Source organism: Moschus berezovskii, chromosome 25 (genome assembly GCF_049115385.1).
Source record: "Moschus berezovskii isolate FMDL1 chromosome 25, NW_MosBer_1.0, whole genome shotgun sequence".
Classification (NCBI taxonomy): Eukaryota; Metazoa; Chordata; class Mammalia; order Artiodactyla; family Moschidae; genus Moschus; species Moschus berezovskii.
The window spans coordinates 825,739-894,481 of record NC_142484.1 but is presented as its reverse complement, the minus strand read 5'-3'; the positions used below and the strand labels follow the sequence as shown (position 1 = coordinate 894,481).

Below are 68,743 nucleotides of genomic sequence, written 5' to 3'. Positions count from 1 at the left end.
AGCTCTGACCGCAATGGTCCGAACCACCAGCCAGTGACCTCATGTAAGGCAAAGGAGGCCCCAAGCCTATTTCCTCACTGTGGGCGGGGTCCCCTCTTGAGAATCCAGCCAGAGGGCATATTGGTGCTCTCAGGCACCCCAGGCATCCCCAATACCACTGCAGACACTGCCCAGCGGGTGCCCACGGCCCCTCCCCAGCGGGGCCCTGAGCAGGGCAGGCCCCCCATACCCTAGCGTCACCCGGCCCCCAGTACAGAAGCTCTGGGAGGACCAGGGGCAGGACAGGCCCCTGGAGACCAGGCCAAGCACCTAGCAGTGGGCACCCTGCTGCCCACCCCGCCTGGCCCTCCGAGGCCCCTGACCCAGGCTGCCGCCGACCCTGCCCCTGAGCCCAGGGGAGGGGCAGGGAACGCCCTCCAGACCTAGCAGCCCAGCTCCGCCTGAGACAACATCCCTTCCGATAAGGCTGATTTCACGGCCCTGACCTGCTGACGTGGGGACCCACCAGGCCACTCCCTGAGGAGCGCCCCCAGGCCTGATAGGAAGGAGGCTCACCTGCTGCCCCAGCTCGGCTAGCATGTCGGCAAAGGCCAGGGCCGAACGCCTGGCGTGCCCGCTTCCCCGTGCCCCATGGCTGCAGGGGTCACCATGGAGCCGTGTCCACCTGTAGGACACCTGCGCCGGGGAGAGGCCTCATCCACAGTCCCTCCCTGGCCCGGGCCGTCCTAAACTACTCCCGTCTCTGGATGGCGTCCATACACGAGGCCTGTGCCCCTCCCCACCGGGCAGCTCCAGCCGGAGCGCACTTGCCGCTGGCCCCCAGCCGCACCTCGTCCACAGGGCAGGTGGCTCTCACTCCCCTCCCCCTGCACACCCAGCGCTCAAGCTGACCCCCGGCCCTGGGGAGCCCCGCTCAGGATGGCAGGCTGGGGACTCCTCCTGCATTGTGAGGACACCCCCCAACCCACAGTGGCTGTGAGGATGAAGCCGGGGGGCACATGGCAGGCAGCATGTGAGTGAGCTGCTGCTTCCTTCAGCTGGGATGCCAGCCGAGGGCGTGCTCTCAGCACAGACCACCCCCCGCCCTGCCGCGGCTCTGATGCTGGTGGCCAGTGATAAACCCCAGGAAGAACTTGGGCAGGCGGTACGGGGCAGGGCGGTGCGGGGCAGGACAGTGGTTTCAGAAGCAAGGACACAGGACCTCTGGGAGGAACACGGGCTCCGAAGGCAGGTGCCAGGCTGCTGGTCCCCACAGACGCCCCTCCCCCAGCGGGGCTGGCAGGTGGGCAGGGTGAGGGCCAGGACACAGGCCGGGTGGGCGGGTTGGCTGTGCGCTGCTGTGCTGGAGATGCCCGGCCTGGGGGGCTTGGACGGCATCCTCCCCGGATGTCAGGGAGTCCCAGGGATGCTCAGCTCCTGGGCCTGCCTGGGGGCCACAGGGTGGGGCCCAGGAACAGGCTCTGGGGTTTTCAGGGACCGTGACTGTTCTCTCGGGAGCAGGGGGCACAGTGGGCTTAGTCCATGGGGGCGGGGGCAGGGGCGGTGACGTGGCTCCACCTCTGGCGCTTGAAGGACCTCAGTGACCGGTCACAGCTTGAGGCCCAGGGTCTTTGTCCCAGAGAGGAGAGGCCTGGGGCCTTTCCAGAAAGCGGGAGCAGCTGGGGCAGGTGTGACTGTGCTCTGGCACAGTCAGGCCCGCAGGGACTGTCACCCTCGGCCGTGCGTTCACCCTGCCCACCCTCTGGACCACCCTGTCTGGGCTGCGAGTGAAGCTGGTGAATGGTGGCCCCCAAAGTTCACACCCTGACCCAGCCCCGGAAGCTGTGAGTCTGTGTGTGTGGGAAGTGGGTCTTCATGGCTGTGTAACTAAGGGGAGGCCCTTGAGCCCCTTCATCCTGGCTCCCTGCTGGGTCCAGCTCCAAGGCAAGGGTTGTGGTGAGCGGACCGGGGGGAGGGCAAGACACGAGCCACGGGGGCGCGGCCTTGGAGACAGGGTGGGCAAAGGAGGGCTGCTGCCAGCGCGCCGGCACCCCCAGGGCTGACCGCGCAGCCAGAGCCACGTCTTCGGGGCCTCCAGTCCCCTGACCTCCAGCCCCTGGTCGGAGCAACATTTTCCGGGAGCAACGTTCTCCGGCCTGGGTCACTGGTCGCGGTGGCCGAGATCACCACGCACCTCCAGGAGCTCAGGCTGGGAGGACATGGCCCTGCGCAAAGCAGCCACAGGCACCCTAGTGGGGGACAGGCCCTGAGTGGCCGCACGGCAAGGGAACTGGCCGCAGCCCCTCTGCCCACTGCCCCCATCCCCACAGGTCAGCATCAAGGCGGGGGTGGGCAGCGGGCACGTGGGGCGGGCAGATCCGGCCAGGAGATGCTCCTGCCTTGGCTGCCAGGCTGGCTCAACCCAGGAGGCTCTGCAGGACACCAGGGCCATGCCTGCAGCTGGCTCCACGGCTGGTCAGACGCCACTGGCTCACCTGCACTCATCAACTTATTCCACTGTTTATGGAGCTGCTCCCTTCAGATCCCCTGAGGTTTGGGGGACACACTGTCCATGGGCATCGACACAGCAGGGTGAGGGCAGCAGGGACCCTGACCCCAGTGAGTCCTCGGGAGGCTCAGTCCCAAGTGACAGACCCCCTCTGTGTCAGAGAGCAGGGGACTCTACTTGGACACCGTGCATTTGGGCCTCCAAGGCCAGGACCCCCAGGGCAGGAGTCCTGGCATGACTGCACCCCCCGTACCAGAGCAGGTGGGTCTCCCATCCCTGGGGCAGGTGGGCACTTGCCGCCCTCTGGGAGGCTGTGAGGACAACACCAGCCCAGCCCAGTGAGGGTTGGCCAGATGCAACAACTGGAGGGGATGGGGCCAGATCACCATCCGCACCAGGGACCCCGTGGGCCTCCGGGTCAGCCGCTCTGTCCCCTCCCCTGGGCTCTGCTGCTGAGAGACTTGAGAAATTCTGTTCCAGCTATCATGTACATGAGTACTGGAAAGACCAGAGCTTTGACTATTCAGACCTTTGTCGGCAAAGTGACGTCTCTGCATTTTCATACACCGTCTAGGTTTGTCATCGCTTTCCTTCCAAAGAGCAAGTGTGTCGATTTCACGGCTGCAGTCATAGTCCATGGTGATTTTGGAGCCCAAGAAAAGAAAATCTGTCAGTTTCCCTTTTTTCCCCATCTGTTTGCCATGACATGTATGGATGTGAGAGTCAGACCATAAAGAAAACTGAACGCTGAAGGGTTGATTCTTTGGAACTGTGGTGTTGGAGGAGACTCTTGAGAGTCCTTCGCACTGCAAGGAGACCAAACCAGTCAGTCCTAAAGAAAATCAATCCTGAATATTCACTGAAGCTCCAATAGTTTGGCCACCAGATGTGAAGAGCCAACTCATTAGAAAAGACCCTGATGCTGGGAAAGATTGAAGGCAGAAGGAGAAGGGGACGACAGAGGAGGAGATGGTTGGATGGCATCACCGACTCAATGGACATGAGTTTGAGCGAGCTCCAGGAGACGGTGAAGGACAGGGAGGCCTGGCGTGCTGCCGTCCACGGGGTCGCAAAGAGTCGGACACGACTGAGTGACTGAACAATAAACAACAGCAACAAACTTGCCATGAAGGGATGGGACCAGATGCCACGATCCTAGTTCTCTGAATGATGAGCTTTAAGCCAGATCTTTTTTTTTTTTGAGAGCTAATCTTTTTTATTCTCTTTTTTATTTTTTTTTAATTTATTTTTTTTTTTTACTTTCTCTTTTTTTTATTGGAGGCTAATCATTTTACAATATTATATTGGTTGGTTTTGCCATACACTGACATGAATCCGCCCCGGGTGTACATGAGTTCCCCCTCCTGAACCCTCCTCCCACCTCCCTCCTCCCTTTATCCTCCCTCTGGGTCATCCCCGCATGCCAACCCCGAGCATCCTGTAACATGCATCGACCCCGAACCGGTGATTCGTTTCACTTATGACAACATACATGTTTCAATGCCATTCTCCCAAATCATCCCACCCTCACCCTCTCCCACAGAGTCCCAAAGACTGTTCTATACATCTCTGTCTCTTTTGCTGTCTCGTGTACAGGGTTATCGTTTGCATCTTTCTAAATTCCATATATATACATTAGTATACTGTATTGGTGTTTTTATTTCTGTTTAAGCCAGATTTTTCACTCTCCTCTTTCACTTTCATCAAGAGGCTTTTTAGTTTTCTTCACCTTCTGCCATTAGAGTGGTAACATATGCATATCTGAGGTTATTGATATTTCTCCCGACAATCTTGATTCCAGCTTGGGCTTCCTGTAGCCCGGCATTTCAGATGATGCATAGAAGTTAAATAAGCAGGGTGAGAACATCCAGCCTTGTCGTATTCCTTTCCCAATTTTGAACCAGGCCATTGTTCCATGTCTGGTTCTAACTGTTGCTTCTTGACCTGCAAGCAGGTTTCTCAGGAGGCAGGGCAGGTGGTCTGGTATTTCCATCTCTTTAAGAATGTTGCACAGTTTGTTGTGATCCATATAATCAAAGGCTTTAGCAGAGTCAATGAAGCAGATGTTTTTTTGGAACTCCCTTGCCTTTTCTAGGATCCAATGGATGTTGGCAATTTGATCTCTGATTCCTCCGCTTTTTCTAAATCCAGCTTGTACATCTGGAATTTCTTGGCTCACATACTACTGAAGCCTGACTTGAAGGATTTTGAGCATGAATCTGCTTGCTTGCAAAATGAGCACAATTGTGCAGGAGTTTGAAAATTCTTTGGCATTGCATTTCTCTGGGGTTGGAATGAAGACAACTTTTCCAGTCCTGTGGTCCCTGCTGAGTTTTCCAAATTTGCTGGCATATTGAGTGCAGCACTTTAACAGTATGAACTTTTAGGTTTTAAAATAGCTCAGCTGAAATCCTATCACCTCCACTAGCTTTGCTCGTAATAATGCTTCCTAAGACCTGCTTGACCTCACACTCCAGGATGTCTGGCTCTAGGTGAGTGATCACGCCATCGTGGTTATCTGGGTCATTAAGGTCCTTTTTGTATAGTTTTTCTGTGTGTTCTTGCCACCTCTTCTTAATCTATTTTGCTTCTGTTAGGCCCTTGCTGTTTCTTTCCTCTGTTGTGCCGATCTTTGCATGAAATATTCCCTTGGTATCTCTAATCTTCTTAAAGAGATCACTAGTCTTTCCCATTCTATTGTTTTCCTCTATTTCTATTATAAAGAAATGGAGTAGCCCTCATAGTCAACAAAAGGGCCTGAAATGCAGTACTTGGGTACAGTCTCAAAAATGACAGAATGATCTGTGTTCATTTCCAGGGCAAATCATTCAGTATCACAGTAATCCAAGTCTATGCCCCAACCACTAATGCCGAAGAAGCTGAATTTGAATGGTTCTGTGATGACCTACAAGACTTTCTAGAACTAACACCAAAAAAGATGTCATTTTCATCATAGGGGACTAGAATGCAAAAGTAGGAAGTCAAGAGATACTTGGAGTAACAGGCAAGTTTGGCCTTGGAGTACAAAGTGAAGCAAGGCAAAGCTCACAGAGTTTTACCAAGAGAACACACTGATCATAACAAACACACTGATCATAACAAACACACTCTTCCAACAGCACAAGAGAAGACTCCACACGGTGGATATCACCAATGGTCAATACTGAAATCAGATCGATTTCTTCTTTGCAGACGAAGATGGAGAAACTCTATATAGTCAGCAAAAACAAGACCTGGAAATGACTGTGGCTCAGAGGGGTTTGGTTCAGTTCAGTCACTCAGTCGTGTCTGACTCTTTGCAAACCCATGGACTATAGCCTCCCTGTCCATCACTAACTCCTGGAGTTTACTCAAGCTCATATCCATTGAGTCAGTGATGCCATCCAAACATCTCATCCTCTGTCGTCCCCTTCTCCTCCTGCCTTCAATCTTTTCCAGCATCAGAGTCTTTTCCAACGAGTCAGTTCTTTGCATGAAGTGGCCAAAGTACTGGAGTTTCAGTGTCAGGATCAGTCTTCCCAATATATATTCAGGGCTGATTTCATTTAGGATGGACTGGTTGGATCTCCTTGCAGTCCAAGGGACTCTCAAGAGTCTTCTCCACCATCACAGTTCAAAAGCATCAATTCTTCGGCACTCAACTTTCTTTATAGTCCAACTCTCACATCCATCCATGACCACTGGAAAAACCATAGCTTTGACTTGATGGACCTTTGTTGGCAAAGTAATGTCTCTGCTTTTTAATATGTTTTCTAGGTTGGTCATAACTTTCCTTCCAAGGAGTAAGCATCTTTTAATTTCATGGCTGCAGTCACCATCTGCAGTGATTTTGGAGCCCCAAAAATAAATCTGTCACTCTTTCCACTGTTTCGCCATCTGTTTTCCATGAAGTGGTGGAACGAAATGCCATAATCTTAGTTTTCTGAATGTTGAGTTTTAAGCCAGCTTTTTCACTCTCCTCTTTCACTTTCCTCAAGAGGCTCTTTAGTTCTTCTTCACTTTCTGCCATAAGGGTGGTGTCATCTGCATATCTGAGGTTATTGCTATTTCTCCCGGCAATCTTGGTTCCAGCTTGTGCTTCATCCAGCCCAGCGTTCCTCATGATGGACTCTGCATATAAGTGAAATAAGCAGGGTGACAATATACAGCCTTGACGTATTCCTTTCCCTTTTTGGAACCAGCCTGTTGTTCCATGTCCAGTTTTAACTGTTGCTTCCTGACCTGCATACAGATTTCTCAAGAGGTAGGTCAGATGGTCTGGTATTACCATCTCTTTAAGAATTTTCCACAGTTTGTTGTGATCCACACAGTCAAAGGCTTTGGCATAGTCAATAAAGTAGAAGTAGGTGTTTTTCTGGAACTCCCTTGCTTTTTCTATGATCCAGTGGATGTCGGCAATTTGATCTCTGGTTCCTCTGCATTTTCTAAATCCAGCTTGAACATCTGGAAGTTCATGGCTCACCTACTGTTTAAGTGGCTCATATCATCATCTCCTTATTGCAGAATTCAGGCTTAAATTGAAGAAAGTAGGGAAAACCACTACACCATTCAGGTATGACCTAAGTCAAATCTGTTATGATTATATAGTGGAGATGATGAATAAATTCAGGGATCAGATCTGGTAGACAGGGTGCCTGAAGAACTATGGACGGAGATTCATAACACTGTACAGGAAGCAAGACCAAAGCCATCCCAAAGAAAAAGAAATTCAAGAAGCAAAGTGATTGTCTGAGGAGGCCTTACATACAGCTGAGAAAAGAAGAGACGCTAAAGGCAAAGGAGAAAGGGAAAGATGAACGAGAAAGTGTCAGTCGTTCAGTTGTGTCCATCTCTTTGTGACCCCATGGACTGTAGCCCTCCAGGCTCCTCCGTCCATGGAATTCTCCAGGCAAGAAGACTAGAGCTAGTTGCCATTCCCTTCTCCAAGGGATCTTCCTGACCCAGGAATTGAACACACATCTCCTGCATTGCGGACAAGATTCTTTACCATTTAAGCCATCAGGGAAGCCCGAAGGGAAAGATATACCTAACTGAATGCAGTTCCAGAGAATAACAGGAAAGCCTTCTTAAGTGAACATCGTCCCGGAAGTCTAAAGCGAAATCTGAGCTCCTGGGTGGGGGTGGACCCACTGGGGGCTGGAGGACACTGGGCCTCGTAGGAGAGAGAGCAGCTCAGCGCCACCGGCACGGGGCAGCCGTGGGGCACCTCGAGAATAGATGGCTGCAGCCAGACCCTGACCGTTGGTCAGCTCGTGGTCTCTGCCGCCTTCAGCCCCGGGTCAGGCTGAGGTCCACCCTTGACCTGAGGCTTTTCAAGGACTCTAAAGTTGAGACTGCCGTGCCTGGCTGCCCACTCCGAGCCCAGAGGCAATGCCATCATGGGCAGGGGTCCCCAGGACTTCTCACCAGACCTGCAAGACATCCAATAAGGGGTTTCCAGCAAGACTGAGCACATGGCAGGGCTGGGGGCTCCCAGACCTGTCCAACCCCTGCACACTGAGCCCCAGGCTGCTCCAGCTGGGCCCACGCTGGGGGACACACCTCTGCGGGGTGTGTGTGAGCCTCCGTGTTTCCCACATGACCTCAGATCACACCTGCCCGCTCATTACAGAACGTCAGCCCCTTGCAAGCCTGTGTTCACAGCAGTGCTACAGTTGCCAAGAGGAGGAGGCAACTCAGTGTTTAGCCGTGGGTGAGTGGATCCACAAAACGTGGTCCATCCACCAGTGGAATAGTACTCACCCTCAAAGAGCAAGGAGACCCTGACACTGGCTGCAACCTGGATGGGCCTTGAGGGCATGACGTTCAGAGAAGTAATCCAGACAAGAAGGACAGGTGTTGACTGACTCCCCCACAGGAGGTCCCGGGAGGGGTCACGGCCGTAGACACAGGAAGTGGACGGGGACCGGGGCTGGCGGAGGGGGAGGGGAGCGGGCGTTCAGTGGGGACAGAGGGTCCGTTTGGAAAGGCGAGGAATTTCTGGAGGAGATGTTGGTGATGGTGGCACAGCCATGCGAATGTGCTCAGCGCTGCTGAAACCTCGTTTACAAACGGTGAAGATGGCAGGCTTTACGTTGTGTGCATTTTGCCACATTTAAAAAGTAATTTAAAAAATCAAGCCCTCTGGGCAGCATAACCTATAGAAAGGAAGGCAGGGCACCTCCTGGACGGAGGAGCAGGCTCAGGGAGGGGCTGTGTCCAAGCTCTGCTCCCAGTACAGACCTGCCCTGCCCACCCTCCACACAGAGGCAGATCAGGAGGACGGGGCTTTCCTGGGGGCTGCACGGACACGCGTCCCGCTGACCGGGGCTGGGACCGTTCTCTCCTTTCCTTGAGCTGCAGATACTGATGAAGCCCCACTGCTGTCTGCCCGAACCCCACAGACCGACCCGGGATTGCGCGGGGAGGGGCCAGGCAGGCACTGCTTCCCAAGGGGATCTGAGGACGGGCTGGCACAGGCAGCTGCCAGCCCTCGGGGCCTCATGGGGGTCTCTCAGCCCAGGGCTGGCACCTCCCCCTGGGAGCCGGAATCACCTGGCCCACGCAGATCTGTAGGTTCTCGGGCCCGCAGCCATGCACTCAACTCGCGGCCAGTGAAAGCAGGGCTATTCCCCACAAAGGAGAGATCTATTGGGAGCTCCCCCTCACCAGTAAAACAAAGGGCCCAGGCCAGAGAGGAAGGAAGGGAACACGGCTCAGAATGTGGACAAGCCCCAGGCTGCCTGCAGGTCGACCAGACGTCTCTGTGGCCACTGCTCCCACTCCATAAGGAGGTGCTGGGGGTGAGAGACATTGGTGTCAGGGCCTCCAGGTGCCCCACTCATGAAGACCCCTCCTGGTAAATCAGTCCCTCTGCCCAGCAGCACCCCCGTCACACGGGGAAGCCAGGTTTCCCAGATGGCAGCGGTATTCCTTACACAGTGGCCCCGGGCACAGGGCTGCCCGGAGCAGGGTGTTCACCAGGATCCTGAGGCCACATCCAGGCCTGTGCAGGAGGGAGGGGGTCCTGTCCATCAGCGATGCCAGCCCAGCCCCACAGGGCAGAGCAGTGGCCACCTACAGGCCGGGCCAGGCCTCCACAAGCTGTCTGAGTGCCTGCTCTTCCGGCCTCAGGGACGTGGGCCTGGCCTGATGCCCCCGGGGACACTGCCTTCCTAGGGCCACAGACACAGGCCTGGGGGTGGGGTTCGGGGACCTCAGAACATGGCCTGCCTCCTGGACTCACCACTGGGGACCAGAGGGTCAGCCCACACTTGGGTTATGGCCGTCCCATCCCAGGGGGACACCAGGCCCTGGGCAGGGGTCCTGCAGCCCCCAGGGACCTCAGCGAGGAGGTGCCTATGAGTGGGGAGCTGGTCCCCATAGCTTCACTACCTCTGTCCCTTCAGGGCACCGTGGGCAGAAGCGGGGCATCAGCCCAGCCCTCAGGTGACCAAGCCCACAGGTGGGGCTTGGAGGGCAGGAGGGTCCCACCCCTCTTCACCCTCGAGGACAGAGCCTGGTGCTGGGAGTTCCGCAGGAGGCAGGGAGGCCAGGAACGGATCTGCATGGAGCCCTGGGTGTGCTGGGCACCCCACACCTGCTCTCGGGGCTCCCTCAGCCTCGGGGCGGCCCCTCCTCTGTGAGAATCCCAGCACAGACACAGCCTCCTTCTGCCTCGAAAGGCCTCGGAGCCAGAGGGGTTTGGCGGGAAAATGCCAGAGGCCAGGGACTGTCCTGCCCTCCCCAGCAGTGGGGTGGAGGCCACACGGATGCTTCTTGTTTGCACACAGGGCTGGCCCGGCTGCTTTATTTAGTTTTGAGATTTATGGGGTTTTAATTAAGTCCTATCTAATGACGCAGTTACTGATCAGCACGCAGAGTAGGGATGGTCTGAGAGACGACAGACACAGAGGTGCTCAGCGGGAGAGCTGGAGGCTGCCTTGCTGGCCGGGTGGCCGGGTGGGCAGGCCGGATGAGGCTTTCTGGCCACTCTCTGGTCTCAGCCCAAAACAGGCTCCTGGGCTCTGGGGTCAGAGGTCAGAGGTTGGCAGCAGTGTCAAGGAGGGAGGGGCACGACGGGTGTTATAACGGCAGTAGCCGGGCAGAGCCGTGGACCAGCCCACCCAGAATCCCTCCTTCCTGCCTCCCACTCCGAGCTCCTGGTCTGGAGAGTCAGGCCAGCACATGCACCTCCCCCAGAGGGTTCGGAGGAGGGTCCAACCAAGAGGGATCTGGTCCAGGGGGACAGGTCACGGTGAGTCTGAGGGCCTGGGCTCAGCCCCTTTTCTCCTCAAGAAGACCTGGAGGACCCCCAGGCAACTGACAGCAGGTGCCAAGGGCTTGTGCACTGGTGTTCACAGCAGCCCAGTTGGGCTGGGCTGTGCCCATCGATGGGTGAGCGGATGGACACACAACATGCGGTCTGTCCATCGGTGGACGTTGCTCAGCCTTAAAGGGGAAGGAAACCCTGACACAGGCTGCAGCGTGGGTGACCCTTGAGGACGTGATGCTCAGAGAAATAATCAGTCACAGAAGGACGGATGGTCTCTGACTCCCCCACGGGAGGTCCCTGGAGGGGTCTCATCCACAGACACAGGAAGTGGATGAGGGGCCAGGGGGCTGCAGCCATGGGGGAGGGGAGTGAGTGTCCAGTGGGGACGGAGTGTCCGTTTGGGAAGATGAGCAGGTTCTAGGGATGATGGTGGGGAAGGTAACACAGCCAGGTGAATGTCTCAGTGCCCCAAGCTGTGCGCCTGGAAATGACTGACACGGTCATTTCTATACGATGTGTTTCTTACCACAGAAAAAAAGTTTTTAAATTTTAATGGAGAGGGAAAGTGTTAAAGTAATAATGGAACATTTTCCCACAGTAAAAAGTGAAAGTCCTCAGAAGGAAGGGACTGAGGGGCAACCTACCGAGAGAGAAACGGAAACCTCAACACCTGGGCATGACTGAGTGACACGCCAGGGCTAAAGGAGCTGCCCCCAGAAGGGCTACGGGTGGAGACAGAGGATGGCCCCCAGTGCCAGCCCCACACAGAGCTGGTGGGCCCCCCAGGCTCAGAGGCGGCCCCGGGCCACTGGGGAATCTGAGCGGTTCAAAGAGAGGTGGGGGCTGCACCACCGAACACCCTGCGGGGTGATGTCTATCCACAGTCACCCAGAACCGAGGATGGCTGCACCCCTGGCAGCCAGGACAGAGCACCCCACAGGGGCAGCTTGATCGGTGGAAGTTCATTCACTCCGTCCTGGAGGCGGGAAGTCCCAGTCAAGGGGTTTCAGGGCTGCCCCTCAAGGCTCTAAGGGGGGAATGTCACCCTCTCGCCCTCAGCTGTGGGGGTCTGCTCCGGTCACCCCGACCGGAAGCGTCACCCCGACCTCTGCCTTCGCCTTCCCGTGGCGTCCGTCCTCCCTGGTGTGTGTCCGTCTCCACTTCCCCCTTTTATAAACAATAATTGCACAGGAAAAGGGCCCAGCCAGTGACCCTCTGTCACCGCTGTCACCTCTGGAAAGACCCGACCTTCAAATAAGGTCACGTTGGGAGGTACTCAGGGTTCAGATACCAACATGTGAACGTGGGGGTGACACAGGTCACCCGTGGCACCGGGAGTCACCTGACGCCCACCGCAGTAGGAGGAATAAGCAGTCCTGGTAAACAGCAGCACAGCAGCGCCCAGCAACAGAAAGCAGCGCGCAGATCTCAAGGGCAAAGTGCCCTCCTTACGCCTCTCAGCGCAAACCAGAAACACAGAGGAGATGGTGAGGGGACCCAGAAGGACCCAGCAGAGTGCCGGAGGGGCTCTGGACCTTTGGGGGGCAGATTCCTCAGGCCTCTCATTTCCAAGCCCCCATCACGCCTCAATCACAGAGAGGCACGGGAGAAGACAGCAGGGCCCACTTGGACAGCTCCAAGCCCACCAGTTACGGGACCAAGAAGCTGTGGTGGTTGTTCTTTAGTCGCCAGGTCGTGTCCGACTCCTTGTGACCCCATGGGCTGTAGCACGCAGGCCTCCCTGTCCCTCACCGCCTCTGAGTTTGCTCAGATTCTTTGAGTCGGTGACGCCACCCAACACCTCATCCTCTGGTGTCATTTTCTCCTCCCGCCTTCAATCTTTCCCAACCAGGGTCTTTTCCAAGGAGTCGGCTGTTTAAATGCTTGAAGAAGTCTGAATTTCATCTGATATTTAGGCCAATTATTGCTCAAGCTCAAGGGCACTGAACAACCCTCGGGTTGCCAGTCCTGGAAGAGTTCCCGCAGACGCGTGGATGCTGAGAAGCCAGCGTGGGGGTGGGGGTGACACCCCAGGTGCGCTCGCTGCCAAACACCTCGGCCAAACAGAAGGAAGAGCTCGACCCAAGTAAGCCCTGAATGGAACTCCAGACACGCGGGCTTCGTGGCCAGCGGGCCACTTGCCTCGCCCACGACCACCCCTTGTCCCCATGTCTGCAGCGACCTAGCCTCCGATGGGCTCCAAGCAGTGGCCGGAGCTGCCTCTGGATGGGCTATGGGGAAGTGGCAGAAGGGATCGCTGCCTCCTACCAAACTGAGCACCGGCCCTCGGGTTCAAAGGTGCAGCCGGCACCCAGCCCTGCCGGGAGCCTTTGACCAGCTTATCAGTGAATTGTGCCAACGCTTCCTGCCGGAGGGGAGGGCAGGAGACCTCCCCATCCCTGGGTAAACTTCCGTGGCCTGGAGCTCGGCCCACCTCAGGCCAAGAGGCCAAAGGACCGAGATGCCTGTGGTTTGGCCGAGAGCTGCTATTTGGGCGCTGGTCTTGTCTGAGCCCAGATTTCAGACAGGAGGCCGCTGTGGGCGCTGGCATCCTTAGAGGACACCCCACACCCAACCCCGGAGACCCGACACCAGTTTGCAGGAAGGGTCTTAAAAGCCGATGCTAAGCAGGGGGCACGCTGCCCCACCCACCGGCTCTCCGCATGGGGTCCCATCTCCATGCAGAGGCGGGTCCACTCTGCAGACTATAACGGAGGCAGTTTAGGAAGGGCTGGGCGGCGGGCACCAGGGGGCCCAAGCCACACAGGGGCGGCGTCCAGGCCCCCGGGGAAGGGTCTGGCTGGGCACGGGGGCCACAGAGGGGCGCGGGAGTCTTGGCCCATGGCCCACCCTGCAGCTGGGGCTGGAGCCACCTTCTGAGCAGGAGAGGAAAGATGCGCAGATCGCTCGCTGCCCTGGAGACGCTGAGTCGCAGGGCGCCGCCACTTCCTGGTCCTCAGGGCCCTGGGGAGGCCGAGCAGACAGTACACCGCTGGCCCCAGGCCACTGCAGGGGCACCTGCAACGTGAGGCAGTGAAGCTCCCGATCTCCCTGGGGCCTCGTTATATAGGCCTGTGGACACCAAGGGGATTGGGCCTGGAAAATGTCCTACAACCCCCTCTGCCCCCAACGCCCCACCCGAGAGTGCAGGAGGAGGTGGCCTGGCTGCAGAGGGCGCGGTCTGGCTTCTCAGCCACGCAGCAGAGAGGGGCCCACTTCAGCGGCGGACAGCATCCCAACCCCGGAAGAGGGGGATTCGGGGCTTGGAAGTGCTCCCGAGGAGCAGGCAGGCACTATCTGCCACAGGCCCAGGCCGGGAGGGCAGGGAGGGGACCTGGGGCAGCCCCGGCCTCACCCCCACCACCCCAACTCCCGGCAGCCCAGCCTGGATCTCGGGGGTCAGCTTGGTGGGGTGCTGCCTACACAGCAGCTTGACCCCCGAGGCTGCTGGCCCATCTCGGCCAGATGAAGTGATCGTCGACCCAACCCCCCTCAAGACTGTCCCTGGATGGAGCTGCTTCACCCTGGGCCGGGGTCTCTGAGCTGCTGGCACGCCCCTGGTCACACCCCCCAGCTGTGCAGGGAGTGGGCTTTCAGTGGGAACGCCAACAGGCAATGGCCCCAAAGCCCCATGGCCCTCTGAGCACCCTGTCTGGCCCTCCTGGAGGCTGTTTCCCAGGGTGACAGAACAACACTGCTGTTGCTTACTGTCTCCAGGCTGGAGGCTGGGATCTGAGACCCAGGTGGGGGCGGGGCTGGTCCTCCTGAGGCCCCTGTCCTGGGCGTGCAGACGTCCTCACGGGGCTGTTCCTCTGTGTGCCTGTGTCCTGGCCGCTAATAAGGACATCAGTCCCGTGAGGTCGGGGCCCACCCTGGTGGCCTCATGTTACCTCCTGCCTCACTTAGGCAGTCGCTCAGTCGCTTGTCTGACTCGTGCGACCCCCTGGACTGTAGCCCACCAGGTCCCACTGCCCATGGGTTTCCCCAGGCAAGAAGACTGAAGTGGGTTGCCGTTCCTTTCTCCAGGGCATCTGCCAGACCCAGGGATAGAACCTGGGTCTCCTGCATTGGCAGGCATGGTCTCGGCCACTGAGCCACCAAGGAAGCCCCCAGTTTAGGTTACCCATCTTTAAAGGCTTATCTCCAAGTCCTCACCTCGCGTGGCTGGGGTCAGGACTCCTGCTTATGAACTGGGGACACAGCTCAGCCCAAGACACCCGGCAAGGACAGAGGGGATGGGAACCTCCTGCCCAGGGAGGAACTTCTGAGCTTCTCTCCAAGACCAGCAGGTGGGGGCGTGGGGTGGGCAGTGGCCAGCAGAGCCTTAAAGAGGCGGGATCTGATTCGACCCCATGAGCAAAGTCCCGAGGGTCCAGAGGTGCCTCAAGGCTCTCAGAGCCTGGTCATGCCCGTGGGCCCCTGCTCTGCCCTCCTGGTCGCAGGCTGCGGGCTGGGCCTGGCCAGCTGAGTCCAGGGTGGGACGGGCCACTCGGGAGGTGAGGGGCCCAGGGCCTCGCCAGCCTGGCCGGGCAGCTCCTGTCACCCTCACCCTCAGCTGAGACCTGGGCACCCCGCCGCGGGTCCCTGTTGCTCTTGCCAGGGCCCGAGAATCGTGCTGGATGGTGCCAGGCCTTCCATGGGGTGATTCTAAAGCCCCAGCACTAAATCTGATGTTTGCTGCCTTTTTTGATCAATATCCCTTAACAAATGAGTAATATTTCCTTCTAATCTTGTTGTTCAGTTGCTAAGTTATGTCCTACTCTTTGAAATCCACTGAACTGTAGCACCCAGGATCCCCTGTCCTTCACCGACTCCCGGAGCCGGCTCAAACTCATGTCCATTGAGTCGGTGATGCCGTCCAACCATCTCATCCTCTGTCGACCCTTTCTCCTCCTGCCCTTCAATCTTCCCCAGCATCAGGGTCTTTTCCAGTGAGTCAGTTCTTCACATCAGGTGGCCAAAGGATTGGAGCTTCAACATCAGTCTTCCAGTGAATACTCAGGACTGATCTCCTTTAGGATGGACTGGTTGGATTTCCCTGCAGTCCAAGGGACTCTCAAGAGTCTTCTCCAGCACCACAGTTCAAAAGCATCAATTCTTTGGCACTCAGCCTTCTTTATGGTCCAACTCTGACATCCATACATGACTACTGGAAAAACCATAGCTCTGACTGTACAGACCTTTGTCAGCAAAGTGATGATTCTTCTTCTTAGTACTCTGTCTAGGTTTGCCATAGCTTTTCTTCCAAGGAGCAAGTGTCTTTTAATTTCATGGCTGCAGTCACCAGCCTCTGTGATTTTAGAGCCCAGGAAAATAAAATCTGTCACTGTTTCCACTTTTTCCTCATCTATTTGCCATGAAGTAATGAGACCAGATGCCATAATTTTAGTTTTTTGAATGTTGAGTTTTAAGGCAGCTTTTCACTGTCCTTCACCCTGATCAAGAGGCTCTTTTAGTTCCTCTTCACTTTCTGCCATAGGATGGTATCACCTGCATATCTGAGGATGTTGATATTTCTCGCAGCAACCTTGATTCCTTAGGAAGCATTACTACAAACAAAGCTAGTAGAGGTGATGGAAATACAGCTGAGCTATTTCAAATTCTAAAAGATGATGCTGTTAAAGTGCTGCACTCAATATACCAGCAAATTTGGAAAACTCAGCAGTGGCCACAGCATTGGAGAAGGTCAGTTTGCATTCTGGTCTCAAATAAGGGCGATGCAAAGTGTGTTCAAACCACTGCACACCCACACTCGTTTTACATGCTAGCAAGGTGACGCTCAAAACCCTTCAAGCTCGGCTTCAACAGTGCATGAGCTGAGAGATTCAAGAGGCACAGCTGGATTTAGAAGGAGCCAGAGATCAAATTGCCAGCATCCATTGGATCCTAGAAAAAGCAATGGAATTCCAGAAAAACATCTACTTCTGCTTCATTGACTACACTAAAGCCTTTGCTTGTGTGGATCACAAAAAAATGTGGAAAATTCTTCAAGAGATGGTAACACCAGCCCACCTGACCTGTCTCCTGAGAAACTCATATGCAGGTCAAGAAGCAGCAGTTATAACCAGACATGGAACAACAGACTGGTTCAAAAAGGGTACCTCAAGGCTGTATATCATCACCCTGCTATTTAACTTGTATGTAGAGTATATCATATGAAATGCTGAGCTGGATGAACCACAAGCTGGAATCAAGATTGCCAGGAGAAATATCAATAACCTCAGATATGCAGATGACTCCACCATAATGGCAGGAAGAAAAGAGGAACTAAAGAGCCTCCTGATGAAGGTGAAAGAGGAGAGTGAAAAAGCCGGATTAAAACTCAACATTCAAAAAACTAAGATCATGGCATCCAGTCCCATCACTTCATGGCAAATAGATGGGGAAAAAATGGAAACAAAGACAGACTTTATTTTCTTGGCTCTAAAACCACTGTGGACAGTGACTGCAGCCATGAAAGTTAAAAGACGCTTCCTCCTTGGAAGAAAAGCTATGACAAACCTAGACAGTGTATTAAAAAGCAGAGACATCATTTTGACAACAAAGGTGTGTAAAGTCAAAGGTATGTTTTCTCTTGTAGTCATGTACAGATGTGAGAGCTGGACCATAAAGGTTGATAGCCAAAGAATTGATGCTTTTGAACTGTGGCTCTTGAGAGTCCCTTGGAGAGCAAGGCGATCCAACCAGTCCATCCTAAAGGAAATCAGTCCTGAATACTCATTGGAAGGACTGATGCTGAAGCTGTAGCTCCAGTACTTTGGCCACCTGTGTGAAGAGCCGACTCATTGGAAAAGACCCTATGCTGGGAAAGACTGAGGGCAGGAGGAGACGGGGATGACAGAGGATGAGACGGTTGGGTGGCATCACCGATTCAACGGACATGAGTTTGCGCAAACTCCAGGAGACGGTGAAGGACAGGCAAGCCCAGTGTGCTGCAGTCCATGGGGTCGCAAAGACTCAGACATGACTGAGCGACTGAACAGCAACAGCCCTCCAACATGCCTGCGACCTGGGTGGGCTGTTTGAGGGGGTTTTGGGGGGGGAACCTGTTCCCCAGAGCTTTTGCTGGGAAGTCCCCATTTACCAAAGGCATCACGCTGGGCCCCCCAGGCTGTGGGGAACATCTACCACCTCACGCCTTTCCCCTGCCACAGAGCTGCCCAAGAGCCTGGTGTGCGGGCCAAGGCAGTTGCCCCCAGAGCAGAGGGGCAGGGTCGCTGCCCACTGTGCAGGTGTCCCAGCGGACAACAGACCCTCAGAGCCCTCACCAAAAAATGGGGTTGGGGGTAGAAATAGATGCCCTGAGGAAAGCAAGGTAATGAACTGACACCACCCCCTGGGCTCCCCAGACGGCGCTGATATTAAGGAACCCACCTGCCAATACAGGAGAGGTAGAGGTTCAGGTTCAGCCCCCACGTAGAGAAGAACCCCCGGAGGAGAGAAAGGCCACACGCTCCAGGATTCCTGCCTGGGAAATGCCGTGGGCAGAGGAGCCTGGAGGGGCCTGGAGGGCTGCGCTCTAGAGTCACAGAGTCAGATGCGACAGAAGTGACTTAGCACCCACCACCTCCCACCCCTCGCTGCCCCTGCCGGGGTCCGGGGGAGCCCGGGGTCTGTGCAGCCGTTCTCTCGGTTGTTCGTCCAGGGTAGGTGGAGCAGGAGGCGCCCCGACCCCTCTGGGCCTGGGGCTGCTTCCCCCACAACTGTCTGCCGATGGTCGTCAAACTATTTCTAAGCCGAAAACCTCCTTCCAAGCAAAACCTCATGGAAACCATGTGTCCAGAAGAGACAAGCCAGGGTTATTGGGCTTAAACCAGAAGGTCCAAGAGTGCAGCCCGCCCCTGCCTGGTCACCTGGGAACCCCCGCTTCTCAGGGGCCCAGGAGGCGGACGCTGGGCAGAGCCTGAGGCTCCCCTGCCCCACAGGCTGCAGATCCCACCATTGACTCCTGTCCCACAGGCCCCAGGGCTGGCACTGCCAGGCGGGGCTGGCATCCACCTCCAGAGCTCACGGCCCCCATGGCCAGGCCGGGCACAGGCAGAGCTCTGAGCCTGAGGTGGGTGCAGGGCTGGTTCCGAGGCTCCCAGGACCCCCTTGTGACCATGCAGCTGGGCGGGCAGCCCCCGTTGCCTGAGCAAGCTTCTGCTCCAGGGCGGGACTTGGTGGCTCCGTGGCCAACCCAGGCCCACTGACCACCTAGGAGTCCACAGGGCAGGGCCAGAAGCCATTCGAGCTCCTGGGGTCACTGGGAGCCGGGGCCCAGGCTGGGGCTGGTGCTGTGGGGTCCTGACTGGTGTCCATGGGGGGTGGGCTAGCAGGGAGCTGGCGGCCGGGGAGAGGGCAGTGGATGGCTGGGGGGAGCCTGGGTCTGCCCTGGGCAGGCCCACTGGCCCCAGGGCAGCCTCTCCCAGCACCCATCCAGCAGTCAGGCAGCAATGTGGCAGACAGGTGTGTGGGGTAAAGGGACTAGGGGCCGTACCTGGGCCCTGGGGGTCAGCACCCTCCTCTTAGGCCTCTAACAATGCCCACAGGTGGGTTATTGTGCTCAAGGGTCCTCAGCCCAGGGGCCCAGGGCCCCTCCCTCACCACTGGTCAGAGAGAAGGCACCCGGGCCTCTCCCAACCTCAGAGTCCCTGGCCACCAGCCTTGCCCTCGGCCGCAGAGTCAGGTGGTCCCTCCCTAGAACTCCCACTCTGGTGGCTTGGCCAGCTCATAACACAGCTGCCCAACACATGCGGGCAGATGGACACCCGTGGGCAGGTGGACATGTGGACACACACAGGGCTGCCTCCAGCCCAGGTCCCCAGAGCCCCCTGGAGCTCCGTCAGGTGGGTCTGAAGGGTCTGGCGGCCTGCCGATTGCTTTACAGCGGCCTGGGAGGACCCATAAGGTCACTTTCTGTCATTTTTTGCAGCAGGTGGGGCATGCTGCCCCGTGCTGCCCCCGATCTGTGGTTCAGGACCAGGCCCGTCTCTATTTCCCCAGAAGGAAGTGCATTCTACACGCACGTATGCAAATGTGTGCGTACTCACACACAGGTCACATGGGCAAACACACACTCACATGCACACAAACAGGTGCAAATGCAGCTCAGTGGCTCCTTTTTCACAAATTCAGGCTCGGGGGGCCCGGGGGTAGCCTCCTGCATCTTGAAGGTGCAGTGAGGGCTTTGTGCACACCAAGGGCGGGACAGGCACCCGTGCCAGCCTCCCCCATATCTCATGTGCAGAGCCTGGCGGCCAGGCCCCACTCACCCCCGTGGAAGCGGCCAGACCTGGACTGTGCACAGCAGGCCACCCAGGCCCCCAGCCGCTACTGAAGCACACCAGCACAGCATCTCTGCCCAAGTTTATTTTGGAAAGAATCAAACAAAGGCTCAGAAAATAAATATCCGCAGAGAGAAAGTCAGCTCAGGAGGTGAGGCAGCTGAGGGGGTCAGCAGGAAGGGGACGCGGGACGGTGGGAGCCGGGCCCTCCCCTCACCCCCGCCCAGGGGCCACCCCGAGAGGCGAGGAACGCCGGGCCCTGCGCTGGGCGGGCAGCTCGCACAGGGAGTCCTGGCACAGACAGCTGTCGATGTGGGTGTAGGTGTGGCGGAGTGTGCCCCCATCCGGGCACTGCAGCGTCACCTCCCGCTGGCTGGTGCGCTGCTCCTTGCAGCAGGAGCACCTGTGGTCCAGGGCCTGGGCCTTGGCCGAGTACCTGGGGGAAGGCCAGGGTCAGGGCTACTGCCTGCTGGGGTGGGCACAGCCTCCCCCACCGCCCCACCGGGGGCGCCCAAGACTCACATGGCGAAGGTCCCGCAGGACCCAGAGCAATCGTTCATGGAGACCAAGGTGGTGCAGCCGTTGTGTGAAATCTCCCTCACGACCGGGATGGTAGCGCAGGGGGCGCTGGTCTCATTGCGAAGGACACCTGGGCAGAGAGGCAGAGGTTGGGAGGGGGTCTCCGCCTTCCAGGGCCCTCCTGTGCCCCTCACGGCCTCCTCCTGCCTTCCCAAGTGCCAACCCCTTCAGGGCCCTCAAGCAAGTTGGGTTGCCATGGGCTCCTGGAACGGATTCAGGCTTCCTGGGCACCCCAGGTGATGTCCTCAAAGTCAGCGTCCAGCCAGGAGTGGCACAGAGGGGACGGGCTTCCTGGGGCACCATCCCCTTCCACCCCCTCCCCTCAAGGGGCCCGAGGGAGCTCCCACCAGGCCTGGGCTGCAGGGCCCGCCTGCCCGAGGCCCACACTCACATTTCCTGCAGCAGCCATTGGGCATGAGTGTGATGGAGCCCTAGGGGGAGGGAGAGACAGTTGGGACCCCAGACGTCCCCCAGTGGTGACAGCGCCGCCCCCCGGCCATGAGGGTGGAAGGCGTAGTTCCTGCAGAAGGGCCCAGAGCGGAGCCTGCAGCCGTCGCCATGTCCTGCGATGGAGCCCAGCCCCTCAGGGACATCGGGGCCCCCACTGCAGCAGTGACGGGCCCGCTCACCTGGACACAGGTGCTGGGGTCAAAGTCGGGGCAAGTGATGTTGGAAACGGATGAGATTAGCTGATTGTGTATCTTCACGCAGCTGAAGAAGGTACAGTTGTTCAGGGAGTCACTCTTCATGTCTCCGGGCTGCGGGACAGGGTGGGGAGTTCTGTGTGAGGCCTGGCGGGAGCCCCCCGGGCAGCTCCCTGACCACCTCGCTAAGTGCAGCCCACAGGCCCAGAGCTGCAGAGCCAGTGACACCAGGAGGGGCCCAGGGACCCACGGCCCACAGTCCCCAGATGGTCCATGTCCCACAGCGGTGGCCTGACTTGGAGAAGCCACCCAGAGGGCCCAAGACCCCATGACAGGTGTCCTGATGGGAGGCAGGACGTGCTCGGCCCTGCGGCCTGGGGCAGGGGACGCAGTTTGGCCCCGGGCTCAGGCGGAGGGCGCACCTTCAGGACCAGGTTCTGCTGGCCAGGCCGGCTGATGATGCAGTGGGTCTGCTCACACTTCCTGCAGCACTCCCCGGGGACGTCCACCAGCTCAAAGCCCTGTGGGACACCGGGCGGGTCGGTGTGGGAAGAGGAAGGGCTGTGTGGCGTGAGGGTGGGCGGGCCTGGCTCGCCGGGGCCGGGGCTGCTTACGGGGCTGCAGGAGGTGTTGCAGGGCACGTGGGTACAGGTGATAACGTTGAGCTGCGTGGCGTTGTTCCTGTGTTCGGTGCAGACGCAGTTCTGGCACTTGGATGAATAGACTGGAGAGCCGGGCTTCGGGCACAGGGAGGGCGGGTGAGGAGGGCCCACACAGTGCCTCCCCTCCAGGACGCCGCCCCGTCACCGGGAAGGGGGCCCCCACCAGCCAAGCCTGCCCAGGACCCTGCCCCCGAAGCCCCTGCTGCGCCCCCGCCCCGCTCCCCACAGCCAGCAGGGCTCACCTGGTACTCGGCGTGCTCCAGCACACACACGCCCTTGGGCACTTGGGAGAAAGAACCAGAACAAGGGTCAGGCTGTCCTGCCGGACCCCGTGGTGGACACACTGCCGGTGGATAGTGTGGGGGCGTGGAGCTGGGCGGGGTGCTTCCACCAGGCAGACCCTGAGCCCCCAGGCGGGGGCCCCTTCAGCTGTCCTCTGCCCCCCACACCCAGCCCACCCTAGGCCTCCCTCCCGCCCAGCCTGGCCCACCTACCGCACGAGTACAGGGGGCAGCACCTCCCGGGCACCATCTCGCTCTTCACCTGGAAGCCCAGTGAGCACGTTGGGGGCTTCTCCCTGCACAGGCTGGCGTTGCACTCTGCAGGCGGCGGGGACACACTGGTGAGCATGGCCCCTCACCCGCTGAGCCCGGACGCCACCCCGGGCAGGGCGGGGCCCGAGCCTGGGCCCCCTCAGCCCTCACCTGCCCAGCGCCCACACCCCGCAAACACGCCTGAGGCCCCGGCCTCCGGGACCACGCGAGAGCCCGGCCACCTCACTCCCCGCCGGCAGGGGCCTTACTGCAGGAGGTGAGGTTGCAGCAGGTGTTGGCGGGGTCCACCTCCGTGAACGGGTAGGTGCCGTCCTCCTCACACTCCAGCCGGGGCTCCGGCCGGCACGTCTTGGGCTTGCAGATGATGCCGCTCCCGCCCTCCAGGCAGATGCAGTCCTTGCAGTCGAACTCGAAGTGTTCCCCATACTGCAGGGGAGGGAGAGCCGGCCCCGGTCAGTGCAAGACAGCAGCACGCCATGTGGCCCACCGAGCAGCTGGCGGGAAACCCCGAGCCCTGCCCACCTCCGAGCACCCAGGGCAGGCTCTGGGGAGGACATTCACACCATGGCTGGGACCTGCTCCCATGTGGGCCCACAGGCCTGGCGCATGGTGGAGGCACCAGGTATGTCTGTGGGGCTCACGCAGAGCAGAGCTAAAGAACCAGCCACGTGCAGAGACACGCACACCACAGGGCAGACAGGCCGCAGGTGTGGCCAGAGCATCCAGTGGCTAGTGGGCGGATGGGGCGGGGCGGGCAGGCGGACGCGCAGAGGGGTGGGTGGATGGGCCCCACACCAGCTCAACCTTCCAGGGCGGGCAGGCGGACGCGCAGAGGGGTGGGTGGGTGGGCCCCACGCCAGCTCAACCTTCCAGGACTTCAGGGACTCATTACTCTGCCTCCGAGGGTCCAAGGTTTTCATTCCACCCCATCCCGCCCCCCAAAATGCAGGGCTTGTGGGAGGGCCCAGCCCCAGTGTTGAGGGGGTGGCCTACCTCTCTGGGCACGTTGTCGGGCCCCACGCAGCCTAGGAGAGAGAGGAGACAGGCCCTGTGAGCTCAGGCCCCTGCCACAGGCACTGGGCTCAGCCCCAGAACGGAGAGGGCAGAGGCCGCGTGGCAGGCAGCCTACCGCACAGGTCCACGCAGACGTCGAAACCAGGTGCATAGCTGGTGGTACCCTCGGGACAGAAGCAGCCTTCCACCAGGCGTGTGCTGTTCGGCTTGGAGGGGCTGGGGGGAGGGCATCAGGAGATGGATGTGGGGACGAGTGGGACCACCAGGCCCAGACAGGGCTGCCCAGAGCAGGGCGGAGGGCCAGCCAGCCGTCCCAGCACCTCCACCGTGACTGACCTGGACTTACAGGTGGGCTCCTCCACAGGGCCGCAGGCCTGGTACTCACGATGGGTGGGGCACGTCACCGCTGGGGAGGGAGTAGCATCAGAGGGAGGGGCCTGGGCCCCCACCCCACCCCCACTGACCACCGCCAAGCCCCTCCCACACGGGACCCCATCCCATACAGGCCGAGTGTGGCCTCAGCCCCTCATGCTGTCCTGAGCCGGGAGGTGGGGGTCCAGCCCCACAGGGGTTAGCAAGGCCGGTCTTCAGGCAGCCTGGCCCCCCACCCCAGCCAGGATTCCCGCTGAGCCTGGGGCGGGGCAGGCGGGCACTCACGGCAGGCCCCGCCGGTGTGGTTCCGCCAGTCCACGCAGATGCCCTCCTGAGCACACAGGGCCGCATAGGTCTGCAGGCTGGCGCACTCTAGGTTCTTGCCGGGCACGTAGCAGCTGTCAAACAGGCAGGCTTCATAGTAGTGCTGGGGGGGCGCCAGGGCGTGGCACTGGGCGAACAAGCTGTGGAGGAGGGCTGCAGGTCACAGGCCAGCCGGCGCCCCCAGTCTCTCACGTCCCCCTGGCTGGCACCTCCATCTGGGCTGCACCCCCTCGGGGGCCCAACTCAGCCTGTACCGCCAGACAGATGCCCGTGGGCTGAGGGTGGGAGCAGAGCAGCAGGCCTGGCCTCGGGGGCTCGGGCTGGCCTCGGGGGCACGGGCTGGCCTCGGGGGCACCGGCTGGCCTCGGGGGCTCGGGCTGGCCTCGGGGGCACTGGCTGGCCTCGGGGGCACTGGCTGGCCTCGGGGGCACGGGCTGGCCTCGGGGGCACTGGCTGGCCTGAGGCCTTGGCAGCCAGCACTGAGGCCAGAGAATGAGCACCGTGCCCAGCCCCCAGAGAGGGAAGGTCTGCGTCAAAGTGGTCACCAGGTGCCAAGGTCCCCCAGCAAGGCCAGCAGAGGCCGTCCTGGCCTCCGCGCACACACCTCTGGGGATGAGGGGCTCGCTCCCACGGATACCAGTTTTGGCCTCCTCTCTAAGCCCAGATTCCTCTCCCCAGCAACAGTTGTGGATGCTAAATCTGTCCTGGGTCAACTGGTCTACCCTAGCCTTCAAGCTCAGTGGATACTGCACCATCCCAGGAGGCAGGAGAGACGGGATGGGGGCAGGGAGTCACAAAGGGCCCTGTATACCCTACCGGAGCCCCAGTCCTGGCCCCGCTGTGACTGCTGTCTGCCTTCCCAGCCCCAGGCCCAGCACCAGCAGCCTCTTCGTGGCAGACCAGGTCGGGGTGCGGCTCCCAGGGCAGATCACCTGTCCTTGATGAGCTCACAGAGCGGAGACGCACAGCTCTTCGTGGGGAAGCTGCTGGTGCCTGCTGAAGGCGAGGTGGCCGGGCGCCTGGTGGTGAAGCTGGTGTGGGGACAGCGTGGCTTGGAGGGGTCGTTCACCACCCAGTAGTCAGCTGCGATCTCGCAGTTGTCGACGCTCTCCCCACTGGGCAGCACACAGTCGTCCAGCGTGCTGTTGGTGCAAGTGCCTGTGCGGGTGGGACGGCCACGTGAGTTCACACCAGGCCCAGCTGTCCAGTAGCGCAAGCCCCCGGGACCCCCGCTCCAGCCCAGGTCCCTGGAGGTCACCTGGCCAAGCCTAAGGGCACAGACGAGGCTCCGACTGGCTTCCCACAGGGGCCAGGCCCAGATGGGGCTGGGGGGCCTGTGGGGGCCTGAGCAGTGTGGAGAGCCACTCCTGGGGGAGCAGGTCCTGCAGCCAGCCTCCACCAGGCTGTCCTCCCCAGGCCGGGGCACGGGGGTCAGAGGCTCACCACACTGGCCCTTCGTGTTGTTGCCGAACAGGCGGTAGGGCAGCCGGATGGAGAAGGAGAGGCCGTTGTAGGAGACAAGGGCGCCCAGCTCGGGGATGTCCACCATGTAGTTGATGCCCGACTCATACACCTGCAGCCCGAACTTGGTGTAGGGCAGCGCCACGGCCTGCCTGTTGACCTGCACCTGCGGCGGAAACCCCAGGTCGGGGGTCAGGGGGCAGGGCGAGCCATGGGGGCCACCTCTCCCCGACCCAGAGCACGTGGGGGACTCTTTGCCCCTCCCCCTCCCCGCTTCCTTCCCATCACACTGGGCCAGATCCTTGTCCTGACTAATCCCAGGGGTCAGGGGGCAGGGGCAGCATCCTCAGGGTCCCCCCAGAGGCCGGGGGACCCAAAATGTGGGTAGGACTCCCTACATGCTGTGTAGCAAGCCCCTGTCCTCAGGGAGGGGGCGCCTGCCACAGAGACCTGTGTCCAGGGCGAGTGGTAGGGGTGTGAGCAGCAGAGGTCAAGGGGCCCCTGAAGGCCTCCAGAGGGCCTGTGAGATGTGTCCACAGAGCACCTCTCCAAGCCTGGCTCTGGGCCGGGGGGTAAGCTAGCCTCGCGCTGCCTGAGGAAGCCCACGCCAGTGCGCCCACGGTGGACCCCCCGCCCCGCCAGCGTACCTGCACTCTTATGGGAGTCATCTGCACGGTCTTGATCAGCACCTCCTGGGTCTCGTGGCGCACGATGAGTGTGCGGGGGCAGGACACTTCATCGTTGACGTCACAGTGGTAGTTGTCGACGTAGACCCCAAAGTTGTCCACCTTGGGGCTGATCTCCTCCACCAGCACATACGTGCAGTTGCCCTGGTAGCTGTAGTAGAGCCCGTCGAAGGTGACGTAGTGCGGGTCCCCCCAGCCCGTGCAGTAGCCTGCGGAGGAAGTGGGGTGAGCCCGCGTCGCGCCCCCGACTGGGGGCAGGACGGGGACAGGACATGCTCAAGGCTTGGGTGGGAAGGGCAGGCAGAAACTGCGGAAAGCCCTGCAGTCTGGTTCCCGGGGCCCCGAGAGGGCACGCACCGCTCGGCCCACAGCAGCCCGGCTTCGGACCGAAGATTCCTCTGTGCTCCGCTCTCGGCACTGACCGCCCTCCACCAGGCCAGCCCTGCCCTTTCCTGGACCCCAGCCGAGAGGAGATGCTCCAGACGGGGGCCTGACTCTCCACGGGCACCCAGCCACCAAGCCATCATGACACCCTGGGGCCTGAAGCAACGCCCCCACCCAGAGGAGCAGGCAGGCGTCGGGCTTACAGTCGCACTCCCAGTGCCAGCAGCACTTGTCGGGGTCCTGGACGCGCACGGGTGTGAGGCCGTTGGCGCAGGCGGGCATGGGTGGGGGCTCGCACTTCACCTTCACGAGCTCCACGGTGTTGTTGGACTTGCAGGTGGCCTTGGTGCAGTTACACATCCACCAGCTCTCGTTCTCCTGCGGGGGCGGGAGGGACACAGGGTCAGCGGGGCCAGCCTGGCACCCAGGCTCACACGGGAGGCCCTGGGTGAGCAGCTAACAGCCCTGCCCAAGAGGCTGAAAGCCAAGGGCGACTCTGTGCAAGAGGGCAGCCAGCCAGGGAGAGCAGGCAGGACGGCCCCCGCACACCCTGCACCCAGCAGGCTGCCCGAAGCCTCGGCCCGACTGGCGCTGGTGTGGGGCACAGAAGCAGGGGCATGACCTACAGGAAGGCAGCGCCTGGGGCTTTAGACACCAGAGGGGACAAAAGCCACCCACAGACACACACCTGCCTGGGAGGATCCAAATCTGGGCACCCAGGGACCCCGGAGACCGGCGCGCTGGATGTGCTGGATTCGTGGCTGGTAGATGTGGATGGGTGGGGTGTTGGGGAGGGTGTGGACGGGCACGACCAGTTGAAGAACTCAAGCTCGCATTTCAGTGAGCAGTTCACGTAGTAGCACGTGTCTCCATGCGTGCCGTTGTACACCAGCTCGCCTGCAGGGGGAGAGACCAGTGCTGACGCCATCCACACAGGGCTGGCCCGGAGCACACAGGTGAGCTCCCCCAGAGGCCACGAGAGAGAAACCCACACCTCCCACTGCCCCCTGATTTGTGGCTGCAGCATGTGGGGCTGGCCATGGAGACCTCCATCTAGGCCCGGCACCCAGCATCCCAAGCAAGCTCCCAGTTTAGACCTTCGAGTGACAGGTCAGGGTCAGACCTCCGACTGACCCCTCAGCACCGGGAACACCAAGCGCCACCAGCCTGCGCTGCCTGAATCAGAATGAATGGCTTGCTTACCTGGGGCATAGTAGGTCTCATTCAAGAAGCAGCATTCAGTCACGGAGGGGGGGGTGACCCCGCCAGTGCTCGTGGTAACGTAGGGGGAGGTTGTTGGGGTCACAGTGGAGGGGGACACACTGGAGGTCCAGGTGCTGGCAGACTCTGGCGTGGTCGACGGGCGTCCTGTTGATGTGTGAGCGCCTGTGGAGGTGGCAGATGCAGGTGTTACGGTGGGGCTGGAGGTAGGGCTTGTGCTGGGTAAAGGCGGCCCCGTTGTGGATCCAGGGGTGGGGGTGGTCTTCGAGGAGGTGGGACCTGGGGTCAGCGAGCCTGTAGGAATGGAGGGAGCGGTGAGGGATGAGGGGATCCATTCCTCTCAGCACACAGGCAGCCTGGCAGCAAACACACGCAGGCAGCCCCCTGGAGGCACGTGGTGTGGAGGCCTCCCATCCACTTCGCAGCTCCGGGCCTCAGGGCTGGATGGGGCGTCAGGCCCACAGGCCTCGGGGAGTGTAACAGGGAGGCCACCACGGGACACTGCTCCATCCGGAGGGGCTGCACTGGCCCCCAAAGCCACAGCGGGGAAGTGCCGGTGGGAGAGGGGGAGACAGAGGGAGGGTCTCCAGGGCACCTGATGGCAGCCTCTACTCCCCACGAGGCCCCAGGCCCTTTGGTGGCTCCCGAAGGGTGACTTTGCCCACAGAGCCCATCATACAGCTGTAGGCTGAGGATGTGGGCCATGGGCAACCATGCCCAAGGAAAGATATCCTGTGGGGGCAGGCACAAGCCGAGGGCCAGCACCTCCAAGAACGGTGGGTCTCAGTGGGGGCAGGAAAAGCAAGTGAGCCCTTCTAAAAGCTTCCTGGGAACTGCATTCCCTAGGGAGAGTGGAGGCACCTGTCTGAATTCCCAGGAGTTGTGATGCACCCCAGATGAGAGGAAGAACCATGAGTACACAACAGCACTGTCGTCCACACACCTGGAAGGGTGGTGCCTCCCACTGGGGTGACTGTCGGCACTGTCAGCGTTGGCGTCAGTGGTGTGCTAGAGGGCGCCACAGATGGGATGGTGGTGGTAGATGGCCAGCCGGGTGTCACTGCGCCGGTGGGTGGAGGAATTGGGGTCCGTGTGGTTGCGGTACTGATTGGGATAAGAGTCTCTGTGGTGGTGGGTGTCGGAGTTGTCGTCTCTGTGGTGGTGGGAGTTGGAGTTGTGGTCCCTGAGGTGGTGGGTGTTGGGGTTGTGGTCCCTGTGGTAGTGGTGGGTGTTGGAGTTGTGGTCCCTGTGGCTGTGGCTGTTGGAGTTGCGGTCCCTGAGGTGGTGGGTGTTGGGGTTGTGGTCCCTGTGGTAGTGGTGGGTGTTGGAGTTGTGGTCCCTGTGGCTGTGGGTGTTGGAGTTGCGGTCCCTGAGGTGGTGGGTGTTGGGGTTGTGGTCCCTGTGGTAGTGGTGGGTGTTGGAGTTGTGGTCCCTGTGGCTGTGGGTGTTGGAGTTGCGGTCCCTGAGGTGGTGGGTGTTGGGGTTGTCGTCCCTGTGGTTGTGGTGGGTGTTGGAGTTGCAGTCCCTGAGGTGGTGGGTGTTGGAGTTGTGGTCCCTGTGGCTGTGGTAGGTGTTGGGGTTGTGGTCCCTGTGGCTGTGGGTGTTGGTGTTGTGATCCCTGTGGTGGTGGGTGTTGGTGTTGTGGTCCCTGTGGTGGTGGGTGTTGGGGTTGTGGTCCCTGTGGTGGTGGGTGTTGGAGTTGTGGTCCCTGTGGTGGTGGATGTTGGGGTTGTGGTCCCTGTGGTGGTGGTGGGTGTCGGAGTTGTAGTTCCTGTTGTGGTGGGTGTCAGAGTTGTCGACTTTGTGGAGGTGGGTGTCGGAGTTGTGGTCCCTGTGGTGGTGGTGGGTGTCAGAGTTGTAGTTCCTGTCGTGGTGGGTGTCAGAGTTGTCGTCTCTGTGGTGGTAGATGTCGGAGTTGTGGTCCCTGTGGTGATGGGTGTTGGAGTTGTGGTCCCTGCGGTGGTAGGTGTCGGAGTTGTGGTCCCTGTGGTGGCAGTGGGTGTTGGTGTTGTGGTCCCTGTGGTTGTGGTGGGTGTTGGTGTGGTGGTCCCTGTGGTTGTGGTGGGTGTTGGTGTTGTGGTCCCTGTGGTGGTGGGTGTTGGAGTTGTGGTCCCTGTGGTGGTGGTGGGTGTTGGAGTTGTGGTCCCTGTGGTGGTGGTGGGTGTTGGAGTTGTGGTCCCTGTGGTGGTGGGTACTGGAGTTGTGGTCCCTGTGGTTGTGGTGGATTTTGGAGTTGTGGTCCCTGTGGTGGTGGTGGGTGTCGGAGTTGTAGTTCCTGTCGTGGTGGGTGTCGGAGTTGTAGTTCCTATTGTGGTGGGTGTTGGGATTGTGGTTCCTGTGGTGGTGGGTGTTGGGGTTGTGGTCCCTGTGGTGGTGGTGGGTGTCGGAGTTGTAGTTCCTGTCATGGTGGATGTCAGAGTTGTCGTCTCCGTGGTGGTGCGTGTCAGAGTTGTCGTCTCTGTGGTGGTAGATGTCGGAGTTGTGGTCCCTGTGGTGGTAGGTGTCGGAGTTGTGGTCCCTGTGGTAGCAGTGGGTGTTGGGGTTGTGGTCCCTGTGGTTGTGGTGGGTGTCGGAGTTGTGGTCCCTGTGGTGGTGGGTGTTGGTGTTGTGGTCCCTGTGGTGGTGGGTGTTGGTGTTGTGGTCCCTGCGGTTGTGGTGGGTGTTGGTGTTGTGGTCCCTGTGGTGGTGGGTGTTGGGGTTGTGGTCCCTGTGGTGGTGGTGGGTGTCGGAGTTGTAGTTCCTGTTGTGGTGGGTGTCAGAGTTGTTGTCTCCGTGGTGGTGGGTGTCGGAGTTGTGGTCCCTGTGGTGGTGGGTGTTGGAGTTGTGGTCCCTGTGGTGGTAGGTGTCGGAGTTGTAGTCCCTGTGGTGGTGGGTGTTGGTGTTGTGGTCCCTGCGGTTGTGGTGGGTGTTGGTGTTGTGGTCCCTGTGGTGGTGGGTGTTGGGGTTGTGGTCCCTGTGGTGGTGGTGGGTGTCGGAGTTGTAGTTCCTGTTGTGGTGGGTGTCAGAGTTGTTGTCTCCGTGGTGGTGGGTGTCGGAGTTGTGGTCCCTGTGGTGGTGGGTGTTGGAGTTGTGGTCCCTGTGGTGGTGGGTGTTGGGGTTGTGGTCCCTGTGGTGGTGGTGGGTGTCGGAGTTGTAGTTCCTGTTGTGGTGGGTGTCAGAGTTGTCGTCTTCGTGGTGGTGGGTGTCGGAGTTGTGGTCCCTGTGGTGGTGGTGGGTGTCGGAGTTGTAGTTCCCGTTGTGGTGGGTGTCGGAGTTGTAGTTCCTGTTGTGGTGGGTGTTGGGGTTGTGGTCCCTGTGGTGGTGGGTGTTGGGGTTGTGGTCCCTGTGGTGGTGGTGGGTGTCGGAGTTGTAGTTCCTGTCATGGTGGATGTCAGAGTTGTCGTCTCCGTGGTGGTGGGTGTCAGAGTTGTCGTCTCTGTGGTGGTAGATGTCGGAGTAGTGGTCCCTGTGGTGATGGGTGTTGGAGTTGTGGTCCCTGTGGTGGTAGGTGTCGGAGTTGTGGTCCCTGTGGTGGCAGTGGGTGTTGGGGTTGTGGTCCCTGTGGTTGTGGTGGGTGTCGGAGTTGTGGTCCCTGTGGTAGTGGTGGGTGTTGGAGTTGTGGTCCCTGTGGCTGTGGGTGTCGGAGTTGTGGTCCCTGTGGTGGTGGGTGTCGGAGTTGTGGTCCCTGTGGTGGTGGGTGTTGTTGTTGTGGCACCTGTGGTTGTGGTGGGTGTTGGTGTTGTGGTCCCTGTGGTGGTGGGTGTTGGTGTTGTGGTCCCTGTGGTTGTGGTGGGTGTTGGTGTTGTAGTCCCTGTGGTGGTGGGTGTTGGTGTTGTGGTCCCTGTGGTGGTGGGTGTTGGAGTTGTGGTCCCTGTGGTGGTGGGTGTTGGAGTTGTGGTCCCTGTGGTGGTGGGTGTTGGGGTTGTGGTCCCTGTGGTGGTGGTGGATGTCGGAGTTGTAGTTCCTGTTGTGGTGGGTGTCAGAGTTGTCGTCTCCGTGGTGGTGGGTGTCAGAGTTGTGGTCCCCGTGGTGGTGGTGGGTGTTGGGGTTGTGGTCCCTGTGGTGGTGGTGGGTGTCGGAGTTGTAGTTCCTGTCGTGGTGGGTGTCAGAGTTGTTGTCTCCGTGGTAGTGGGTGTCGGAGTTATGGTCCCTGTGGTGGTGGGTGTTGGGGTTGTGGTCCCTGTGGTGGTGGGTGTTGGAGTTGTGGTCCCTGTGGTGGTGGTGGGTGTTGGAGTTGTGGTCCCTGTGGTGGTGGGTGTTGGAGTTGTGGTCCCTCTGGTTGTGGTGGATTTTGGAGTTGTGGTCCCTGACGTGGTGGGTGTTGGAGTTGTGGTCCCTGTGGTTGTGGTGGGTGTTGGAGTTGTGGTCCCTGTAGTTGTGGTGGGTGTTGGTGTTGTGGTCCCTGTGGTGGTGGGTGTCAGAGTTGTAGTTCCTGTTGTGGTGGGTGTCAGAGTTGTTGTCTCCATGGTGGTGGGTGTCGGAGATGTGGTCCCTGTGGTGGTGGGTGTTGGTGTTGTGGTCCCTGTGGTGGTGGGTGTCGGAGTTGTAGTTCCTGTCGTGGTGGGTGTCAGAGTTGTCGTCTCCGTGGTGGTGGGTGTCGAAGTTGTGGTCCCTATGGTTGTGGTGGGTTTTGGAGTTGTGGTCCCTGTGGTTGTGGTGGGTGTTGGAGTTGTGGTCCCTGTGGTTGTGGTGGGTGTTGGAGTTGTGGTCCCTGTGGTTGTGGTGGGTGTTGGTGTTGTGGTCCCTGTGGTGGTGGGTGTCAGAGTTGTAGTTCCTGTCGTGGTGGGTGTCAGAGTTGTCGTCTCCATGGTGGTGGGTGTCGGAGTTGTAGTTCCTGTTGTGGTGGGTGTCAGAGTTGTTGTCTCCGTGGTGGTGGGTGTCGGAGATGTGGTCCCTGTGGTGGTGGGTGTTGGAGTTGTGGTCCCTGTGGTGGTGGTGGGTGTCGGAGTTGTAGTTCCTGTTGTGGTGGGTGTCAGAGTTGTTGTCTCTGTGGTGGTGGGTGTCGGAGATGTGGTCCCTGTGGTGGTGGGTGTTGGAGTTGTGGTCCCTGTGGTGGTGGGTGTTGGGGTTGTGGTCCCTGTGGTGGTGGTGGGTGTCGGAGTTGTAGTTCCTGTTGTGGTGGGTGTCAGAGTTGTCGTCTCCGTGGTGGTGGGTGTCAGAGTTGTCGTCTCTGTGGTGGTAGATGTCGGAGTTGTGGTCCCTGTGGTGATGGGTGTTGGAGTTGTGGTCCCTGTGGTGGTAGGTGTCGGAGTTGTGGTCCCTGTGGTGGCAGTGGGTGTTGGGGTTGTGGTCCCTGTGGTGGTGGGTGTTGGTGTTGTGGTCCCTGTGGTGGTGGGTGTTGGTGTTGTGGTCCCTGTGGTGGTGGGTGTCGGGGTTGTGGTCCCTGTGGTGGTGGGTGTCGGAGTTGTGGTCCCTGTGGTGGTGGGTGTTGGAGTTGTGGTCCCTGTGGTGGTGGGTGTTGGTGTTGTGGTCCCTGTGGTGGTGGTGGGTGTCGGAGTTGTAGTTCCTGTCGTGGTGGGTGTCAAAGTTGTTGTCTCCGTGGTGGTGGGTGTCGGAGTTGTGGTCCTTGTGGTGATGGGTGTCGGAGTTGTGGTCCCTGTGGTGGTGGGTGTCGGTGTTGTGGTCCCTGTGGTGGTGGGTGTTGGTGTTGTGGTCCCTGTGGTTGTGGTGGGTGTTTGGGTTGTGGTCCCTGTGGTGGTGGGTGTCGGGGTTGTGGTCCCTGTGGTGGTGGGTGTCGGAGTTGTGGTCCCTGTGGTGGTGGGTGTTGGAGTTGTGGTCCCTGTGGTGGTGGGTGTTAGTGTTGTGGTCCCTGTGGTGGTGGTGGGTGTTGGAGTTGTAGTTCCTGTCGTGGTGGGTGTCAGAGTTGTTGTCTCCGTGGTGGTGGGTGTCGGAGTTGTGGTCCCTGTGGTGGTGGGTGTCGGAGTTGTGGTCCCTGTGGTGGTGGGTGTTGGAGTTGTGGTCCCGGTGGTTATGGTGGGTGTTGGTGTTGTGGTCCCTGTGGTTGTGGTGGGTGTTGGAGTTGTGGTCCCTGTGGTTGTCGTGGATTTTGGAGTTGTGGTCCCTGTGGTGGTAGGTGTCGGAGTTGTGGTCCCTGTGGTTGTGGTGGGTGTTGGAGTTGTGGTCCCTGTGGTTCTGATGGGTGTCAGAGTTGTGGTCCCTGTGGTGGTGGGTGTTGGTGTTGTGGTCCCTGTGGTGGTGGGTGTTGGAGTTGTGGTCCCTGTGGTTGTGGTGGGTGTCAGAGTTGTTGTCTCCGTGGTGGTGGGTGTCAGAGTTGTGGTCCCTGTGGTGGTGGGTGTTGGGGTTGTGGTCCCTGTGGTGGTGGTGGGTGTCGGAGTTGTAGTTCCTGTTGTGGTGGGTGTCAGAGTTGTCGTCTCCTTGTGGGTGGGTGTCGGAGTTGTGGTCCTTGTGGTTGTGGTGGGTTTTGGAGTTGTGGTCCCTGTGGTGGTGGTGGGTGTCGGAGTTGTAGTTCCTGTCGTGGTGGGTGTCAGAGTTGTCGTCCCTTTGGTGGTGGGTGTCGGAGTTGTGGTCCCTGTGGTGATGGTTGTTGGAGTTGTGGTCCCTGTGGTGGTGGGTGTTGGTGTTGTGGTCCCTGTGGTGGTGGATGTTGGTGTTGTGGTCCCTGTGGTTGTGGCGGGTGTTGGTGTTGTGGTCCCTGTGGTGGTGGGTGTTGGTGTTGTGGTCCCTGTGGTTGTGGTGGGTGTTGGTGTTGTGGTCCCTGTGGTGGTGGGTGTCGGAGTTGTGGTCCCTGTGGTAGTGGCTGTCGGAGTTTTCGTCCCTGTTGTGGTGGGTGTCGGAGTTGTGGTCCCTGTTGTGGTAGGTGTTGGAGTTGTGGTCCCTGTTGTGGTGGGTGTCAGAGTTGTCATCTCCGTGGTAGTGGCTGTTGGGGTTGGGGTCCCTGTGGTGGTGGGTGTCGGAGTTGTGGTCCCTGTGGTGGTGGGTGTCGGAGTTGTGGTCCCTGTTGTAGTGGCTGTTGGGGTTGTGGTCCCTGTGGTGGTGGGTGTTGGAGTTGTAGTTCCTGTCGTGGTGGGTGTCAGAGTTGTCGTCTCCGTGGTAGTGGCTGTTGGGGTTGGGGTCCCTGTGGTGGTGGGTGTCGGAGTTGTGGTCCCTGTGGTGGTGGGTGTTTGGGTTGTGGTTCCTGTCGTGGTGGCTGTTGGGGTTGGGGTCCCTGTGGTTTTGGGTGTCGGAATTGTGGTCCCTGTGGTGGTGGCTGTTGGGGTTGGGGTCCCTGTGGTGGTGGGTGTTGGGGTTGTGGTCCCTGTGGTGGTGGTGGGTGTCGGAGTTGTAGTTCCTGTCGAGGTGGGTGTCAGAGTTGTCGTCTCCGTGGTGGTGGGTGTTGGGGTTGTGGTCCCTGTTGTAGTGGCTGTTGGGGTTGTGGTCCCTGTGGTTTTGGGTGTCGGAGTTGTGGTCCCTGTGGTGGTGGCTGTTGGGGTTGGGGTCCCTGTGGTGGTGGTAGTGGTGGGGGTGGCAGTCTCTGTGGTTGCTGTCTCTCTTGAGGTGACGCCGGAGGTTGGCATTGGAGTCCCAGTTGAAGCTGTGGAGGGTGTTGTAGCTGGGGTCTCTGCAGGGGTAACCCCTGGAGTCTCTGATGAAGGGGTGGTAGATGATGCGACTGGGGTCTCCGTGGTGGTGGTCGAAGGTGTGGAGACACAGGTACGTGGAACGAAACAGCAGTAGACGTTGATCTCATAGTTGAGGCAGGCAAGCGTGGGGGTGGCTCCCCCTGGCTTCTGGTCCCGGTTTTTGCACACAAGCCCAACAGAGGTGTCACACACCACAGTTTGTTCCAGCTCTTGGAGGGCAGTGTTGGGAAACTGGGCGGCTCTGCAGGAGATGCTGGCTACCCAGCCCCTCTCACAGACGTTCTCAAGGGATTCAACGTCTCCACCTGCTTTGGTATTGTTCGGTTTACCAGAATCCAGCCAGCCAGTCCAACTGCAGTCCGGCAGACAGGGAGTGGTTGGCGGCACTGTGGTGGTTAGAGCAGTGGTTGAGGCAGTGGTTGATGGGGTGCGGGGTGGTAGGGAGGTGGTGCTGGTTGGCAGGGTGGTGGTAGTGGGGTGGGCTGGGGGAGTGGGCATGGTAGTGGTGGTCGGTGGGGTGGTGGTGGTCGTCGTTGGTGGGGGCGTGGTTGCTGGGCTGGGAGTGGTTGTTGGCGGGGTAACTGAAGTCTCCGTGGTGGTGGTAGAAGGTGTGGAGACACAGGTACGTGGAACGAAACAGCAGTAGACGTTGATCTCATAGTTGAGGCAGGCAGGCGTGGGGGTGGCTCCCCCTGGCTTCTGGTCCCGGTTTTTGCACACAAGCCCAACAGAGGTGTCACACACCACAGTTTGTTCCAGCTCTTGGAGGGCAGTGTTGGGAAACTCGGCGGCTCTGCAGGAGATGCTGGCTACCCAGCCCCTCTCACAGACGTTCTCAAGGGATTCAACGTCTCCACCTGCTTTGGTATCGTTCGGTTTGCCAGAATCCAGCCAGCCAGTCCAACTGCAGTCCGGCAGACAGGGAGAGGTTGGTGGCACTGTGGTGACCGTAGTGGTTGCAGTTGGGGTAGTGGTTGGTGAGGTGGTGGTCGGTGGGGTGGGGGTGGTAGTGGTGGTCGGTGGGGTGGTGGTTGGCGGGGTGGTGGTTTGTGGGGTGGTAGTTTGGGTGGTGGTTGGGGTTGTAGTTGCGGTGGTGGTCGGGGTGGTGGTCAGCGGGGTGGTGGTTAGTGGGGTGGTGGTTGGTGGGGTGGTCGGGGTAGTGGTCAGCGGGGTGGTGGTGGGGGTTGGTGAAGTGGTTGGGGTGGTGGTCGGTGGGGTGGTGGTTGGTGGGGTGGTGGTTGGTGGGGTAGTAGTTGGGATTGTAGTTGCGGTGGTGGTCGGGGTGGTGGTCAGCGGGGTGGTGGTTAGTGGGGTGGTGGTTGGTGGGGTGGTCGGGGTAGTGGTCAGCGGGGTGGTGGTGGGGGTTGGTGAAGTGGTTGGGGTGGTGGTCGGTGGGGTGGTGGTTGGTGGGGTGGTGGTTGGTGGGGTGGTAGTTGGGATTGTAGTTGCAGTGGTGGTCGGGGTGGTGGTCAGCGGGGTGGTGGTTAGTGGGGTGGTGGTTGGTGGGGTGGTCGGGGTAGTGGTCAGCGGGGTGGTGGTGGGGGTTGGTGAAGTGGTTGGGGTGGTGGTCGGTGGGGTGGTGGTTGGTGGGGTGGTAGTTGGGATTGTAGTTGCGGTGGTGGTCAGGGTGGTGGTCAGCGGGGTGGTGGTTAGTGGGGTGGTGGTTGGTGGGGTGGTCGGGGTGGTGGTCAGCGGGATGGTGGTGGGGGTTGGTGGAGTGGTTGGGGTAGTGGTCAGCGGGGCAGTGGTTGGTGGGGTGGTTGGGGTGGTGGTCGGCGGGGTGGTGGTGGTTGGGGTGGTGGTCGGGGTGGTAGTCGGTGGGGTGGTGGTTGGAGTCGAGGTAGGACACTCATCCTTCTGCTGGCAGCAATAGACCCGTATCTCATAGTCGTAGCAGACCCCAAAAGGTCCGTTTCCAAACTGGTCTTCATTCTTGCAAATGAACCCGATGGAGACATTGCATTGAGCCTTCTGGCCCAGCGTCTCCCAGCTGAGGAGGGGCTCCATGGCCGCCCTGCACTCGATGCTCTGGGGGGCCCTGCAGACACCGTCGAACGTCTCTCGGTCCCCGCCGTCACTTTCGGCACTGGGATGGTCATTGTTGATCCAGTCGGACCAGGAGCAGCAGTGAACTAGGCAAGCAAGACCGGCATTGGTCAGTCAGGTGGGAGCACACTTTTCGGGAGGTCAACGGGCTCAGAGAACTCAGAGACTCCAGTGACCAGCTGTCTGCATCACCGCCAAAGGGCCCGGGGTGGGCTCAGAGGCGTCAGGCTGAGCCTAAACTTCCACCCCCTACTTCTCTCCTCTTTCTGCAGCTAGAAACCCGAGACCCCCGTGCCCCGCCAGTGACAGACCCAGGCCTGAGGCCACCAGCCTCGTGCCCCTTCCCCAGCTACCTTCAAATCCATAAGCCAAACAAATGAACGAGGAAAGGGCCACCCAGCTCAGCCCAGAAGCCCGTTGGTGAGGCTCACTGGACTCTTGACCAGTGTTTTCACCCAGAGCTGGTTAAGTCCCCTGCATGAATCCCTGGGCTCAGCAAATCAGGAATCAGGTCACCAAAATAGACCACCTCCAGTCCCTGAGCCCGTGGTCCGGCCTCCCAGCCCAGCCCGCATCGGGGTCTCGAGGGAGGCATGCTTTCTGCTGCTCCTCGCCCTGAGTCATGGGACCAGCCGCCAGTGTGACTTACCAGTAGTGGGTGAAGAGGAAGGTGGCACTGCGGTGAAATGTGGGGGAAAGAGAATGTCATTGTACAGGTTTGAGGTTTGTTAGATCTTTTAATTTTCATGTTTCTTTTCCCGGGCGCTGTTATACAACTGGTGGCCCATTTAGCACTAGCTACGATTCCAGCTGAGGGACCCAGGGCACCTGACGGCCTCCTCTAGCCCTGGTTCCTGCAGGTCTAAGGAAACGGCCCCGTGTCCGTGTGGCCGTCACTCTGCTCTGGGCTCGGGGCTGTGGTGGAAACGGGGGAGGGGACGGGGGATACGCCCTGAGCTAAGAGGTCATCACTTCTCGCTTGCCTAGAACGGCCATCCCTGCCGGGTTCAGGGGCAGGCAGGCCCCCGGCACGGGAAGGGGCCTTACCTGTGCTGGGGGTTGGAGTGGCACTGGTGGTGGTAGGGGTGGTGGTGGCGGGGGTGGTCGTGGTGGGGGTTGAGGGTGCTGAGGTGGACACACAGATGTTGAAGTGTTTCTCCACCGTCCCGTTGGGGCCACAGAGCTCCCAGTAGCAGAAGGAGCCATCCTGGGTGACGTTGACAATCTTCCCTGCAAGAGACCAATATCAACACATCAGAAACAAGACAGAGGCTCCCAAGGCCCCCTTGGCCTGTCCGCACAAGGGGAGACAGGTCCCCCACCCCAACCAACGGCCCGCCAGCGCCCGCCAGGACCCCGCGCCCAGGACCCTCAGCGGTGCCCGTCAGAATGCAGAAGCTGTGTCACGAAAGGGGCTTCGCTCCCCATCAGGAGAAACACATGTGTCAGGTGAGCCCTAGGGGCTGCTGCAGACCAGAGGTACCTCCGAGCCAGGAGGGGCCCAGGGCAGCCACCTGGATGAAGAGTAGGGAGGGGCAGGGGAGGGAAGTGCAGGAGGCTGCGCCCACCCAGGACCAGGTGGGCCCAGGAGGAGCGTCCGGGGGTGGGCAGCTTACCTTCATCAACCTGGCAGACAACTTTCGAGGAGTCGGTACACACGCTGAAAAGCAAGCGCGAGGCTGCAGGCCTGAGGAGCCGCCGGCCCTCTCACCCGCCCTCCACACCCCACAACAGGCCCACAGCCTCAGAGCTACACGGCCCCAAAGGCCAGCTTGGGACCCCACCTGGGTTCCCAGTGTGGGTAGAGCAGGGACGAGGCGAGGGTACAGAAGCAACACGGGCTACCTCGCCCCTTCCCCTTCGTGCGTGTATGTGTGTGAACACCATGTGCCAGGGCGCGTGTGTGTGCACGCGCCGATCTCCCCAGGCCCCTGCGATGTGAGCTTAGGTACCAAGAGTGGCAGATCTGCCCTGCGGGCACGGGCGTTCCCGGTGTGTAATGAGTGCTGTCGATGTAGCAGCCGCATTTGTCCCTGGTCACACACGCCTTCAGCTCCTCGTTGTAGATGGGCCTGTGCTTAGGGCACCGGGGATAGCAGCCTGGTGGGCACAGGGCGCTGGGCTTGGACCGGCACAGAGGACCCACATCCACCTCGTCCACCTCACCCTGCCCAGCTTCCCTGCCCCGGCAGGTCCTCTTTTCCAGGACGCCCTCTGGGAAGGGGGTCTGGACCATCCCCTGCTACCGCCCTGGTGCTGCCACCTGGCCAAATGGATAGCCAGGCCCCACCCAGCCTCCTGGGGGGCCCGGCCCCTGCACCCTCCCCAGATGGTCTCTCTAGTTCTCAGCTTTTCTCAGCTCAGAGGCCTCCTCAGCCCCCACTCATCCTGACCTGCTCTTTTCCCACGGCACCTTGGCTCCTGACCTCACAGGCCCCCTGACTTTGTGGTGTGCTAACCTGCCCCCTTTCTGTCTGTCCCCTCGAGAGTGGGGTCTCAGCTCAGACTCCCAGCGGACTGATGAACAAACTGCAGCAGGGCAAGCCTGGACCCCTGGCACTCAGGCGACACCCCATGGGGCCCCTCACCCTCCAGGAAGGACACAGAGATGTTGGAGTGGATGCCGTTGACAGTCCGACAGGTCTCGAAGCTGCGGTTCCCACAAGGTTCATAGTGCCACTCACACTCGTCCGGGGGGTTGTAGTAGTCGCAGAATATGGCTGGGGGTAGGGGTGTGGTCAGACTTGGGGAGGGCAGAGGCGGGGAGGGGACCACAGACACAGCCCCTCCCCAGAGCAGCAGCCCCGCCCACCTCTCAACATCTCCCACCCCGCCCCACAGGTGCCCGGGGACCAGGGCAGGCGGGCACTCACGGCACAGGTCGGGAGTCCTCCAGAACACGCAGGCGCCCTCCTTGGTGCACTCCTGGGCGTAAGAGGCCACGGCGGAGCAGAAGCACTCACAGTCCCCGCCAGTGTCGCAGGAGCACGAGTCTTGGACGCAGGCCTCATAGAAGGGCATGGGGTCCACCTGGGGAGGGGCCTCCATGTGCCGCGGTCCACACTGCCCTCCCGGGGCCAGGCCCTCCCCTGTGGCCCGAGAAGCTCAGGACCCCGAGGCCGGGACAGGGAAGGGTGACCCAGCACTACCCCCCCAGGGGGCTGCCAGGGACGCGGGGGGGTGGCGGGTAGGGTCCCGCGATGGTGCCCACCACACCCACACCCCACCGACCACTGCCCGGAGCAGAGGGCTGTCTGGGCGGGTTGTGCCCTGTCTGTCTTCCTGGAAGGTATGGGAGAGCCTGGGAGTCCAGCCACATCTCTCAGAGGAAAGACTGGGCCTCTGGTCATGTGTCCAAAGGACACACAGGACGGCGCTGAGGAGGGACACTGCGGGGAGAGGGCCTGGCCCGTGTTCCCGCCCTCAGGCCAACACGCCCACGCCCCGCCCACATTGCTGTGGCTCCGCCCACGCCCCGCCCACCTTGCTGTGGCTCCGCCCACACCCGCCCACCTTGCTGTGGCAGAGCCGGAAAACCCGGCTTTTGATGATGCTGCACTGCTTCACCGACCAGGAGCGGCGGCGCAGGTTCACGGTGCAAGGCTCCGGAGTGGTCCTCACGTCCGGACAGGTGGAGGCCTCCTTCCAGCTGTTCCCGAAGTCCAGCTCGCTGTCCACCACCATGTGGTCCCGCGTGGTGAAGTCGTTTTTGGACCGCTGGTCGAAGTTCCCGCACAGGCCACACACCGTGCCCTGCAGAGACAAGCCGGACAGGGGGCTTTGCCGGGGGGGCCTCGCGGGAGGGAGGGGGCTGGCCCCGGGCATGCCTGGGCGGCCCAGGTGGGCTTGTAGGCACGGGCCCCCTGGGCAGTCAGGGCGGCTGCGCACCTTGTAGGTGGGGTCCAGCTTGATGAAGATGGTGGTCTTCCTATCCCAGATGACGATGACCCCGATGCTGGCCTCCACCACCAGGTACTGGCCCACATCCCGCGTGGTGTATGCCACGTGCTGGCCCCCGTCACGCTGGATCACCGTGCACTGCTTGTCCTCCAGCTTCAGCACCGTCCTCTGTGCCCAGGGAGAGGGCCCGTCACTGGCCTGGTCCGAGGGCCCCCCCAGGGACCATGCACCCCCCCGGGGCGGCGGGCAGCACTCACCCCGATGAAGATCTTGATGGCCTTGGAGCAGGTGACCCCCGTGGTGCCGCAGGGCACGTTCTCGGTGATGATGCTGAAGGAACCCAGGGAGCTGTTCTGGCCGCAGTAGTCCTGGGGGCCCGGGGCACGTGAGCCAGGCCGACCCAGCCACGGGGTGAGGCGCACCCCTCCCCCAGCTGGGCCCCACCTCAGCCCCTCCCCTGGTGAGAGGCGGCTTAACCACCCCACACACGCCCCTGTGCACCCCACACCCCTGACACCCGCGGCAGGGTCATGGAATGGGAGGGCCAAGGAAGGGCTCCCCTCCGACCCCAGACCTGGTCTGCTCGGAGCCTCCTCACTGGGCTGGGACGACCCAGGGTCAGCGGCGCAGGGACCGCAGAACAGAGGTCGGCCCCAGCCATGCCCTCGGCCTCACCTGAACGGCCACGTAGGAGCAGTCTCCGTCGAAGTCATAGTATTTCCCATCGAAGGTGATGTAGTGGCCGTTCCCGTAGATGGTACAGGTGCCGTGGCATACGAACTGGGTGCATGCCCAGCGCCCTTTCTGGCAGGTGCTGGGGAGAGGGAGATGGGGGCTGGAGGGGCTGCAGGGGCCCAGGTTCCCCAGCCCTGCTCAGAGAGCAGCCTGGCGCCCTGCAGAAAGCCCGCAGCAGTGCATACCTCCAAGGCCTCCTATCGCAGCCCCCGTCAGGACCAGGGCCCTGCAGACCCCAGCCGGCCTCACGCAGGAGGCCCGTGCCCCAGGGCAGCTCCCGACGGCGCGCTCAGGGCTCAGAGGTGGGCCCTGGGCTCTCACCAGGTGTTGCAGTCCACCTTGATCTTGCCCCCGGGCAAGTACAGATCGTTGTTGTGCATGCATGGGCACTCCTCCTCCACCACGCAGCCACCCCGGCCGTCGTCAATCAGCCCTTCGGGGCACACGCAGCCACTGATGCACTCTGTCTGGTACTGGGGGGCAGTTGGAGAATGGGGTTCAAGGACCAGAAGCCAGGCCCAGGATGGCCAGCCCCTCTTCTGACACTGCAGACACCCGCTCGTTTCCCCCACCCCACCCTCTGATCCTCGACCCTGCGCCCTGGGCCAGCCTCCAGAGCCCCACCCTCAGGGTCCCCATGGGGCTGAGAGACAAGTGAGAACGGCCTGCCTGGGGCCCCTACACGGTCCCTACAGGGGCCCGTGGGCAGCCACTCTCTCAAGGAATGAGGGGGCAGGGAAGCCCGAGCATCCGAGGGCCCAGGATCTGGAGCCTCGGGGCCGCACAGGAGCCCCCCTGCGACCCCGCCTCAGCGGCGCCCCAGAACGCACGTAGCCGGCAGCCAGCGTCTGGCAGCTGATGGGCCTGGGGTTCCGGATGGCCAGCGCTGTCAGGTTGCTGCAGTCGACCTGGATCTTCGGGGCCTCGCAGGCTGTGGGACAGAAGGGGCCACTGAGCTCAGCTGAAGTTGGGCGGGGGCTCGGGCAGGCAAGGGAGCAGCGTGGGGGCGGGAGGCCACGCACGAGGTGGCAGCCACTTACCCTGGCCGATCAGCTTGACCTGTATGCAGCTCAGCCTCCCGTTCCGGCAGACGCTGAGAGGGAGAGGTGGGGTGAGCCGGGCCCAGCGGCTGCAGGGGGCAGGCCCCCCGAGCAGACGGGCACTCCCCCCCTCCCCAGGACACCCACCATCGCTCTTCCTGTCTCAGGACCACCTCCCCCGGCTCCAGGTAAAGGCCGCGGTGGTAGCACGAGCACTGGGCGGGGGGCACGCAGCGGCCCTTCTCGTCCAGGAGCATGTGGTCAGGGCAGCCGCAGCCATCCACGGGCGCGAAGCCCTGCAGGCAGTGGGAGTCGGACTCGGACAGCGAGCGGCAGGTCTGCTGGCAGGTGGTCAGGTTGTACAGGAAGACCTGCGACTTGGGGCAGGAGTCCAGGTCCTTGTCTGCAGAGGGGAGGGCCCGTGTGAGGCAGGGCAGCCCCCAGCTCCCTTCCCCGAAGGCCAGCCCCGAGCCCTGGATCCGGCCAGGACACCCGCCCAGGAGAGGGGCTAGCAGAATGGTCACCCCAGGCCCATCCCGGCCACACAGGGGCCTCGTGCCCCGCCTTCTGGGCTGAGGGATTCCAGGTTCCTCTGTGCAAGCAAAGAGGCCCAGGCTGGTTTGCCACTGGCCCCTGCGATGTCACCCCCCACCCTCTCCTCTTTCGACGGCCAGGGCGGGACAGCAGGGACTGGAAGGCCTGCCTGAGCCCAGGACTCACTGCAGACGTGCTCCCGCCAGCCCCACAGCATGACGCCCTTGGCAGCGCAGGCGCGGGCGTAGGAGGACAGGGCTGCGCACATGCAGTCCTCCGTGTTCTGGCAGTTGCACGTGTCATACTTGCACCTCTGTGGGGGCAAACGGGCCGTGAGGTGGGAGCCGTCTGGGGAGCATCACGCCCGTGTGAGCACTCGGACACGCAGCCCTTACACTCGTGCACACACACACCCTTCATCCCATTTGCACACTCACACACACAGCGATATACGTGTGCTTGTGCGGTTTCCCACAGGAGGGGTGGGGCTCAGCCGGGGACGGGGCCGCTGCGTGCCCCACCCACCTTGTAATACTCGCCAGGGTCCACGGTGGAGTGGCACCTCTCGAACGGGGTTTCGGTCTTCTTCAGCAGGGAGCACCAGTGCTCGGCGTAGTTGGCTGCGGAGGGTTCAGTCCCTCAGTGGGACGGCCCCTCTAGCAGGTCCCCGGGTCCCGCTTCCCTGTCACCCAGGCTGGAGCAGACACTGCCCCTCGGTGGACCAAACCAGGCCCCTCCCTTCAGGGCAGGTGAGCAAGGTGCCCCTTGACTCTCGCCAGCTCCCTGGACGTGGCGGGAGGCCTGGAGGCTGTGAGGGCGTCCGGTCGAGGCCACCACCCGCGGATAGCAGGCCCTCTGCTGGGTCCCTCGGCCGGCTGCAACCGTGGGCCACTGTAAGCCAGCCTCAAGGCAGAAGGCAGCAGGCGGCCGGCCGGCCACGCCTCACCCACCTGCCACGTCCCACCAGGAACCCCGTCTGCCCACAACCAGGGCCCAGCGGCCCAGCCTCACCGCTCTCGATGTTGAGGGAGCAGGGGTCATCCAGCCAGTCCAGCTTGTCATGGCAGCTCGACTGGGCCTTCCAGGCGTTGGCAAAGCTGGCGCCCGTGGCCTCCACCAGCCCCCCGGCTGTCCTGAAGTCGTCCCCTTCGAGGCCATTGAAGTTCCCGCAGAGGCCTGAGGGACCGGGACAGGTTGGGAAGGGCAGAGACCGCAGAGGCCCAGGGCGGCCGCGTAGGGGGGCCGGGCGGGACCACTCACCCTGCACACGGCCCTGGGCCGCCTGGTCCAGCGTCAGGAAGAGCTGCATGACGGGCACCAGCTGGATCTGCAGCTTGAGGCCGAAGCTGGTGGTCACGATGAGGTGGTAGGAGGACGGTTGAAAGATGGAGAAGCTCGCTGCAAGGGGGGCGTGAGGGAGGTGAGGGGGCGTGGGGGCGGGGTCTGCCCATCCCCCATCTCCTCCCCTCTCCTCCCCCAAGTCGGGGCGCCCGGAGCAGGACTCACCCGTCACGTGGGGCAGGTTCACCTTCAGATCATTCAACAGGACGCTGCCATCCGACTTGAAGGCCACCACCTGCAGGCAAGGGCAAGGGGACAGAGGGGCTGAGAAGGGCCGTGGGCCCCGGGGGTGCTGGGAGGGTGGGAGGCAGGGACACCCACGTTCTTCTTGTTGTCGGCCAGCAGCACCACCGTCTTCAGGCAGGTCTGCTTGTCCGTGAAGCCACAGGGGGCCAGCTCACCCAGGAGGGCGTAGGAGTCGTTCTGGGTCTGTGGGGGTGGGGAGAGGGCACTGTAGTCACACAGGGGCGGGCAGGGGTCCAGCGCCCACACTGCCCCGGGTGCTGGCCCACCTTGGTCAGCACGTAGTAGCAGTCCCCGTGGAAGGTGTACTTTTTCCCGTCGAAGGTGGAGATGTGGGCACCACCCTCCAGGGTGCAGGTCCCGGGGCACTGCAGGTCCTGGCACACCCAGCGGCCAGCGTTGCAGACACTATCAGGCAGAGGGCCCAGGGTCAGGCTCGACTGCCACCCCCTGCCTGCCAGGACCCCTGGCCCACCTGGACCCCCCCACCCACCGGGACGCCCGGCCCACCTGGACTCCCCCGCCCGCCGGGACCCCCTGCCCACCAGGACCACCCTGCCCGCCAGGACCCAACGCTCACCTGGACGCCCCCGCCCACCGGGACCCCCAGCCCACCTGGACCCCCCAGCCCGCCTGGATTCCCAGCCCATCAGGATTCACAGCCCGCCGGGACCCCCGGCCCACCTGGACCCCCCAGCCCGCCTGGATTCCCAGCCCATCAGGATCCACAGCCCGCTGGGACCCCTGCCCCGGCACCCACCACTGCTCGCAGTTGTTGGCGATCTCCTGGCCAGGCGTGTACAGGTGTCCGTGCAGCTTGCAGCCACACTGGCTCACAGGGATGCAGCCGCCACCCGCGATGTCATCATACACAGTGCCTGTGAGAGCAGGACGCGTTCCTCTTAGCCGCCCCGAGTCCCCGCCATTCCCAGGGCCACAGGCGCTCCACCCACAGACCCCTCTTCGGGAGCGCTGTGGACCCACACTGTGTCTGAGGGACCTGCCTCCAGACTCAGGGTCACGGGCCAGGCTGGAGAAGGACTGTCCAGGGGCGAGGAGCAGGAAGCTGACACTGTGCATGTGCGTGCAGGTGTGCGCGTGTGTGTGGGGTGGTCTCAGCGCTTGTGCTCTTTCTCCCACTTGTCCCTGACTCCGCCCCGCCCCCGCCTGCATCCTCACCTTCCGGGCAGAAGCAGCCATCCATGTGGTGCTCTTCACACAGGTTGCTGACCTCCAGGTGTGAGCAGGTGTCCATGCAGGGCGAGCCGCTCTCCAGGTAGACCATGTTCCCAGGGCAGCTCTTGGCTGGACAGTCAAAGGCAGACCCCTGAGCCATGGGTCGGGCGCGGCGGACACCGTGAAGGGTCTGGTGCACACACATGGCCCCCAGCCCTGGACACAGCAGGCCGCCCTGCCCGGCACCCACAAAAGCCAGCATGCGCCCCAGGGTCGGCCCCCGTGAGCCCCCTGCGTCCTCCCGCCGCCGTCCCCGCGCGCCGCTTACGGCAGAACGCGTCGGTCCTCCAGTTCTGCGGCCGCCCGCCGGCGTGGGAGCACTGGCGGGAGAACTCCGCGACGGTGCTGCAGACGCAGGAGGCGTTGTGCGGGCACCGGCAGCGGTCCTGCGTGCAGGCCTGCACGTACGGCTCCACGGGCACCAGGCCCTGGCAGCCCGCGAAGGCTGCGGCCGTCAGCAGCCGCTGGCACTCGGCGCGCTGCGCGGGCGAGGCAGGAGGTGGGCGTGGGCGCGCGCTCAGCCCCCTGCCGCCCCGCCCGCCGCCGCCGCCGCCCGGGACTCACGTGCTCGGAACAGGACTCGGGGACCACCGTCTCCTCGGGGTCCTCGCACACCGCCTCGGGCTTCTTCACCTTCTGCATGTTCCCAAACTCAACGGGGCTGAAGGGCACACCTGAGGGGGTCACGGCCTTCAGCAGGGCTGGAGGGCGCGGGGGGCCGCCCGCACCCGCCCGCTGAGGTCCCCTAGGAGGCGCTCACCCTCCGAGAGGAACTCCGAGTAGGTCTGCAGGCCGTTGTAGTCCCCGCAGAGGCCGCACGTGTGGTTCCGGAACTTACTGTCCAGCTCGAGCTGCCGGGGGAGGCGGCAGGTGAGCAGGCCACGGGGTTGCCCCCTCTGCAGCCAAGTGGGGCTCAGAGCCTGGTCAGCTGTGCTGGGAGACCCAGGGGCGGTTCTGGCAGCCCTGAGGGCCCAGAGGGATCCTCACAGGGTGGCCCCCTGCCCGAGTTCACGTGGCGCCCCCGGCCCCCCCCCCCGGACCCCGGCCCTCCCCCCGCGACAAACCATAACCGAGTCCTCCCGGTTCCACACGAGCGCGAGTCCCGCACGGGAGTAGACCTTGGTGTAGGCGTCAGTCTTCTCGATGAGCAGCCCCGGGCTGTAGTGGGGCGTGCGGACCCTGGGGGTGGGCGCGGGAGTCACGCTGGCCCATGCAGCTCCCCCCGGCAGAGGGGCCAAGGTTGTGGGCGTGGCTGGGGTGGCCGCCCTTGGGGACACTCGAGCAGTGACTGAGCCCCTGCCCACCTGCCTGGCCGGGCGGGGGCCACACGCGCCTGCCCAGGGCCCTCTCCACACCCCCACCGCAGGCTCCATTCTGGGTAGGAACCCCCAGGAGCCCTGGGAGGAGGGCGGGCCAACTGGGAAAGCCTCACCCAGCCTCCCAGGGCAGGCCCTGTGCCCACCCCACACCGCCTCCAGGGCCCTGTGCCCACCCTGCACCGCCACCCCAGGGGCCCTGTGCCCACCCCCACGCTGAGCCCAGGGCTGTGGGAAACTAAACCCCAAGCAGCAGGGAAAGGGCAAAGCCTGCAGGTGGGGACCCGCTGGGCGGGAGTGCGCTCAGAGCCCCATTGTTCCCCAGACAATGCTGGACAACATGTGGAAGGAACGGCCTCCTGTGGGCCCATGTAACCCTAGCCCGCCAGGCCGCTAGGCCAGCCGAGCCAAGAGCCCAGTGGGCTCCCAGCAGAAGGGCTGGCAGGGACACACGGGATAAATAAATCCCTCGAGCCCCCTCCCCAGCCCCACATGCCTGGGAGCTCCTGCCGGGGCCTCATCAGTGTTTGCTGAACGAAACCATGACCCAGACTCAGACCCAACTCTGCTTCTGAGCCATTGGCCAGAATAGATGCGGGCCGGGGGAGGGGGCAGGCTGGGGGCAGGGGCCGCGCCCCATCACCAGGACGCGGGAGGGATGGGCGACCACTCACATGGCCCCGTTCAGCACGGCGAGCTGGCGGGTGAGGTAGATGGTGGTGTCCTTGACGGTCAGCAGGATGTACTCGACCTGGGATGGGGCCCCGCTGCTGCTGGGGCCGCGCTTCAGGTGCACGGCAAACTCCTTGTAGGCGCTGTGGCAGTCGGAGGCGAAGTTGTAGTCGCAGAGCCCGGGAAAGCGGAAGGCGGCGCCGTCGAAGGTCCGGTAGTGGAAGTCGCCCCACGTGCTGCACACGCTGTGGCCGTGGTTCCGGGTCCTGCCTTCTGGGGGCCGCGGGGGGAGGCATGAGTGGCCTGGCTGCCGCCCTCAAGGACCGTCCGCTCCGGGGACGCCCGCCAGCAGCTCAGAGCCGTCAGGGTCTCGGCCCCGGCCCCGGGAGGTCGCCCTGTAGGGACCTCCGCCGGCCCCTGGTCACCTGCCCGCGTGGTCTCGGGCCCCCGCAAGGGCATCTGCAGCTGCCACGCCCTCACACGCGTACCCTGCGGGGGCGGCAGCCACGGCCTGGCCCCTGCCCGACCCTGGTCGTTGCCACTGATGCCCAGCCGGCACCCCCTCCCCTGGCTCCAGCCAGCCCACTCTCACAAAGGGGCGGTGCCAGACCCCTCACAGGGGCCCCCAGGTTCACCCCATCCGCTCTGCTGGATGGAGAGCACCCCATCCTGCACTCACACAGGCTTCTCTGGCTGAAGCCGCCCCTGAGCAGAGGCGCAAACAGCCGGCTCTACAGAGGGGACCATCTTGGTCTTGACCCTCCAAGGGCCCCTGACACCCAGGACTGGGGGCCAGGCCTCTCCTGGTGGGCCCCTGCCCCCCTCAGACCCACAGGCAGCTGCCCAGCCCAGTGCGTCCACCTAGGACTGCCCCCAGACATGCTGGCCAGACCATCACCTTCAAAGGGACTCCCCCTTCCTTCCCCCTTCCCTCCCTGCTCCCAGAGTCAGCAGGGGTGGGGCCACAATGCCAGGCCAGGTCGCCCACCCCAAAGCCTGGGCAGAGGAAGACCCCCTCTCCTCCAGGCAGGACTGTCTGCTCTGGGCCACCCGCAGCCCTCTCACCTCTCTGGAGCTCCGTGCCCCCAGCCCAGGTCAGAGCCAGGCAGAGGGCCGCCAGGAGGGCCAGCAGCAGCCCCATGGTGGCCAGAGGGACGGCAGGGCAGAGCGCCTGGGGCAGGGGCCAGGCCTTATATGCCCCACAGAGCCGCCAGAGGGCGGGGAGGCTGGGAGGGCGCAGGGCGGGTGGGGCACCCCCTGGGTCATCAGGAAAACAGCTGTGGGGGCTCCAAGGGCCTGCTGGGGAAATATTGACTCAGGTTATCTGGGGTTTATCTTTTATTGCTCCGGTAGAGCCGGCCGTGCCTGGGATGCGGCACCATCTACCCGATTCCAGCACACACCCAAGGCGGACCTCCATCCCTCCCGCTGCTGGACCAGCCTGGGGCCAGGGGTCCTGCCGGAAGCTCATCCCAGCAGGCAGGGTGCTCCCTGCCTCCCCACCTCACCTGTCCAGAACCCCAGGCACGGCGAGGTCATCCCCAGGGGCCCGGACAGCCCACTCTGTGGGGCAGGCTCCCCCTCCCACCTGGGGGCCTGCCAGAGGTCATCTGGGCCACAGCCACCCCCCAAGGGGCCCTGCCCTCCCCAAACCCTGTTGCCCGAGGCAGGGCAGGCATGGGCTCCTGGGGGCCCAGGGATCCCCTACTTTAGCACAGCTCCTTCCTGGAGCCTGCGAGCTCCGTGAGGGCCCAGCTCCAGCCTACTCACTAATCCCTTCCCCTCCCCCAGCCCAGCCCGCCTCTGGAATTACATGTAATTGGAACTTGGGGAGCCCAGCGTCCTCTGGGACACAGGGCACCTGGCCCCAGGCCGAGAGTGGCCATCCCCAAGGGGAAGGGGCCAGGTCCCAGCATGGAGGCGGCTCTCAGCCCAGCACAGGCCTGGCCCTGCCACCTCCCGGGACGGTGGGGAGGACCAGGGCGGGTGGGCGGCCCACAGATGCTCCCAGGCCAGGCCTCCCGCAGGAGAGGGTCCTGCCCCCGAGAGGAGCTGTGGCCTTGGGCACATCCCAGACCCTCCAAGATGAGCCCAGTGCATCTGGAAACGCCTCCGGAAAGGGGTGCTTGAGCTGAGCCAGCCCCAAATTTTAGCAGCCTCTGGGCAGCCCCCATTACTGGTGGATAAACCGAGGTCGGGCCTCCGCTCCAGGCAGTCCACCCGTCCTGAAAATAGACGTGCATCCTGGATTCGACTTTTGACTCCGGCCCACACGAGCGTGGACAACCGCTCGGATGCGGGGAAGCTGCAGGCTCCAGCCTCATGGTCCCTGGTTTCAGGGTGAGCAGGAGGGGCTCATCTCAGCAGTTACTCTGGACGAGAGGGCCGCCCCGGGGGGGCCGTGGGACCCCCTGCATCCGGCACCGCTGCAGAGGCCCCTCCCAGGCCTTCCTCTCACGACAGCCAACCCTCCCACAGCAGCGCCCAGGGCCTTGAGCTCCCCCCAGCACAGGTGACCACTCCCGGGGCCCCTGCAGGGCCAGGACATCAAGGGACAGGCACCCCAGGGTCTGAGAGGGTGACTGGGAGCCACAGTCCCCAGACCCAGCCCTCCTGGGGGTGAAGCCCCTCATCCGGCCCGCCCCAGGCCTGGGGACACACCTCCCCGCAGGCCCCCGAGACCCAAACAGCGCAGGGCTGGAAGCAGGAGGCCCAGGGATTAGGAAACCAGAGCAGCAGGGCCAGCAGGCCAGCTGTGCTGCTTCCTCGTGGGGCTGGCACGGCTGGCACCGAGCCCTGGGAAAACCCCAGGACTGGCCCGCCGCAGGCCCCAGGGGCGGTCATTTTCCCCACCAGGCTCCCCCTGCCCTGGTGGGGTCGGGGATTCCTGGTCAGACACAGGGTGCCCAGCAGAGCCTCTGGGACTGAGGAGGTGGGGTCCCCCTTGCGTCTGAGAAGGTCAGCCCTGTGGACCCTCTGGGTGGGCAGCAGGCCGCCCGAGGCCCCCGTGTCCGGCCCCCACCCCTCTGGGCACAGTCACAGGTTGTCAGGCGGGCCCACGAGCAGTGGCGTCAGCCCCCCAGACTGGGGTGGGTGTGGGGAGGGCTCCAGCCCCTGAGCAGGGCTATGGACCCCCAGGTGCTTGGATATATCCACCTGTCCATCACACTAACTCTTGGGGACACGGGAAGAGGCCCTGCAAACCCTGATGCTCCCTCGGTGTGGCTGGAGCCCTGTCCCCACCCCAGCAGGACCCCAACTCCTTGCTGGGAGACTGAGCAAGCTGCCCGGTGCCCCTCTCTGATGAAGCTGTGACACCCCAGGCCACCAGGACAGCGCTCTGCCCAGCCGGGGCTGCGGGGGGCCTGAGTGCCTGCCTGCCGGGTGGACCCCTGCAGGGCACAGACACGCCAGCAGCCTGTGCAGTCACAGCCCTCCTTCCTGCCAGGGCCCACACCGAGCAGTGTTTACCCTGACAAGACACTGTTCCCAAGGACCACACAGGTCACCACTGACCAAGGGAGGGGCCCAGAGACGTCACGAAACGCAGCCCAAGACGGATGAGTCAGGTCCACATACCCTGACTCATCAGGAAGGGAGGGAAGAGGGGAAGGGGGGAGGGGAGGGGAGGGAGAGGGGAAGGGGGGAGGGGAGGGGAGGCCAGGGGCTCCGTATGTGTGGACCCTGCTCAGACCCTGGGCCCCACCCTGGGCCCTGGGTTCTGGTCCGGCCTCCGTGGGCAGTAGGAGGGTGCACCCAGGGAAGCCCTCTGAACACCCAAGGGAGACCACAGCCCCAGCCAGGCTCAGAGTCCCTGGTAGTTAAGTGTCTGAAGACTCGGTGAGGGGCTGACAAAGCATCAGCTGTGCCCACCCCCTCCCCGAGTCCTCCCCGAGTCCTCCCCGAGACGTCGGAAGGGGAGTCTCAGGTCTGGTGACACCTCCCAAGGGTTGCACAGGCGCAGGCCCCACGACACCCCCCGGGCCTGCGAGGGTTTATGAGAGGACGTTACCTCTCCAGCCCTGCCGCCCCCGCCCTGCACCGTGTGAAGGGTGGGCGGGTTCGCACACACAGGTGTTTGTTCAGGTGTGAGAGGGGCAGAGCCGGGTCAGTGGGCTGGGCTCCTCACCCGGGTTCTGCGGAGCAGGCGGGCACAGGCATGGCCTCCCTGGGGGTAAAGGGCCACTGCAGTCAAGAGACCAGTTCACGCAGTCTCCACCTTGAGACCTGCTGTTTACCCTGAGCATCGTCCTCACCGCCCTGACGGCACTGTGGGACCACTGCTGCCTTCGGACTGTGAGCGCTCGAGGGCAGCAGCCTCTGTGGGCTCCTCCACGACGAGAGTCACAGTGGACACTTACAAGCTTCTTTTCTGGGTGGGTGGGTGGATGGATGGATGGGTAGATGGGTGGGTGGATCGGTGGGTGGGTGGGTGGATGGGAGGATGGGCAGGCGGGCAGGTGGCTGGGTGGGTGGGTGGGAGGCTGGGTGGGTGGATGGGTAGGTAGATGGATGGATGGATGGGTGTCTGGGTGGATGGATGGATATCTGGTGGATGGATGGGTGGATGGGTGTCTGGGTAGATGGATGGATGGATGGATGTCTGGTGGATGGATGGGTGGATGGGTGGATGGATGGATGGATGGATATCTGGTGGATGGATGGGTGGATGGGTGTCTGGGTAGATGGATGGATGGATGGATGTCTGATGGATGGATGGGTGGATGGGTGTCTGGGTGGATGGATGGATGGATGGATATCTGGTGGATGGATGGGTGGATGGATGTCTGGTGGATGGATGGGTGGATGGGTGGATGGATGGATGGATGGATATCTGGTGGATGGATGGGTGGATGGGTGTCTCGGTAGATGGATGGATGGATGGATGTCTGGTGGATGGATGGGTGGATGGGTGGATGGATGGATGGATGGATATCTGGTGGATGGATGGGTGGATGGGTGTCTGGGTGGATGGATGGGTGGATGGGTGTCTGGGTGGATGGATGGATGGATGGATGTCTGGTGGATGGATGGGTGGATGGGTGTCTGGTGGATGGATGGATGGATGGATGTCTGGTGGATGGATGGGTGGATGGGTGTCTGGTGGATGGATGGATGGATGGATATCTGGTGGGTGGATGGGTGGATGGGTGTCTGGGTGGATGGATGGGTGGATGGGTGTCTGGGTGGATGGATGGATGGATGGATGTCTGGTGGATGGATGGGTGGATGGGTGTCTGGTGGATGGATGGGTGGATGGGTGTCTGGTGGATGGATGGGTGGATGGGTGGATGGATGGATGGATGGATATCTGGTGGATGGATGGGTGTCTGGGTGGATGGATGGATGGATGGATGTCTGGTGGATGGATGGGTGGATGGGTGTCTGGGTGGATGGGTGGATGGGTGTCTGGGTGGATGGATGGGTGGATGGGTGTCTGGTGGATGGATGGATGGATGGATGTCTGGTGGATGGATGGGTGGATGGGTGTCTGGTGGATGGATGGGTGGATGGGTGGATGGATGGATGGATGGATATCTGGTGGGTGGATGGGTGGATGGGTGTCTGGGTGGATGGATGGGTGGATGGGTGTCTGGGTGGATGGATGGATGGATGGATGTCTGGTGGATGGATGGGTGGATGGGTGGATGGATGGATGGATGGATATCTGGTGGATGGATGGGTGTCTGGGTGGATGGATGGATGGATGGATGTCTGGTGGATGGATGGGTGGATGGGTGTCTGGTGGATGGATGGGTGGATGGACAAACAGTCTCTAGGAGGCATGGGGTGCGCCTTCTGTAGCAGCTCCACAGGGCTAACACCTCGCAGGGACACGGTGTGTGTGGGCAGTGGCCAGGAACTCAGTCAGCCCACCTCATTAACGCCCTCCACAACCGTGAGAGGCGGGCGCTCGAGCTACTTCATTCTGGACACAAGGAGACCAATGGTCAGAGTGCGTGCAGAGCCCCTGCACTTGCCCAGCCTGAGGCCTCAGCCCACACCATCCACCACTTGGCAGCGGTGTGGCCATTCTTCACAGAGGGTTGACTAGAAAACCCGATGCCTGCATGCTCACAGCCCCAGGAGCGGCGTTGCTTCCCCTTCCTTCCTGGAGTGGTGCCCTGGAACACAGCCCCTCTGTTCCACCCCCGGTGGGGCGCCTCGTGCGCTTACAGCGCAGTCCGATTGCTTTCTCACACGTCTGCACGCCATCCTGGGGTCCCCCAGCCTCCGCGCTAACTCTTGTGCTTTGCACATCCTGAGGCTCACTCTTTGAGCTGCAGCGTTCTGAGTTTCAACAAACACAGTGTCACGCGCCCCAGTGCAACCGAAGCCCCCTTCTCCACCACTTCGACCCTCCCCACCAAACCCCTGCAACCAATGATCTTTTTCACCGTCACCATAGTTTTGGCTTGAATATATTTTTATGACGAATCCTAAATCTCTAATTGCTAAAATAATTCTCGAATGTCATGCCGCGGGCCACGCTGCGCTCCATCACTCGGTCTTGACGGCCTCTCTGCCGTGCAGCCATTATACTGGCTGTGATTTTCTGTTGCTAGAAGGAAAACATGATTCACTGGTCTGGAAAACTTAGAGTTTTGTCTAACAGTGCTAATCTGAAATATGTTTTGAGTCTGACGGAAGTGTAATTGATACACAATAAACAACATGTGTTTAACCGTGGATCTGAGCAGATTTGACATAATACACACCTGAAACCATCGCCACCTGAATCAAAACGGTGAATGTGTGTGCAGCTGCCGTCCAGGAGCTCTCCCACCCTTGCCCTGGTCCGCTTCCTGGCCCCTTGGGTTAGTTTGTGTTTTCTGGAATCCTATGCAAACAGCCGCATACACTGGTACTCTTTGTTGGGTTGGTTTCTTTCACTCAGGATAGTTTCTCCCCCAAAAGAGAGACTTCTATTTTGGAAAGATTATAGAAGCAGTCACCCTCGGGAAGCACCACTCCCAAATCATGGAACCTGCCGATTTTCTGGGTGTATCCGTACCTTTCGGCCATCATTAATTCTGAGAACCCTTCTGAACTTGTGTCTAAACTTTGAACTAATTTCCCAATGGAGGTAGTCCATTTGTATTCCTCGCACACGTTGGCGGGGAAGAGAGAGCTTGCTGCGGGAGGATCGGCTTCTGGACGCAGGTGGCCAGTTTCTCAGGGGTCGTCAACGGCTTTTGTTTTGTTTTCCTACCTTTGGCCGCGCCGTTCAGCATGCAGAGTCTCAGTCCCTGGACCAGGGGTGGCACCCACGTGCCCTGCAGTGGAAGTGCAGCATCTTGACCACTGGACCGCCAGGGAAGTCCCCCACGACTGGTCCTTCTGATTTTCTGGATCCTGGCCTCCGGCTCCTTCCTCTGCTGCCAATATTGCTGCTGGCTTCTCGCAGAATCAGCATAATTATTTTGAGATCCATCCACAATGTCACTTGCATGCACCGTTCATTCCTTTTTATGACTGAGTGGAAATAAAAGTGTGTCCGGGGCATCTCAGGTCGCACAAGCGGTAAAGAATCTGCCTCTGATGCAGGAGAGGCGAGAGATTCTGTCCCCAGGTCGGGACGGTCCCCTGGAGGAGGAAATGGCACCCCACTCCAGTATTCTTGCCTGGAAAATCCCATGGGCAGAAGAGCCTGGCCTGCTCCCGTCCATAGGGTCGCAAAGAGTCGGACACGACTGAGCGGCTGAGCACACATAGAAGCATTCATTTCTTCTGCTGCTGATGGCCTTGGGCTGCTTCCAGTTTGACAGCATCACAGACCGCGCCGCCAGGAGCTTGTGCCGGACCTGTGCACCTGGGGGTCTGGGCCACACAGCAGGTGCATGTCCTGAAACAGCAGGCTGTTCTCCAAAGGGATCGCGCATCACACCCCCCGGCGGCGGGTGAGCCCCGACTCCCCCCGCACCCCGCCCCAGCCACACTGGTTCTGATAGGTGCCCGGTGATACCTCACCCTGGTCTGAGTTGCATTTCTAATCACTACCGAAGCTGAGAACCTTTCCGTGTCAGAAAGGTTATCTGTCACCTACCTGTCTTCTCTGGTGAACTGTCTGCTCAGATCTTTTACCAATTTATTGGGTTACTTGGGTGGATTTTTTTTTATTCAGCTCCAAGCCTGGTTTATCTATTCAAGATACCAGTCCAGTACCAGAGTTACCCTTTGCAAAGATTTTTCTTCCCCTCTGTGGCTTGTTTTGCTCAGTGTCATAACAGTGTCTTTGGAAGAGGGGGAGGTTTTCATTCTGATGAGGTCCAGCTCATCCACTTACTCTTTTATGGATGGAGCCTTGGGATGACAAAGTACAGGCACGGCCACCCGCTCCAGGATTCTCGCCTGGTGAGTCCCACGGACAGAGCAGCCTGGTGAGCTGCAGGCCATGGGGTCGCACAGAGTCAGACACGACAAAAGTGACTTGGCAAGGAAGCTTTGTCCCCACCCAAGGTCAGGAATGTTTCCTCCTGAGTTCTCCTCTAGAAGCATTACCCCTTTAGGTTTTCGGGGGTCGTTTGCTCTCTCCTTTTTCACTGTTGGCGCTGGGTCTGTGTTGTCACGCAGGCTTTCTCTAGCTGCAGCAGGTGGGAGCTACTCTTCACTGCGGCGGCGGGTTCTCTTTGTAGAGCGTGAGCCCCAGCGCGTGAGGTCAGTAGTTGTGGCGTGGGCTTATCTGGATCTTCCTGGCACAGGGCTCGAACCCACATCCCTTGCATTGGCAGGCAGATTCTTTACTGCTGGACCCCCAGGGAAGCCCTATACCTTTAGGTTTTTCATGATGAGTTGAGATTATTTTTTAATACAGTGTGAGGCGTGAACCAAAATTTCCTTTCCTTTCTTAACCCAGCTGTTCCAGCTCCTTCTGGACAAGGCCGCCCTTGCCTCCTTGCGTTGTTCCTGTAAAGAGCTAGTTCTTCATATATGTGTGTGTTTATGTCTGGACTCTCTTCTGTAACACGGATCTATTTGTCCATCTTTATGCTGATACCACACTGCTCTGATCACTGGAGCTTTGTAAGAACTGTAATGTCACCTAATGTCCATGCTCCAATTTTGTTTTTCTTTTCCAAAGTTGTGGGTTTTGTTTTCTTTTGTTTGTCTACTCTCTGTCCTCTGCGTTTCCATCTGAATTTTAGAATCTATTGATTTCTATCAAGAAAAATCCTGATAGTATTTTGACTGGGATTGCATTGAATATCTGGACCAATAAGATTTATTGGAAGAATTAAATCTTAGCAATACTGAGTCCTCCAACCCATGAACAAGGTATATCTCTCCGCTTATTTAGACCTTTGATTTCTCTCAGCAGTGTTTTATGGTTTTCAGTATACAGGTCTTTCATTTCTTTTGTCAGATTTTTGTCTGAGTATTTCATGTTTTTTATGCTGTTGTAAATGGTCTTTTTATGCCAATCTCTGATTGTCCCTAGCATATAAAAATATAATTGATTTTTGTATACTGATCTTGTAGTACCAACAACCTTGATAAACTCACCCACTAAGTATAGCAGCTGTTTTGTTATAGTCCAGGTTCTCTACATAGAAGATCACGTTCCCTGTGAATGAAGGCAGTTTTACTTCTTCCTTTCTAGTCTAATTATTTTTCTCTCTGTTCCTGGTTGCACTGGCAATGACTTCCAGCACGGTGTTGATTAGAAGTGGTAAGAACAGGTATCCTGGTCTTGTTTCCGATTCCAGAGAAGAGCGTTCAGGCTGTAAGTGTGACGCCAGCTGCAGGCTTTTAGTAGATGCCCTTTACCAGGTTGAGGAAGTTCTCTTCTATTTTTAGTTTGCTGACAGATCTTATCAAGAAGGGATGTTGAAATTTGTTACATGTCTTTTTCTGCATCTATTGAGATGATTCTATAGTTTTTCCTCTTTAGTCTGGTAATACTGTGAATTATATTGACTCATGAATGTCAAACCTATCCTGTATTCCAGAGGAAAAAAAAATTTAGTCATGATTTTCATTTGTTTCTGGATTCAGTTTGCTAAACTTTTCTTTAGACTTTTTGCATCTATGTTCACGAGGGAGGTGGGTCTACAGGTTTTCTCCCCACTTGGGGGTGTCTTTGTGTGATTTTGGCATCAGGGTTCAGTTCAGTTCAGTTCAGTCGCTCAGTCGTGACCGACTCTCCGCAACCCCATGAATCACAGCACGCCAGGCCTCCCTGTCTATCACCAACTCCCGGAGTTCGCTCAAACTCATGTCCACAGAGTCGGTGATGCCATCCAGACATCTCATTCTCTGTCGTCCCCTTCTCCTCCCGCCCCCAACCTTTCCCAGCATCAGGGTCTTTTCCAGTGAGTCAACTCGTCGCATGAGGTGGCCAAAGTATTGGAGTTTCAGCTTCAGCATCAGTCCTTCCAGTGAACACCCAGGACCTATCTCCCTTAGAATGGACTGGTTGGGTCTCCCTGCAGTCCAGGGCCTCTCAGGAGTCCTCTCCACACCACGGGGTGACACTAGCCTAATAGAAAGAGCTGAAAGCATCCCTTTCTTTTCAGTCTTTCTGGAAGAGTCTGAACAGTTGGTATTATTTCTTTCTTAAACACTTGATGGAATTCACCACTGAAGTCATCTGGGCCTGGAGCCTTCTCTGCGGGGAGGTTTTTGGTTTGGTTTTGTTTTCTAGTTCTTTAATATATGTGGCTATTCTTTTTTTTTTTTTTTTGCCAAAACTAAAGGGAAGGAAGGAAGATCATTAGTAAGATGAAGCAGAGAACAGAGTCCTAGAGGAAAAAACAAGGAACCCTTGCAGAGGAAGCATAGACTCCTGACCACTGAACAGGCCCTGAAGTCCTGTTCTTCTTGAGTGAATTGTGTCTTTCAAGGAATGTCCTTTTCACTCAAGTTGCTATATTTACTGGCAGAAAATTGTTCACAACATTCCCTTATTACCCCTTTAATATCTGTAGAATCTGTGGGGATATCACCGCTCTCACCCCTAAGACTGGTAATTTAAGTCTTTTTTGCTATCAGTGTGGCTAGCGGTTTATCAGTTTCACTGATTTTCTCAGAGTCCCAGCTTTCGGGTTCCTTGCTTTTCCCTCCAGGATTCTGTTCTCTGCTTCATGTTATTGCTGGTCTCCCTCTCTCCCTTTCCTTCGGGTTTAAGCTGCTCCTGCTCTTGTGTGATTTCTGATGGTGGACTCGAGGCCTTGACCTTTCTGTCCTCTTTCCTATTGTGGCTGCTTCGTGCCAACACGGGTCCCCCGAAAACTGCCTTCCTAACATCCCCACCCCGCCCGCAGCTTTGTCTCTAGGCCCCGCCTGCCCTCGTCTCTTTCCTGCCTTTGGACCCAGGACTGGCCTCAGAAACCCATCCGATACCGATTACTGTCCCGTCAAAAATAGGAAACCACAGACAGTAATTCAAACAGAGCCAGTTACGCAGAGCTGGAAGCTGTGAGGCCAGGAGGCCCTGGGGGCCGCAGGGCTGGGGGGGCAGAGAGGAGGGCCTCCTGGGGGGGCACAACCGGTGGTGGAACCGCCTGCCCAAGGGCCACGCTGGGTGATGGTGACGGCATGGCTTCTCCTTTCCCCTCAACCAAAAGCACTTTCCAGGGAGCCGGCTGCCTGGGAGCCTGGAAACACAGTTTTCAAGGTTCCAGCAACAGTGTGAATTAGCTGTCACTCACAACACAGCACGTTAGACCCAGTGGGTTCAGACCATAAGCACAAGATAGATGATAGATTCATAGATGATAGATAAACACGCAGGACAGAGATGCACAGGGATGTGGATGATGCCTAGGTGGTAGAGAGTGGATAGGCAGCCATGAGATTAAAAGACGCTGCTCCTGGAAGGAGAGCTGTGACCAACCCAGCCAGCACATGAAAAAGCAAAGACATTGCTTTGTAACAAAGGTCCGTCTAGTCAAAGCTATGGTTTTTCCAGTGGTCATGTATGGATGTGAGAGTTGGACCATAAAGAAATCTGAGCACCAAAGAATCGATGCTTTTGAACTGTGGTGTTGGAGAAGACTCTTGAGAGCCCCTTGGACTGCAAGGAGATCCAACCAATCCATCCTAAAGGAAATCAACCCTGAATATTCATTGGAAGGACTGATTTTGAAGCTGAAACTCCAACACTTTGGCCACCTGATGCAAAGAGCCAACTCATTGGAAAAAAACCCTGATGCTGGGAAAGATTGAAGATGGGAGGAGAAGAGGACGACAGAGGATGAGGTGGTTGGATGGCATCACCGACTCGATGGACATGAGTTTGAGCACGCTCTGCGATTTGGTGATGGATGGGAAGCCTTGCGTGCTGCCATCCATGGGGTCACAGAGACTCGGACGCGGCTGAGTGACTGAACTGGCCTGAATGGATAGAAGATAGAAAAGAGAATAACAGCCAGACGGACGACGGACGCAGGCGGCAGATGGGCACACAGATGGTGGGCGGCAGGTGTGTGCGCAGCTGGTGTCTCTCCAACGTGTCCACCTAGAGGGCCTGCAAACAGTTAAAGGAACTGGGGCTCCTGCAGGTGAGCTTCTGGGTGAGAATGTCGAGATGACCTGGTTTGTGGCATCAGAACGTGAGGAGGTGGCCAGTGCCTGGAGGTTTGTCTGAGGCTGCAGGGCGGCAGGACGCAGCCCCGCTGGCAGAGACGAGTCGGCTGAGCCACCGACGCCATAACTGTGGTCTGTGACCGTAACCCCCGGGGTAAAACAAGGTCGAGCCCAAAGCGATGCCCGTCATCGGAGACGTGAACGAGCGGGAGGGAGCCCTCGCTTGCATAGAAAAGCCCACTCTGTCAGTCCAGAGGGAAGGAGAGAGCTCACCTTCACGGCCACGTCTTCTGCCGCTGCAGTCGGGCGTGGACCTCCCCTGCAGGGCTCCCTAGGAAAGAGGGGGTTCTCGTTACCCCAGGGCCAGGACAATGCGGCCACGCGCTCCCACACAGCGCTCGGGGGCCCCTCCTCCTGCACGCGTCCCTCCCAACCGCGAGGACGCGTGCAGCAAACTCGAATCGGGGGCGCCACGTACAATACCCACACGGGCGCTTCAGAGTCCACAAAACAAGCTAAGACTACAGCCAGGGCAGGGGGTCCAGCAGGCCCCCACCAATACCCTAGAAGCCTCAGCAGACCCACGAGGGCTCCCCAGCCTCACGCCTCCAGAACAGGTTGCATCACCCTGCCCTCCAGCTGCCCCTGGCCAGCGTGAGACCCTGGCCCACAGCCCCTCGACTGGAGGGTGGGTGACCCGTTCTGAGAAACCTCACGGCCTCCAGCTGGCGGGGGCCCGTGGGCCACGAGCAGCCTCTCTTCACCCACTGCCCGCATCGCTGCTCACTCATCACGAGGAGAACTCAGGTGGGTGTGGGAACTGGGGGGTTGGAGGCAGGGCTGGGGGCTGAGCAGGGTCGTGGCCCCTCTACAGGGGCTCTGCCAGGGTACCCAGGTCACTGATGGTTCAGAGAAGTCAACGCTATTCAGCAAAGAGAACCAGGTACAAATTGTCCCCACCATATTCAGGCAGAACAGCTGCCCGGAGCTTCACGGCAGAGCGGGGAGGGAGGCGGTCGGGGCTCTGAGCTGAGAGCAGCCCGCGGGCAGGGAGGGCCGGACGCCTGGCGTCCCTGCAGCCCTCCCCGCCCACCGGCCTGGGCACGGTGACATCACAGCTCTCAGAGCTGCCGGCCGGCCCGCCCGGGGCCATAAACGCCCGCTTCCGGCCACGGGCACCTCCTGACGCAAGCACTCAGCGCAGTAAAGACTAGACGTCAGCCCAAGGCCCACATCCGGTGCCCGCCGCTGGCAGGGCGGGGAGGCCCAGGCCTGGACCCCAGCTGCTGTCCCGGCCTCGGTTCTGAGACCCCAGACACGACACCGGGGCCGCAGGGGAGGCTCCGCGTTCAGAGACCCCAGGACACCCGTCCTGACAACATCCCTGGCCTCTTACCAGACAGGCACCAGGGCCAAGGGCTGCCCAGGGCAGGAGGGGACTGTGAGGGCAGGGCAGGAGCTGGGCGGTGGGCTGGCCCCACGGCAAAGGGGTGTCTAAGCCCCAGGGCCCGCTGAGAACAGACCCGAGCTAGAGGCCAGGACGGCACAGCCTCCGGGCTGCCTGCTGTCCAAGAACCGGACAGTCGCGCTGGGGGGAGTGCACGGAACCGGACCCCCACCGCACACTGCTGGAGGGTGTAAACCCCAGGGCAGCGTGCGGGAAGCAGCACGGAGGGGCCTCCAAACATTCCCCACCGCCCGCCGCCTGAGCGGGCAATCCCGCTTCCCGCACGTCCCCAGAGACAGCAGGCGGGCCTCCCTGATGCCTGCACTCCGTGCTCACAGCAGCATCGCCCCAACAGCTAAGAGGGGAAGAGCCCAGCGTCCGTCCGCGGACAATGCTCACACAGAAGGGGACATCCCGACACACTGTGAGCGTCGGTGGCCCTTGAGGACATGACGCTCAGAGCAACAACCCAGTCGCAGGAGGACGGATGCTGCCTGACTTCCCCAGAGGAGGTCCCTGGAGGGGTCGCATCCACAGACAAGGGACGCGGACGGGGCTGCGGCCGTGGGGGAGGGGAGTGGGGGTCCAGTGGGGACGGCGAGTCCGTTCGGGAAGATGGACAGGCTCTGGGGATGACGGTGGGAACGGTAACACAGCCAGGTGAATGTTCTAGTGCCCCGAGCTGTGCCCCTGGAAGTTCTGGGTTATGTGTACTTTACCAAAACAATAAGAAAGTTTTTTAAGAGAAAATTTATTTGATGAAATAAGTAAATAAAAGCAGGTCAGGGAAGCAGCCCCCACCTGCGGCCCTTGGGGCGCGGGCAGAGGGGCAGGTCTGCTGTGGGGGCGCCTGGGCAGCAGCACCTCCACCCACCCTCCTCAAAGTCAGAGTCCCCAAGCAGGACGAGGACGAAGTCTCCCCCTCCGACGACCGGACAGACTGCCCCACCTGAAGACCCCTCCACCCAGATCCTCGGCTTATGAGGGTGATATCTCTCAGTATTCGCCGTGTTAGGCAACAAAAATGAGAATAAGTTTAAATGTTTGTTATTTCAGTTAAAAATTAAATATACTACATGCTAACATAAATAACCTTTTCACGAAAAAAACCTTATGTTTTCCAAAACAAAAATGCAGTAAGAAGAGTGGCATGAATACATGTCTTTACGAATCTCCCTGACGTCGGGCTTCCCAGCAGCAGCTGGACCTCATCCCCATGTCCACCTTCGCTCTGTTGGGGACACCATCCTGGTCGAAGCATGCAGAGAAAACCTGGCCTCGCCTGGTCTCGCAGCTAGAAACCAGGAGCAGGTGAGCGGCCTTCTCGGGTCATCGAGGACGTTCTCCTCCGATCGACACGGAACCCCAGCTCAGGGCGTCTCTCTGGGTGGCCGCTGTCTGGACGGGGAGCCCACCCCGGGCGCCATTCACTGGGGCCTCAGCGACTCTTGGTCCATCTCACTCCAAGGACAGCTCTCTGGCCCCCGTGATTCTGTAACATCACGCGTCGATTGTTTGGAAAATGCTGATTCAGAGTCTCCCTTTCCATGTCCACGTGGGACTCACACCAGCATCACACGCTCGGAGAAGGGCCTTCATGTCAGGGAGCTGTCTCGCTGATGCTGGCAGGTTCCAAAATTCTAATTTCCAGTAGAAAGCTCGAATTTACCATGGCAACAAAGACTGTCTGCTGTTTCTCTTGTTTGGGGGCAAACGCCTGCCAGGACCCCAGGTGTGAACAGCACGGCCAGCCCAGCGTGGGTCGGGGTTTGCCCGTCGCCCGAGCGAGCGCTGCAGGAGGCTGGCACCCGAGGGCTCTCTCTGAGGGCCCAGACTGGAGTCCGCTGTGTGAGGGGCGTTTGCCGGCTCACCCCGGAGCCCCAGGCTCGCTCAGAGGCTTCCTCCCGGGGGTGTGTGTGAGGGGGTCCTGCCATGGTCATGCCCGGATTCTTGCCAAGGAGCCAACAGCTTCACCCACCGGGGCTTCTGCACCATCTGTGCCCACGGGAGCCCCGTGAAAAAGGCGAACGACTTCTCAGCCTTGTTATGAAAGTAGCTCAGTGCTCCAGCCTCCCCCCGGAGTGTCTCAGGGGCCGTGCTGGGAGTGGGACAGGGCACCCTCCTGAGGACACTGTTACAACAGCCTGCTGAAGGCTGACACCTGGGTGCGACTGCTCAGGGCAGCCAACAAGGAGCTGGGGGAAACCCTATAACCTCCCTGCTTTCAAAACTAAGCAAAAGTGGTTGTTTCTGCCTCAAAAGACCACCACCTTCCTTGACCCCCAGCCACACTCCCAGCTCAGGGCTGGGTGATGGCTGAGTGGACGCACGCAGGCCCGGCCTTTTATCCACTGGTGGCCTCTCAAAGCCTGTGCCCCACTGTTGGGTGTGGGCCTCACTGCAGCCCCGGGCCCCCCTGGAGAGCCCAGCCCCCCACCTCAGTCCCTCCCCAGGCCCGCAGAGGAGCCCGCTGGGACCTGGGCGGGCAGTCAGTGACACCTGAGCTCTCAAGGAACAAACAAAGGTGCCCATTCCCGGGAAGGACTGACAGCTGGGGGCCAGGCTGGGGGGAAAGTCCAGCAGGGAGGGTCAGCAGTCCAGACCGCAGCCCCGCCCCACCCCAGTTTATGGCCAGGTCCTGTTGGGGCACTGTTCCAGCACCCCCGCCCTTCCTCCTCAGGCAGCTTCTGGGGGCCCCTCGAGGGTGCAGGCCAGGAGGGAGCTCCCCAGAGAGCAGGACACGGGCAGCTGCTCCCTGGCCCAACTCAGAGTCAGGGGTGGGGTCAGGGCAAGTGGAGGACAGGTGCCCCCATGGCCCAGGCTGCCCTCTGCCCTGTGTGCCCCGACCAGACCCAGGGCCACACACTCGGGGTGCAGCCTCGACGGGGACCCGCCAGCCTCCCCTGAGCCTCGTGTTAAACCTGTTAAGGAAGGGGGACAGGCTCAGCCCAGAGGCCCAGGGGCTTCTAAGAGGCAGGTTAGGGCTGGGTGGGGTCGGCATCCAGCTTGGGCACAGGGCTGGGTCTGAGGACTAGAGTGTCAGAACCAAGGGGCCTTGGGGGGAGTACTTAGGATCAGGAGCCCAAGACCACCGTCAGCCACCCAGCGGCTGGGCATACTGCCCTGGGACACAGCAAGGGCGCCCATCCCATGCAGCAGAGCCTCCAGGAGCAGCTGGGGGCCTCCTCGTCCCTGCACCCTTTCCCAGGTCAGGGACTCATGGCCACAGCCGCTGACCACTCCCTCCAGTCAGGGCCCAGGGGACCACCAGGGGGACCCACTGCCCTCAGGCCCAGAGCCACCACGGGGGTCACCAGGCACCCCTTACAGCTGATGGGCCGGTGCCCAGGCCGCCCACCTGGCTCTGCCCTGGGGGGTGGGGCGCTGAGATGCAGACACTGGGGCCCACCTCTCCAGCCACAGGTAAGATCACTGGGAAATCACTTCCTCCAGGCTCATCTATGGGCTGGGGGGTGAGGGGAAGCAATGTCCATACCTACCCAGTAGCCCCCCGACAAGCCCCTGCAAGTAGCTCCCCCAGGCAGCCTGCGGGACATCAAACAGCTAGGGTAAGGGGGGGACGAGGTGGGGAGAGGAGGCTTGGCGCAGCCATGGTGAACTTGGAGAGTTCTCTCAGCCATGGAGAGCTCCCTCCTAGCGCCCCGATGCTGGTGAATGTGTGGGAAGGGGGGTCTGGAACCGGGCCCTCCCAAGGTTCCAGGTCCTCCAAGGTCCTCCCAGGCCCTCCAAGCCAGCCCACTCTTTGCTCCCCGGCCTCCTACCCTCAACGCGCTCTGCATACAGCTGGCACTCAGTAAAAGCTTACAGTTTTTCTGTGGTGGAGGGCGGCTCCATTGCACACTGTGGCACTTCAGGGCCCTGTGAGGGCTGCTGCCTCCTGCCCCTACCTGCACCCTCCTGCCAGAGGGTGGCCTTGGGAAGGGCGGGGTCTGGGGATGGTCCCCCCAGACTTAGGCAGAACCTTAGGCTGGGGTGCAGGGGCAAGGGGTGCTGTCCCCCTGGGGGCTGCAGGGACCTGGCGGCAAATGGGGGTCAGCTCTGAAACCGCACATCACCGTGGAGGCTCATGAGCAGCCGAGGGGGGTGGAACAGTCCTCCTGTATCTGGGGTCTGTGATCTTGGTGGCAGCTGGCCCTTCTGCACGTTCACAGGGATGGGCCGGGAGTGGGCGGGGGCCTGACACAGCCGCGGAGAACTGGGGACCACCAGGTCCCTCGGATCAGGTCCAGCGGAGCGCCACCTCCCACCCCAGAGCCCCGCACAGGCCCTGCCAGGGCCCCCCAGAGCCGCCTCGCCGTTGCCCACTGCAGTGCTTCCTCTGGGCGCTCCCGCAGCCAGACGTGCAGGGAGCTCACCCGACCGCGTCCCAGCATCCCAGGCGAGCGCGCGCCTTGGTCAGCGAAACCGAACCAGGGAAGGTCGCGGGGGCGGGGGGCACGGGGGATGCAGACGTTGGCCAGCAGGTGGCGCGCGTCGCCCGCACAGCCGCCCAGAGGGAAGTCCGCGCATGCGCACTCCCGCGCGGGGGCGTGGGCAGGCCCGAGCGGGGGCGTGGCTCAGCGAGCGGGTCACGCCCCCTCGGAACCCGCCGCGTGGGCGTGGCTTGAGTGGACCTCGCCCACCCGGAGATCCTGGGGTCTGCGCCGGCCTCAGGGCCCCTGCAGCCGGGTGCGGGGGTCAGTCTGAAGGCGTCTCGCCGTCCCCTGACCCCGCCCGTCTCCGCATCGTGGCCCTGTGACAGGTGAGCAGCGCGTGCTGTGGAGTCAGCCTCCAGCTTGCGGGGCTCACAGGCTGGACTGGAGGGAGCTCTGCTTGACCTTGGGCAGGTCACTGGCCTCCGCTCAGTGACGGCTGGGAATCATCAGTCGCTCTAAGCATCACACCTGCTGGGGACCCTCCCGCCGCTGACCAGCCCGCCCTGATGGTCCTGGTCCTGGCCCTGGGCCCTCCCTGCCTGGCCCTGCCCCACAGAGGGCCGCCCACCTCTGTGCCCGCGCAGGGAGCCAGGTGGCAGCCTGCAGGTGCGGGGGAAATGGACAACCCGATGGCCTCCGTCCTTCAGAGAAGAGCCCCCACCCGGTGGTCCTGGGGTTCTGCCTACAGCCCCCCAGGGATGGTCGGGGCTCTAAGGCCTCAGTCCTCACCGTAAAAGGCCCTTTGCAAACAGGCTACCTGGGGCCCACCTGGCCTAAACCCCCAGGGGAGCCAGGGGGCAGGATGAAGGCAGCAGGGCCCACACTTAGGGCAGGGGATGTGTGAGGGTTCAGAAGTGCCCAGAACGACCACTCCAGCTCTGGGGGTGGGAAGAGGTGGGACCCTGCCTGGAGTCGGCCACAACACCACCACCTCCCCCCGGGCAGTGAAGCTGGACGACTAGAATCTGTCCCCGCTTCCCCCAGAGAGGAGCCTGTCCTCCCAGGCGTGGCCACGTATCCTCAGCACAGTGACCGTACAGAGAGCCCCTGATGCTCTGCCTTCCCATGGCGGGGAGCGCAGCCTTCAGTGGTGACCCCCAGGAGGGGTGACCCCCCAGGAGGCCAAGGCTGGAACCAGAGCCAGGTCTGGGTGACGCAGTGCGGTGGGAGCAGGCCTCAAGGAAGCGGATGTGGCCTTTGCACCAGCAGATTACTGAGCCAGGTGAGCAGGAAAGTCAACAGAAAGCTCTCAAGGAGCAGCTGGGGGACCTGCCCTGCCCGTCACCCGTGGGTCAGCGTCACCCCAGGGGCAACCACACAGGGATGAGGCCCGGTGGGCAGCGCTGGACTCCAGGCAACCCCTCCGACCACAGATATGCGAAGGGCAGGGCCTGGTGCGGGGCTGTAAGCGTGGGCTGCAGTAGCGGCCATTGCCATGTTTGTTCCTGTTGCTGGAAGCCCACCCTTGTTCTACAAGTTGTGAGTGCTTGGTGAGGCTGTACCCAGAGGGCTGGGGACTGGCTTAGGCCATCAAGGCCCAGGCCTGGGGGTGCTACATTCATCCATGATGCCCAGAAGGAGGTAGGGGGAGACTCCTACCCAGGGGTGGTCCCCCAGCGGGGGTGGGGACAGTGCTGCGGCTCAGAGGGTGAACCCACAGCCTCTGGAGGCCCCCAGCAACAGCAGGCAGGACCCATGAGATGGGCCTCTCCTTCTGGACAGTGGCCCAGGACGTCTGCGGGATGGAGGATGCAGGCAGAGCTTCGGGAGGAATGGGTCCCCGGCTCCCCAAAAGATGAGC

General features: G+C 60.8%; 1 protein-coding gene across 1 annotated transcript; it reads right to left on the bottom strand.

The window, feature by feature from the left end:
• Positions 1-20,221: 20,221 nt before the first annotated feature.
• Positions 20,222-49,672, bottom strand: MUC2 (mucin 2, oligomeric mucus/gel-forming). The gene is given in 54 exon segments (XM_088832036.1): positions 20,222-20,444; positions 20,531-20,657; positions 20,979-21,018; positions 21,654-21,752; positions 21,846-21,968; positions 22,136-22,176; positions 22,388-22,492; positions 22,696-22,873; positions 23,441-23,472; positions 23,577-23,677; positions 23,798-23,867; positions 24,119-24,297; positions 25,090-25,315; positions 25,601-25,784; positions 26,266-26,513; positions 26,892-27,066; positions 27,377-27,585; positions 27,892-28,203; positions 28,853-29,060; positions 30,558-30,895; positions 31,604-31,869; positions 35,278-37,015; positions 37,199-37,600; positions 38,164-38,190; positions 38,562-38,744; positions 39,131-39,174; positions 39,467-39,614; positions 40,103-40,234; positions 40,388-40,544; positions 41,028-41,267; positions 41,403-41,582; positions 41,672-41,782; positions 42,090-42,228; positions 42,471-42,544; positions 42,930-42,970; positions 42,973-43,080; positions 43,190-43,242; positions 43,337-43,592; positions 43,910-44,036; positions 44,249-44,343; positions 44,735-44,899; positions 44,984-45,121; positions 45,230-45,299; positions 45,386-45,493; positions 45,577-45,715; positions 46,068-46,185; positions 46,487-46,612; positions 46,812-47,022; positions 47,108-47,217; positions 47,304-47,394; positions 47,608-47,722; positions 48,534-48,804; positions 49,176-49,200; positions 49,520-49,672. Coding segments are annotated over 54 exon segments (9,579 nt in total).
• Positions 49,673-68,743: the final 19,071 nt, after the last annotated feature.